Below are 72089 nucleotides of genomic sequence, written 5' to 3'. Positions count from 1 at the left end.
GACGCAGAAGCAAAGCAAGGACATTGTTTGATTGGCTATAGCTTAGGCGGTTGCCTTGTTTGGGAAAACATAGTTGGCTGGTTGTGATTGGCTGTCCTTAGGTTTCCATTTCTTAACCTTGAGGCAATACAGGCGTAGGTTTTGGTTTGCTTACATGGGCCACTAAGGCATTAGAACCACCTCAGTCTAACGGCCTCCTTGTTTAATTGATTTAACATAGGCGTTTCTGTGTTCCTGTGTCCCATGTGCACAGGTGCACAGGGCCAGGTGTCAATGTAACGTGTGTGCTTACATGCCTGTGTATGTGCTTAGATTACTGTCACCAAGAGATGACACTCAGGATATTCAACACCCAGCCTGGCGCAGGCACTGACCAATCAGATGGACACTGTCAGTGACACAGCAGCAGCTGAAGTGATGGGGAGGCCCAGCGGGGCCCATGGGAGGGGCTCAGGTGACTGGGCAGAGTGGGGCACGTGGGGAGCTTGAGCCAGCAGCTCTATACCAGTTGGTTCAGGTGTATTTCAATCTTTTAACAGCTGGTATGGCCTTCCCTGTGCTAATGGGAGGAACATCAGTTCGACTGTCACCAAAAATAAACTTGGGTGAGTAATTAGGAAAATATTTTCTGGCTAAGGTGAGTTAGATTTTCAATAAAGGGAGTGACAGGATCGGGTTTACATGTTAGAAAGGGTACTCAGTTGGCTCTCAACTGAGTTACTTAATCCCCTGTGAAATTGGGATGACCATACCCACCTTTATGTAAGGTTGGTATAAGGATGAAATGAGATATCCACACAGTGTGCCTGGCACAGGGAAGTTGTTAATATTACGGGTGTCATCATTTGTATTATAAGAATGGCACAGTATAAGTTTCCAGGTGTGGTTTTGGAGTCAGATGGATCTGGATTTTAAGCCCAGTTTGCTGTTTGTAAGTTGTAAAAGTGAAGCTACTCAACCTCTCTGAGCCTCAGTTTCCCCATCTGTAAAATAAAGATCACAATATGTTACTATGGGTGTGTTGTCACACTATTAACACTACCTTACATACGAGAAGTAATCTATAGATGAGTCCTATTATTATTATTCCTGACGATGATGACAATGATGGTAACAGCAGGGACTCCTCTGCACTCCTTCAGAGCCTGAAGGCCTTTAGAAATCTCCTGGTTCAACCGTTTCATTGTATAGATGGGACATTCGTGGTCTGGAGAAGTGTGACGTGGGACTGACTGCAGACCTCCCTGGGGCTGTGGCCTGAGGGGCCCAGTGAGGCATGAGAAGGCCAGTGGGCCTCCAGCTGGGATGGCCTTCCTCACTTTGCTGAGTCCTGGGCTCCACAGTTGACCTTGGGACTTTGTGAGACGTTGGTGCCGTACGCACCTTTCATTACTTTCCATAAACTTCTAAGTTGTTCTTCACTGATAACTTGCTCCCATTCTTCATCCGTGTGTTGTGGCAGGCACCCTCCCTGGAACCCAGGCTCCTAGTGACTTTGGGGATGGGGAGGACGGAGGAGGGCATCACTGAGCTCCTGCCCTGCTGGATGCAGCAGCGGCCTGGCTAGCTTACCCAGGTCAGCTGGCTACACTGGCCCCATCACCTGAGAAACCTCTTCTCCACATTATGAGGCCTGTCTGCATAGATGCTGCCTTTAAGTTAGTGGCAGAGGCAGAAACTCAGTCAAGACAAGGCATCCCAGTACCCCAGGTACCAAATGTTACAGAAACTTATTGCTACTTTTGGGGATGGCAAGGGAGATAGAGGCTGATGGCCCATGAGGTGTTCCATCAGCAAGTTTCCAAAGTCAGATTATCAGATAATAAAAATAGTGAGTACTTATATAGCATTTACATTGTGTCAGACCCTGCTCTAAGCAACTGACAAGTATTAAGGTCTATAATTTTCACAAGAACCCTCTGACGTAGCTACTAGAATTATCCCCATTTTACATATGAGGAAATGGAGATACACAACAGCCCAGTGGCCTCACAAGGCCACACCCCTGGCGCACAAGGGAGCTGGAATTAGATCCCTGGCATCTGTTCTCTCTGTATCCTCTACTGGAGGATGGTACCGAAGGACAAAGCCCCTTCTTTCCCCTTGGGGAGATCTGGGCAGAACACTGGGAAATTGTAAGCATGGACATTTCTTCCAGCAAAGAGGGAAGGCCTGGAGCTCCTTGGAGGGGCTGGGCTGCTCGGAAAGGTGGCTTGCTCTGCATTCCACGGCGGCCGTGCACAGTTGCTTGGAGAGTCTCTGCGGAGCATCATTAATCATGGCGTGGTCCCTTGCCCGCCCCACCTCACTCTGCCTCCCCTCTCTCACTTGCCAAATTCTCACCGAGAAAGGGAGGGCTTTCCCTTGGAGGATGGGCTCCTGGCATCTCCGAAGGTGTGTAGTTGGGACCAAGTCTGCCCCAAAGTTGATCTACAAGGTTTTGCTGTGCCCCTGCCAGGGGCCTGGGCCTGGTTGCAGCTACAGAGGGTGTGAGATGTATGAAACTGAGGTCCTGCCAAGGGCGAGCACAGGCCACGCAGCCAGGAGAAGAGAGGGCTGATGGTTCAGAAGGTGGGGTGGGGGTGGCGGGTGGGGTTGGGAGTTGGGGGGTGTGGGGGCTCCAGGTTAGGGGACTGGGTCAGAGAAGGCTTCCCAGAGAAGGAGAAGTCTGGGAGCTTTGCAGCAAAGAGGCAGGCAGACACGATGTGGCATGTCACTGGGAAAGGGGAGGGGCTGGCGGCTGTTGGCACAGCCCTGGGAGCCACATTTGCCAGGCCTGTTCCTCATGTGTCAGGAGGGCTGAGCCCCCTCCTGGGGCTGGGCTGCAGAGCCCCTTTGGGCAGGCTCATCTATTCATCCCTGTGTGCTGGCCTCACCCCGGCGCACCCCATGGGCAGATCCCCAAAGCACATGGTAGGCACTCGAAGGAACAAAAGAACTGAGGCCAGGTAACCAAGTGGTTCCCTGCCCTGACCCGGCAGAGCCCACTTGGAGCAGAAGGGCTGACCTAGCCTTGAGGACTTAGGTGTAGCCTCCGCCTCCTCTTAGATATGTGCCTCCTCGGCACCCTTCCCTCTCACAGCTCCCCACCAGGCGGGACAGGGTGCCGTGGTGGACGCAGGGACGTGTCAGCAGAGGCCTCAGTCCCGACCAGCCTCCATTCTTCAGCTTGGGGTGGGGGAGCACCCCTGGCCCCGCTTCGGTTTAAAATGACCTCAAAGCAAACACAATGGTCCTTCCTGGGAGCCAGGCCGTGGAAGTAGGAAGGTGTCCTGTCTTCCACGAGGGAAGACCACAGAAAATTCAGGGCCGCAGTCTTTCTTTCCTCTCCAGAGTCTATGAGTCTCTAGTGTGGGGACCATCAGGATTTGCATATCCTGAAGAGTTTTTAAGTTTGATTTTCTATCTGTGGGCAGCTGAGAAAGCCAGTGGTCGATGGGCGCCCCCCTCTCGGCCCCAGTGGCCTCGCCCAGCCAGGCGGTGGTGGGAAGAGAGGGTGGCTAGATTCTCAGGGGTCTGCCGGGCCTGAAACTTAACCTCTCCTGGGGCTGTTCGTAACCTCACCTCCAGCTTTATATTTTGTTAAGAACCGCTCACATTATAATTCAGCATTTAATTCAACAGCCATAGAAAATATGCGCTTTTTAGTTTTTTCATCTTTTTGACCTAAGATCATGTTGGTGCCAATTTCCTTTAAAATAATTCATTACCTGTAGGCCACTGGCGTGAAATCCCAGCGGTAGCCCCCACCGGCTCTCTTTCTGTGATTCCGCGGCCTCCCCTCGCTCGCCCTCCCCTCAGGGAGCCTTGGCCTGTGTGTTTATACACTAATGTTTTTTCTCACACATTCATTGTGCGGCTTTCCTTAATTTGGTGTCCCACCGGGAGCCCGCGGGAGGCCACTCAAACATTATGTCAGTGATCTCAAAATTGAACCCCAGGGCTTTCTTCTGCCAGCGGCCCGAGCAGATGTGTGGCACACTTTATTAACTCAAATACCCACGAGTTGAAAATTTCATTAGTTTGAGGGGAGGGCTAAGTCCCATCCAGAGACCTGGTCTGGACAGATTCTTTGTATCAACCTGACCCCTAGCAAAACGGATTATTGTTCTAAGTGAGACAAGTGACCTCATGTTCTGCCTGTTACGCACACATGGTCTGTAACCTTTTAAAATACGAGTGTGGGAAAACAGCGCATTCTGCCACATCCCTGACTGCAAATTCCTGACAGGTGGCAGCCGGGCTCTTAGCAACACCACCAGGAGCCCGGAATTACCCAGGGGCCATGGTGGTTCCCTTAGGCCAGGTACAGGACGGGTCAGGAGACTGCCCTTGGGGGGAAGGAGCCCATGGAGGCAGTGCCTTGGCCTCCAGTGCCACCCCGCGACAGGCCAGGGCACGGTCTTAGCCTGGTGGTGAGCTGGGAAGCGCACAGGAGCAGCCCACCTCCCATGGCCCCTCAGCATGGGGCCTGGCTGTCCAGCAGCACTTGAGACCACTGGAGACTAACAGGAAAGCGCTGGTTTGTTATGTGAAGAGAGTTTACCAAAGCTCCACGCTGGGTGTTGGGTGCAGCCACATCCCTGCTGAGAACACCCTGCACAAACACCCTGCTCACCTGGCCCCTCCCCGTCTTGTCCTAAGTGACCTCACCTTCTGCCCCTTGGGTGCACATGGTCTGGAACCTTTCAAAGCATGAGTGTGGGAGAACAGCACCTCTGCCACATCCTTGACCACAAATTCCTGTCCAGTGTCAGCCGGGCTCTAAGGCGACAAGGAAGGACATGTTCAGTTGAGTTCAAGGCCCTGACGTGGGGCCTGTACAGGAGACACGGGTGTCCCAGCTATGGCCTGGGTTTATGCAACGGTTGGGGATGAGAGGGTGGATGAACGACCGGGTCGGCAGGGGTACAATCTCCATGTGGGGTGCGGCTGGAGGAAGAAGGCAGTTCTTGTCAAGGTACTTGGGGAGTGCACCCGGGGAGAAGGAATTGAGTAACGCTTGAACAGGCCAGAGGAATGGCCTAATGAGGGGTCCTGGAAAGGAAGGGGACAAGGCGTGGGTCTTGATTGGAGTTTTGGGGGTGCTAGTTGGTGGCTATGGTCGTCTACAGCATGTCTGCTCTGTTCTATGTTTGCGGCTCAGACACAGAGCAGTTACTGGGCCACGAGAGAGTCCCACCCGAGAGTGCTCAGGCAAAGCTTTCTGGAGCTTTCGCGGCTGCATAAGAATGCCTGGAGACCTAGCGACGGGCCCCCAGGCCTGGGCTTGGCTCTCTCCAGAGTCTCTGTGACCTGGCCTCCCAGAGAGCTGAGGAGAGGGCTGCCCGGGCCCCTACCTTCTGACAGACACAAAGCAGAGCTGGTTGTAAAAACTTAATTAAATAAAACATTTTAACAAGAAATTCCAAGAACAGAATGCCCTGCTCGTAAGCAAGCCCTCACAGAAATAAAAGCTGACGGGAAGCGTGTGTTCTGTCCGACAAGAGAAAGTTTCTGCAAGAATCAAGATAGTGCAGAGAGCTGGCCTGCGCTGGACAGGCGGGTGAGCCAGGCTGGGTCCTGAGGCAGAGCTGGCAGGGAGGGGTCAGGGCGCTGGGAATGCGGGGCCTCCTGACCATCCTCCATCCATTCAACACACCTTTCCCGAGCAGTTACTGTGTGCCAGGCAGTGTGCGAGGCTGACTGTGCAGTGCTGTCAGCGGTCACCAATGCTCCTGTGAGAGGGATATTTCACGAGATGAAGAAATGGAGGCTCAGGGAGACTACGTGACTTCCTAGCCTTAGGTCATAGGTACCACTGAGGCAAAGCTGGGACTAGAACCCAGTTTCCTGATCCCCAAGTCCAAGCTCATTTTGACCCGACCTGCCCTTTCCACCACAAAGAAATTGCTGGCTGGCCCGAAGCAGGGCAACCTCCAGGGCTGGGGGGTGTGATCATACCTCCCCTTTGGGGAGCATAACTAAATCCTGTCTTCACAGGGAGCTATGAGGGCAGGGAACCTCGTTCCCACTCTGAGGAGAGGGCCTGCAGACCAGAGTGACCCAGGCTGCCACTGCTGAGGCGGCAAGGTGCGCCCAGCCTATGTCAGGGACAGAGGGAACATCAGACCTGACGGAGAACAGTGGGCTCTGCTGTGGGCAGATAGAGGCTGACAGAGCTCAGGAGAGGGGTGGAAGGTCTTGGAAGGCTTCCTGGAGGAGGTGGGATTTGAGAGGATCTTGAATATTTCCATGGAGAGTCGAGGGAGGGTGTTCCAGGCACAGGAAAGGGAAAAGGCAAAGCCTGGAGGTGAGCAGCTGAGCCTGGTGTATAGCTAGGGGGCAGGAGGAGCCCACACTGGAGGTGAGAGTGGAACCCGGGTCAGCTGACTGACTCCCCAAGGAAACCACTTGTGTATGTGTCAGCGATGATGAGGGGACAGGAACCATCTCCTGATCCTGTGTCTGTCTGGGGCCTCTGTGAGGAAAATGCACCACACGTAGAAACCAAGTAACCTGCGTGATTTCTCTGGACTAGCAGTGCTTCTGTAACGGTGGAACCAGATCCTCCTGCTGCCTGGTGCATTTACTGCACACCATTCCAGTGGCCTCGGTGGGACCTGGCTTGGTACCAACCTGATTGAAGAAAACTCCACAAAACCCTGAAATCTGCAAAGAAGATTCATTTTAAGTGGAATGGTTCACAGATAAGAGGAAACTGCTGTACAAGAATATTTCCCATCAGATTCTCTTATATTGTAAATTTCAAATATTCTTAGATTTATCAAAGGGAACACCTAAATTTTCTTGAACCTAGTGAATGTGTAAAGGTGAGGCAGGCCTGTGATTGGCTCAGAAATCACCTTACAACATATGGGACTCTTTTTTTTTCCAGCAGAAAATGGCCTGCAGATTCTGTCCTCTACCACCCCCCACCTGTTTCCTTCCTTTAGGCTCAGAGAATGTGCTATCAGGAACTTGCATCCAAGGATTCATCTCTTACAACACAACTAAAGGCGTTACTAAACTGCCCCTGTGCGAGCTCCTCATCTCAGCCTCTTGGGAGGAGGCAAGCACACGTGGGCCTCTCCACCCACCTATCTTGTCCCAGGAAAATTACAGGAAGAATTTCTGATCAAAGGATTCTTTTAAAAACACGGTAGGATGAATCATTGCCCTCTTTTACTTGTGAAAGTGGAAGAAATTGTTTTAAAGCCAGATGCATTTGGAGCCCGTTGGCCTAAGAGGAAGGCAAAATGTTTCCTTGCAAGAAGACTGCTTGTTTTCACTTAAAGGAAAATAGGTCAATAGGCCTGTTGGTTATAAAACAGGAGGCCCTACCCCTCCCCAGACGTAACTACAGAAGAGTCAAATTGTTCTGCATTCCAAAGCGTCTTTCTCTGTTGGGTGGGGCAGACAGGGGTTGGGGACCTGGGGAAAGTTGAAGCGGGGCTGGAGAGAGAGAGACCTAGACAAATGGAGAAGATGGCTCATGGGACAGCCAGGTATTAGGGAACTTTGGGAGGGCATGTGGGATGGAGCTCAATGGGTTTATTCAAATATTAAAGGGGAGGAAGACCTTGAAGGCTGGATGATGCGGGCACATCCAGGCAGCCAACACTTGGTCGCCCAGTGAGTTTTTGGCTTATATTCTGTGTGGATTGGATTTGCCTATTAAAATAAGGCAGGCTGTGGTCATATTCTATCCACAGGCTGTCAGTCCTGGGAGGACCATAAGGATAGAGTCTCCAAGAGGGATGGTGCCCTTGCCCAGGTTCACAGAGGCAGACAGGTCAGCAGCAGAGATGGGGCCGGATCCAGGCCTCCTGACTGCTGTGAGGTGCTCTTCCGAGTAGAGGCCCTACTCGGAAACAGCTGACTGTCCCACTGGCTGATGGAGAACTTCCGGGAGGCCAGGCTTCCCCTGGGGTTTTCCAGGATGCTGCAGCCCCGTGCGGAGCCTGGAGAAGCCAAGCAGGGAGAGAAGAGTTAGGGGTAGGTGTGTCCTACTTTTGGATTACTCTCTGTCTCTGGTATTACTGGGGAGTTGGGGCCTTCTATTCTAGTCCCATGGCTTTGTCCCATACATGGAGCTGAGGGGAGACCCTGCACCCCCACTCTGCATCTGTACCTGTCATAGAACAACAGTCAGCCGTGCATGGCCTGTGGGACCCGTGAAAGGGGAGGCAGGGTGCCAGGGAAGGTGAGGAAGAGGTGGAAGGTAAAAACACAGAATCTGGCACGGGAGCAAGGACCTAGAGGAAGGCAGGAAGGTGATCCAAAAGTATCAGGCCCTAGTCAGTGAAGGGGCCCTTCCATAATCCATCACCTCTGGTGTTAAGACCCCTGACCAGAAGTCGAGATAATAAAGCAGGCAGAAGAAAGAAGTGATCTAAGACATCAGAGAAAGGAGGTACAGTGGGAAGAGCCATTAAAAATGGACCAAATGAACTAGTCTGATTCTGTAAAAGTAAAATACACACTCAGTCATCTTGGGGCAGAGGAAGAAGAGGTGGCTGGGTGGAGGCTGGGAAGGCAGCAGGCAGACATGGTAGGGGATGGCGGGTCAGGAGAGAGAAGACTCCCCACCAGTTTTGGTGGGGAGCGGGGGCAGTTCCAGGGCAGGGAGCAGGTGAGGGGAAAAGACAGAGACTTTTTGCCTCCCCACCACCCTGAGCAGCCCCTGGCAGCTCAGCCACCTTGGAGGACATGGATAGTCTCTCTCCAAAGGACCAAAGTCAGCCTCATGGATCTTCATCCTCTTCCTCCTCCCATCTAAACCCTTCTCTGAGAGAAAAAGCCTACAAGTACCACTTCAGTGCAATGGTTAGTCAGTCAGTCAAGAAACAGCACACATCAGTGTGAGTGAGTTGTCTCAGAGGAGTTCATAGAAGGGATGATTGTGTCAGAAACTCGGAGAACCCTCCAGGGGGCTGGGCCCATTAACTACCCAGCCACTAGGTGGAACATAGAAGAAAATTGACAAGGCCTTAGCAGAAGCCCATTGCAATGGTCTGGTTGATGTCAGACTTTGGTCTGGAGCAGCGACATGGGGCAGCAAGGAATAGGAGATCATGCAAGCACATGGCAGCAAACATGGCCTCAGTGGGCTTCAGAGGTGATCAGAGAAGACTTCAATGACTGAGAGATATTTTCTGCTTGGCCTTGAAGGATTTTCCTAGTGGGTATAAAAAAGAACCAGTTACCGGGAGAGGGAAGTTTAGATAGTGCAGGAGGACCCAGACTAATTCAGCGCATCTGGAGCGCATTACTGTTGAGTTCCCATTTTGCGGATGAAGAAACTCAGGATCAGAGAGGTGAAGTGACTCTTCCAGGCCCCTGCAGCTAATCTCCCTCCTTCCTTCCCTGCCCCAACTGTCCTCTGGGACCCCAGGGTTCCTGTGATTCCTCCTCATTTGGGCCCCTTCCAGAATGAGGGCCTCTCCCAGCCTCCTGTGACGGTGGACAGTGCCTTGTTCCAGAGAAGGTGCTTAATAAATAGCTGCTGAAGATATGAAGTAATTTTCTCTTGAAAATGAGGAGTTTATTCATCAAAAAAATCCTGGGTTGATGCCATGAAGAGGGAAAGGGAACCACAAAATAAATTAAGTGCTTAATATGTGCCAGGCTCTTAAAGGTTTTTCTTTTCGCTCTTTTGTTTCAATTAATTAATTAACATAATTAAATTAATCGATAACATAATAAACACCCAAAACTCATCACCCAGCATGAGAAGGAGAGCATGGCATAACTCACATCTACCTGTGTGTCCTCACTCATTGTGATGGTTAATTTCATGTGTCAACTTGACTGGGCTAAGGGATGCCCAGAGAGCTAGTTAAACATTATTTCTGGGTGTGTCTACGAGGGTGTTTCCAGAAGAGATTAGTGTTTCCAGAAGAGATTAGCGTTTGAATGGTAGACTGAGTAAAGCTGATGGCCCTCACCAGTACAAGTGGCCATCATTCAATCTGTTGAGGCCTGAATAGAATCAAAAGGCGGAGGAAGGGCGAAAATGCTCTCTCCTTGAGCTGGGACATCCATCTTCTCCTGCCCTCGGATATTGGCACTCCTGGTTCTTGGGCCTTCGAACTCTGACCAGGACTTACACCACTGGCCCCCAGATTCTCAGGCCTTCAGAACTGGACAGCACGAGTTTTCCTGGTTCTCTAGCTTTCAGGTGGTAGATCGTGGGACTTCTCAGCCTCCATTTCCTGTAATCAATGTTCTCTTGTATGTCTCTCTCTACACATCCGGTTGGTTCTGTTTCTCTGGAGAACTCTGACTAATACACCCATCCTTTCCCCTGCCTCTTGCCACCAGATGTAACCTATCCTGCATCTTGAGTTTATCATTCTCTTTCTTTAAAACTATAATGCTAGAAAACAAATTGTTTGGTTTTAGTTGATTTAAACTTTATTAAATAGGTATTATGCTGCATTTAATCTTCATCTTAAAGATGAAACCGAGGATTAGAAAAGTCAAGTCACTTTCCTGAGGTTACATAGCTCACGAACGGTGAAGGTTGAATTTGGCCTCGGAGCTTCCGCCTTCTTTTGAGAAGAGGGACGTACTGGCTGCCCAGGCTTTCTTACCTCAGCTCAGTAGAGCTACAGCCAGCACTCTGCCCTCATCCTACTGTTCTTTCCACAGTCTTCCAATGTATCATGTAATTCCAGAAGTGTTCTAGTGACCCCAGCTCTGATCCAGCTAGCCAAGCCCCAGTACAAGGCCCTTAGATCTTCTGGAGTTATCCTGGGCCCCATTGTTCTATAGGGACCCATGTGCCAGCCTGGGTGGGTCCCACTTGATAGAAGAGAAGAGAAGGAGTGGAGAATCCAGTTGGGCGGTGGAGGAGAGTTCATGGAGCTGGGTTGTTGACCGAGCAGCCCTTCCCTCAGGCCCGTCTCTAGCTGAGAGTCTACACTGTGGATGCCTCTGCTCATTGTGGCCTGGTGCTCATGCTGCACAGCTACAGCACTAGCCATAGCTTAAAAATGAGCATAGGGACACAGTCTACAGCTCACGGACCAGCCCACCTCCAAGGTCTGAATCATCTCTCTCACCCAAAACTGGGCCTTCGTGGTGCCCGTCGAGGGGTAAAATTGACACAAGGGTCAGACCTGAGCTCCTAGTGCCCAGGGTATCACTGACCTGAAACACTGCTCAGACTTGAAGGATGCGTAAGCCAATTTGTCCCAGGGGAGAAGGGCAGGGCTCTCCTCATAGAAACATGTGTACCTACTCCACCAGCTTTTATGAGGCCCTGGAATGTTATTTGTTGGTGACCACCCAACCATCCCACCAGCAAATGGAGTGCTCTGAAGGGAGTGGTAGCTGACCTCTTAATGTGAAACAGCGAGACAAAGAGATGAGCTAAGAGGTAGGGTCTGTTTCCGCACATTTATCTCTGGTTATTAGACACTTTTAGAGGGAACATCTGTTTGTCCACTCTGGCTCCCATATTGCAGGCCCCATTTGAGGACCAGCTTGGCCCCTTTTCTGACTGAATGGGGACTAAGTCATAAATTAGAGCCAGAAGAGGGACCTAGAATAAGAAGTCAGAGGGGGTTTTGTTCATCTCACCAAAAAAGGGCATTTGGGATCCTCAACTGACCAGTCTTCCAGTGAAAAGCAAAGAAAATGGAGGTAGCTGCCTATGCATCTGGTGGTGCCCCTTCCCAGTGGACACACTTATTATAAGGTTCATTCTGGGGACGGTGCCACTAGTCTGGGAGGGACATGGGAGTCAAACCACAACACACCACTTGATCATGCTTTCATAGTTCCAGGCACCTGGGCTGGGCTCCATTATTTCATCTCTTTTTTGGTTTTAAACTTTGGATATTTGTTTTACAGGAGAAATATATGTGTTGATAGCAGGACTTGCCACATCATCTCACAGTATGTTCTTAGGAAATGTACCTGTGGGCTATTATCTTAGGATAATAGGCCAATTACTTGTACACGAGGAAAAACTCTTTGTTTTCTCATTAAGTTTATCAAGGTACTTATAAGAATGTAAAATCAACACAATAATTGGTTAAAATTCTCCATTGTCCCTATTCCTTTGGGGATTGTTTCTCTAGCCCACACGTCCAATTTGATAGCCTGCTAGATATTTCTGCTTGGACACACCACTATAACTGGAAACTCACCATGTGATCCCATAGTGCCTTTCCAGCTGTGATAGCCTATGAGTCCATGCCTTACACTAATAATCTCCCCCAACACATTCCTCCTCCATTGAAATATAGAATATAATAAATAATATAATTGTATATTATTATATATAATAACTAATATAATTATTATAATTATAATAATATAATAAAAAAAGTTATCAATGGATTATCATGCTAAATGAGTAAAAAATCTACCAATGTCTCTGAGTTTATTGAATGCTGGATACATACCTGACTTAAAGTAGCCCTCTTGCCCTTGAGGAGTTTACAGTCTGTAAGGAGATGCGCTTGTGAAGAACTGACTGTTGTTTGTATAAGAGTTGAAGTGGAGATACTTCTTTGAAAGTGCAAACAAAGGAGCCATTAATTCAGAGAGGATGGTGGGCTGTTGGGAATCACTTGACTACTGGCATAAACCTTCATCAGTGATTACAGCAAAGGGTAGGAGTGGTACTCCAGACACAGAGTTATGTGGTGAGCTGAGCAAACTTTGAGCAACGCAGTTTGGCTGGAACCTAGGGTGTACAGCGTAGAGTAGCTGGAATTCAGCGTGAAAGCTAAGTTTCAGGTTTTACTCATTCTTCTCGCTTGCACTTCATATCTCTCCCTCTAATTCTTGATCCTGTGACTTACCAAGGCAGCTCCATTTCTAGTAGCTTTTGCACCCATCCCTTCTGTTCTAAACAATCAGCCTCCTGGTTCTGTTGATTGTGTCTTCATGATACTTCTTGTATCCAATCCCTCCTCACCATTCCCAGCATCTATGACTTGGCTGAGGTGCTCAGCATGTTTTACTTGGACTCTGGCACAGCCTCAGATCCAGATTCATCCCACTACAATTCATCCTGTATGAATTGCCAGATCAGTTTTCCTAAATCACAACTCATATCACCCTTCTGCTCAAAAACTTTCTTTGGACGCCCTTCTCTAGCAAAGAGAGTTGTGGCCATCTTTCACTCCAGCATTCAAGCCCTCTTCAACACTGCCAAACCTGCCTTTCCAATCCTGTCTCCCCGACTTTTCCTGTGTTCTGGCCACTAGATGATTCAGTGTGTTTCAAACACACCCACTTATCTTTCTTTGCTCATGTTTCTCTTCTTTTGGAATACCCTTTATCCCTTGTCACTTGTCAAAGTCTATGTATCTTCAAGATCCATTTCAACCTTCTTCATGATGAATTCTTGATTCTCATCCTCTCCTGTTACAAACCCTCACTTTGTTTACACCCAACATGAGACAACACTTTCCACTTTTGATACATAGATGGATAGACAGACATCCAGGAACTGCATCTTACTGACCTTTGTCTGCTCTATAGAGCCTTTTTGCTTAGCACACAGAAACATTTAATGAATGTTCATGGAACTGGATAGGTCTCCCTGCCTCCATTTTCTCCTTGCCATAAACTCATTTAAATAATTATATACTAATAATGGCCTTTGTTTCTATACAATACTAAAAATTATAAACCTCTTTCACATCTATTACTTTGACTGATTTTCATGAACAGCCCTCCAAGGAAGGCCGGATAGATATCCTCATTTTATAGATAAGAAAACTAAGGCTCACAGAGGGCAAATAAGTTCCCAAAGCTACAAGCAAGTAAGAAATGTAGCCATTAATTGAACCCAGAGAAGTATCCTGATATTCAGGAGAAGACCAAAGAAGAGAGCAAGCAAGGTCCGAGCCCTCCCAAGGATCCCTTCTTCTTCTAAACTGTATTGAACATGATGAAGATATTCTAAGCCAGCCAGGGGCACGTCACATGAGGGATAACAGTCAGGAAGGTGGGCAGGTGGCACTGTGTGATTGATTGTTTTGAATTTATGTTTATTTTTTCCTCCTTTCAGCCCCGGATACAGATACCATCACATGAGCACATGAAACCTTGGACTCCTCCTTCCCCTCCAAATTAACCCATAATTTCAGGCCTCCTTCCAATTTGAACACTCAGTAGATTCTTGCTGCTTGTAGCTCATCAGGGAAACTCTTGTAGAGCTAAGCCTAGAACCACTCACGTGGTGTCCTGCCATCTGAGCCTAATATTCCCCCTTCTCTCACCCTTGGAACTGACCCCTCATTTACCTACTTGTTCATTCGTTCACCTATTTATCTATCCATCCATCCATCCATCCATCCATCCATCCATCCATCCATCCATCCATCTATTGATCCACTATCCAAGAGACTTTCCTTGCATACCAGATCCATACACTACATTTATTCCATCTCCCTAGGAGTCTTCCTGCCTCCTCTGTTCCAGACAGAAGAATCTTGCTAAGGTACAAATGGGCTAATGTGTTTCCTTTATGAGGTAATGCGCATTTTAACAGTGGGCTTCACCAAGACAATGTGAAGGCTTTATGAAAGAATGGTGGAGGTTGAAGGTGTTTTGGATAAAAAGGGTCTTTTCCAAACAGACCTCAAGCAGGATTTGGGAGGAAGGGGTAATCTCCAATTTCCTCTACCCTGAAGGTCACATCCTTCCTTTGTTCGTCAATGCCATTGAAAGGAAAGTTATAGCTAACCTTTCCAATGATATTAGTGACAACCGTGATGCACAGGTTCTTTGCAGCCTTCCCTTCTGGAGCTCAGCTTGGATGCTCTGACTGGATGTTTCCCATGTTTAAAATCACAGTTTGAGGTGAGTGGATGCGGCGGAGGAAATACTTGGGTTTTCATTACACTTGGGATTGTTAGATATGAAATTTGGAAAAATAAGGAAATTCAAGACTATAAATGTATGCCCAGTCCCGGAAATGTTAGGAATCCATGTCCCCATGCCTCCTCTCTGACCCTTACTCCCTTGCCTTGAACGGATCCCGACTGAGCTGCAGGAAGACTTCTGGAGTCCCTACTGCCATGAAGCCCTTGGAGCTAGGACTTTCTGGCCATCCCTTCTCCACTTCTGGCAGGCTGGGTGAAATAAAGGGCCTGTTGGTTTATCTCAGAGCCCAATAGAGAGACTTGTCTGGCAAGGTAGACTGGTTAGTGAGGAAGATTGTGTGGCACATGAAGACAAATGAGACGCTCAGGATCAAATTATGCCTTTGTGAATGGTTTTTCCTTCCCACTTGGAAAATATAATCCCTCAGATTAGTTACCTTTTTTTTTAGGTGGCAAAATATTTCCCTCCTCAATTTCTCCTTTTCCCCCTTTACTTTATCACTCAAAATACAGTGTGTGTTCTTCTAGAGGTTTTGAAATGTCAGATGCTGGAATCGTGTTCAATTTGTAATCTTTCAATAGGAATGGGCCACATTGAGTGGTATGATATACAATAAAGAATTCGTTTATTTGTTCTCCCTCCCCCCAGTTTAGCAAAATAACTCAGACCCCGATTTTCCTTAACTTGCAAAAAAATGTTTCCCAGAGTTCAGAGACCTTCAGAAATCTGAAGCCAGCTTCAATGCAGGTCCAGTTCATAGGTGCTTCTGCAAGTAGGCAGCTGCCTGCTACAGAGCTGGCTTAGGGTATGGTTATATCAACACATACAGTTTGAATATTTTCCCTACTATGTAAAAGTTCAATTGGAGCAGAAGAATAAGTGAGAATCGCTTTAAAAAAATTAGGTGATAATAAATTCTCCTGGAGCAATCTTTATGTAAGGGCTCATGTCATTGACTGTGGCCGATTGCAGCTTTTTCAGTAACTCAGTGACATATTTTAGAAACATGTGGTATGTTTGAATGGACAGGTCAATCAATCTTTTGGTCTCAGCCATGAATTTTTCATAGTAATCAGAGAGTTGGTCTGAAAAATCCTGTAGCTTATATCTGAACTGCTGGTGGTAATCAGAAATGATTTCCTTCATTGTAGCAGCCCAGCTTTTAATTATTTCCTGAGCACTGGCAGAAAGCTCTGCAATCTTCTCTTTCCCTTTTCCATCTGCATCAGCAAGGATGCTCAGATATTCCTGGATGTCTTTCTGCATAAATTGCTCAACTTGACCTGGGAGTTGGGAAGCAAAGCCAGCAGCACTGACAGTGTATTTGGAATGGAAGTCCTTAAGAACATCTATTAGGTTCTTGATCAGCTTGATTATCTTTTCTTCAAGTTCATAATATCTCACTGTCCAGCCAACCATACTTGGATCAAAATATTCTTTGCGAAGAGCATTTACATACTGGTGGAATTCCTGTAACTCTTGAGAAGCTTCCTGAAGTTTGTTTTGAACAAGTTCATTAAACTTACCAAAGTTAAGGTATAGGTTTTCTTTCAGGTATCCAAAAACATATGTAATATACTTGCTGAAGACTGTGTTCATTTCGTGTTGGGTATCATTAATGAGATTAATAAATTTCTTCTCCTTTAAATGTTCAATTTCTCCTTCTATCTCTTGGCAAACATTTTGTAAAGATTTCTGAAGATCACTTAGCATCTCTGTAATCTTGAAAGACTGGAGATACTTCAATGCCTTTGGGACCCATTGTGATAAAGATTTCAATAGTTTCCCATACTCCAAGATTACATCTATTAGTTTATGGCTCTTTGAATCAAAAGGAAATTTAATCTCTAGGTCCTTAATTAATTCAGATTTCTCCATCAGGTTTTGGAAATAGGAAAACAGTATTTCTAACCCATTATGAATTTTTGAATGTACCTGGGACAGTACCTTCCCTACTTCCCTCACGAGCATATCGCAGAGTTCATCTGTAGTGTATGTCTTGGCTCCTCCTGGGAGCTGGAATCTACTGAGCTTTAGGTAATCAATGAATGAGTCAATCAGACGCTTGAATATCACACAGTATTCACGAGTAACTCCTATTAATTTGTCAAATACCTTATTCTGGAGTCTCTGGAAATCGCCTTGGCCTTCCTGAGCCAATAGTTCCTGGTACAGACTCTGGGCCTTGTCCTTCCACTGCTGGTAGGTTCTATTGGTGTCTCTAGCCATCCTCTGGAGGTCCATCTCCACCTCATCAATCTGCCTCATGGCCCCTTCATAGGCCTGCTCAGCATTGTTCTCCAGACTTCTTCTCAGTTTTAAAGAAGCATCTCTCAGATTGAGTCCTGTGTGCTCCTGGTGGTACTTGTTGACATAGTCATAAAGGGCCCCCATGGCCTTGGGCACATTGTCTTTCAGAGAGTTTAGCAGTTCGGACACTGCCTCTTCTTCCCAGTTAACTTTGATCTCATAAAATTTCTGGTACCTCAACTCAGTTTTGAGTAAGTTGAGTTTTTTATCTGGAAAGGACTAAAACCAACAAAAAAAGGATGAAAAGAACATGTTTTCAATTTGCCTGATTATATAATATACCACACTGAAACTTCATTAACAGTTAAAAATAAGATCAGAGGATCTTTCATATTCTGAAGGGGATTTATCTTTCAATGTCAGTCCATGTGTTTGTCTTATGGCTAAACAAGTCCACTGTTGTTAGTTCCTCTTCATGATGTGCCCCAGAAAGGATAAAAAACATGCATGGCATTTACACAGTAACACTTAACATTAAGGCCTTCCTAGGACTGAAGATGGAAAAAGAAGGCAGAGGAGGAGGAGAAAGGAAAGAAAGAGACTAGAAAAGACCATTTCAGAGAAAGGAGAAGCAGCAAAAAAGGAAAATGTTCAGAGCAATCTAGCAGAGACCTAAAATACCAATACCATGAACCATTCATTCTCCAAGCCTGTGACAAACTTTAGTAATAGAACCTGATTATTTCTTCTCCTCTACTAAATCTAATGGCATCTTTAATTTGACCCTGGAAGAGCTGGTAAAGTACATGAGAGGAATTTGGCATATTACACCTAATGATTCTACTGTGGGGAAGAATTTTGAAGCCTCAAATGCTCCAGAAGCCACTGTCCGATAATGTACTCAGCATACGGCAGAGTTTGCTCACGATTTAGGTGATGAAGGCATAACCCTCATCTTTCTAGATTTGCCCAAAAATAGTAAAATAATAGTGGTAATATGACATCATATGTGCATCTAATAATTAAAATCAATACAAGACTCATTATAATACTTTCTGGAGAACAGTTCCTCAGAGAAAAAGTTCATCTTGCTGATTGCTTGTGTTTCACCTAGTTTGGGAAAGCCCTGAGAGAATATTGAATTAAATTTATCTGCCCAAATTCTCTACTTGCTTGTGGGGTGGGTAGCTCATTAGATGGGACTCACCTGAGGGCGGTAGTAGAAGTTCCACCTGAAGGTACCATCATCCTTTTCCAAGTGCATGGCCACAGTGCCTATGGCTCCAGAGGCTGCCGAGGAGGAGAGGCTATTCTTACTTGATTGGTAGCGCAGATGAACATCAGTGAGTGTTGGGCTGGTGATGCTAAGGCGAACCTCTTCTTTCCAGTCCCTGAAAGCAGAAAGCAGGTGAGCCATCATGAAAGGGGTACAGAGATGGCAAAAATCACAATGATTTGAAAAGGGATGATGAAGTTTCAATAAAAGTTCCATACTGAAGTCCTTGACGTTTGCTGTCTTTATATTCTGCACTGAAGTCTCGGTGTGCAAATGTTCCATTAGTTTCACAGACTAACATGCCATCTTCAATTTTGTGTGTTCTCACAACTGCATAGGAGAGATTTTACATTTCATTAGATTAATAACTGTAGGACAGAGACATTTTCATTGTGAAAATCAGGAGAATTATATCTTATCTAAATGTCTTAGCTATATGTTTGAAACATGCAGTCTACATTTTTTAAAATAAATAGTTAGAGGGAGACATTATTCGTCCTAAAATCATTACAGAAAAATCTATTTTCTTTGAACCTATTCCTCTTAAACGTCAGTAGGTTTTTCTACAGGGCAGTTCTACATGTGGGGTATATATGTATCTCCTTTCCTCTTCTTTTAAATTTTGCTATAGAGAGTAATTGTAGTTCTAGTCATTTCTAAATACATAATTATTTATTCACAACTCTCACTGAAAACATATAGCACCTAGCAGAGGAGTCAGGACATTTCCTTACCATCTAGGTCATATTCCAGGAACTGTATGGTTGAGCTGCACGTGGAATTCAGGAATGTTTCAATGCGATCTTCTTTGTTTTTCAAACCAGCACTCCAAGTGGCATTATACAGGGGAGAGGCCACCCCAAAATGTGCAGTCAGTGCTCCAAAGGAAGGAATGGAAATTTCAGCAGGTACAGAGAACTTAATGGAAGGAATCTCAATAATCTGCTCAGGCATAGTGATTGTCGGCAACTCAAAGTCTGCAATCTTGCTGGCCACTTCATTTAGATCCAAAACTGTACTGCCAACTGAAATATTTTTTGGAAGGGTGTACTGGGACACGGTTAACTGAGATTCAGGCACAGTTATCTCAAAAAAGGGAACTGGGGCATCTTTTGGTCCAGAATATTTTGTTAACACATCAACTTTGGGGAATTGCACTTTGGGTAGTGTTGGTATGTTGAGTGCAAATGGTGAAGTACTTAGCTTCTTGTAGATTTTTATTTCACTGAAGTCAAGCGTGTAGGATGGAACCTGGAGATCTGTAAATGGGACTTGGAACGTAGGTGTGACAAAAACTGAATTTAGATTATTTAGTTTCAGGCCAGGAATAATGAATTTATCAACCAATTCTTGCACAGGGACAGAGAAAGAATAGTTATTGGGGTTTTTGGAGTACACAAGAGCAGTTGAGGCACGAATATACTGTTTCCTATCAGTGCTGGTGGTTACATCCAGCTTCAGGAGGTCCCATAAGCTCTTTTCATAAACTGGTAAGACAATATCTTTGAAGAACCCTAGGTACCCTTCTAGGGAACCTGTGATATCAAGGCGTGCCTCTTCTTGGTCATTGGAAAGCTGTACATTGTTCTGGAGAGACCCAGAATGAACCTGGACCTCACTTTTCCACCTCACCTTCTGGTGCTCGGTGTTAGCATTGAGGGACACCTCGTGGCCAAGGTAATTGATATCAAGGAGGGAACTGGGCTGACTTGCATTGACCTGAACAAGGGCTGACATTTTCCATGGAGAGAGTTCCAGGGTGGCTTTGTTTGTATGTGCTCCAGATGTTAAAAAGAGGCCCTCTAGCCGTAAGCGGTTTTTTGTATTGTGTTCCCAGATGGCATATATGCGTTGCACAGTGGCTTCTCCAGCAAAATTTTCTTCTACTTCAAGGCTCCAGATATCATCAACTTTGGAAGCCCCTTGAAGCTTCACTGAAGACCGAGTACTCTTGGAATTCAAATAAGTGCTGGCCTCACTGGCAATAGTTCCTGAATATTCCCGTGAAAGGACCAAACCCTTGATATCTCCTTTGGTGGATGACTCAATGGAAAAGTAAGAGGTGAGGCTTTCTAATCTAAACTTGTGGTCAACTGCCCCTGTAGCAGTAGAGGACAGCTTGGAGGAATTGAAATCATACTGTAATTCAATGGATGAAGACACAGTAGGTTTTGATTTGGTATTTCCATTAAGTTCTTGCTTGAAATTCATTCTCAAAATTGGAATTTGGACTTTTGCAGTTGTCATCACTGATGCTTCCATGTTTTTCTTGGTTATGCTAATGGTACTGTCATGATTGCCTTCCACGAATTTGTTACTCAGAGACAAAGCTGTGGCCAACTTCAATCCTCTTTTCCTTGTCAATCTTGAGGTGCCCTCAAATTTGTACTGCAGTGCATCAATGACAGAAGAAGAAGAAGTAAGGAAATGAGCAACAATATCTGATTGGTTATAAAGTCCAGCATTGGTATTTAGTGTGATCACACTTGATTTAAAGGAAAAATCATAGGTAATATTGCCCATGGCTGGAATTAAAATATTGTTTGGGGTACTCAATACCTTGAAATCTGGAAGAGAAAGCTTGAGAAGATTCCCAGGGACATGAAGGCCTGGCAGCTCTAGCAATGGCAGGACTAACTTATACGAGGGTACATAGAAGCCAGAACCCGGGATGGTGAAGTTGGGGGTGCTGATCTCTTGTGGAATCTCATAGCTGAATGTTGACATCTCCACTGTAAATGGAGACACTTCAATGTTGACGACTGGAATAGTGTATCCAGGAATTTGAAAAGTCCTGGCTTGCTTGTTGAGGGATTTTTCAACTTTGTCCTTATCAAACTTAATTTTTGCTTGATCATAGGATTTGGTAAAAACATCTAGTGCCTTGTCTCGGACTTTCTCAAAATGCCTGTTGAAGGAATTGATGTTCTGATTGATAAACAAACAAAACACATCCAAAGGGTGTGGGATGGAATACTTGTCTTTGTTTTTCTTATACTGAGCCTTTACACTTAAATCAAATGACTGCTTTGTTGTTTTCAAGAATTTTTTCAAGCCTGTTTTTTCCCATAAGGAGAAATCTTTCACCTGGGGAGTTGTGAGTGTTGTGTAAGGTAGAGTCATCTCAGGAATTGTTAAAGGACTGTTTAAGAAATCCAGGTTGGCTTCTCCATTTATTCCTATGTGGGCCTCGATGCTCTTCTCATTGTTTCCAGCAGAGAAATTTTGATGGTACTTATACTGATTGAATCTGGCACTTGCTTGCCAACTTGCTTGCTGGGCATGAGGACTCAGGAACAGTGCATAATTATTCAGGAAGTCTATCTTCCCTGTCAATATCAATGGAAAACTAACTTTCAAATTCCCTTCATTGTTTGTGGTTGCAGTAATCTCAAATGGCTGTGCTGAAAAGAAAAGAGAATTTTTCAAAGTTCCAATAACTTTTCCATTTAAATGAGCATCATGGTGGCCACTTAGCTCTGCCTTCCTTTCTTCCAGCAGCGCTACGCCTTTAGCAGAGAGAACACTGCGGCCCACGTGCTGGGATTCAACTTGTGACTGGATTTCAAATTTAGAAAAGTTGAAGAAGCCAGAGTCATAAACCAAATTTTGGTTTACTCTTAGGTGTTTGCTATTGATCTTATTAGACAATCTAAAGGAAGTGATGGGTCCTTCCACAGTGAAGCTGATTTGTGATTCATGAGTTCCCTCATCTGAGGATTGGGGGCAGGCCCATTTCCATGACCCTATTCCAGAAGAAGTCCATGCTATGTGTCTAGCTTCCAACAGTGTCTTGATTTCGTTGCGCAGGTCAGCCTGACTGGAGAAGTCCAGTTCGGGGATGTTCAATTTGTGGAAGTACTTTGTGTTGCTGTCCAGCGTAAGCTGATTGTTTACCTTGACGAGCACATCATTACTAAGCTCCAGTGTATTTTTTTCCGTGTGTAAACTTGCCACTGTCTTTGATTTTCCCTCAATCTCATTTCCAATAAATTGCACTTCACCCTCATGCTCTGTTTTCAGGTACTTGCTGGAAAACCTCATGGATTCCTTCAGAACAAGTGGATTAATCTTAGGGCCTAAAAGTTGTGCCTTTGCTTGAAAATCAAAATTAAGAACTTCTAATTTGGACTCTCCTTTGGCAGTGATGGAAGCCGCCATCTCTGCCTCGTTCCCTGAAGAGGTTACATTCTGAATGTCAGTGTTTGTGTCTAACGTGAAAAGAGGAGACTGGATTTTCAAAGTGCTAGACAGCTTGCCAAAAGTAGGTACTTCAATTGCGTGTGAGATGTGAGGAAGCTGGAATTCTGGTATACGAAGGTCAGAAACTTGAACATGGTTAAGGTCGAGAGTCGGGATTACGAATTCTGGAACTGTGATTTCTGGTAAATGGAAGTCTGGCAGAGTGATTCCAGCAACAATGGTGTCCACTCCCTTCAGATCCCTCAGGTACTCTTCTGGAAATGGCCATTGCAGCTCACTGTTCAGCATTTGGTCAATGGTTCTGATGATCTTTGCTTTTATTTCTACCAAGTCAATTGTAAAGGAAGGAACGTGGAAGGTGTAGAGGACGGTGAATTCTGGTGTGGAAAACCTGGATGGGATTTTTATATCTTTCAACTTTTTGAAGTTTATCTGAACTGATGGCATCTTCAAATCTGTCAGGGGGACTATGAAGTCAGGAGTCTGAAACGTAGCTTCCTGAAGAGCACGGAGACTGACTTCAAAGGCAGGCATGGTCCCGAAGGGGGTCCGAATTTCAGGAACAGTGAACCCTTGTTGTACAAATGTTTTCAGGTTTTCAGCACAGTCTTGGATAGAATACTGTTTTGCAAAGTCAGTAAGGTTCTTAGCAGCAAGACTCCACCAATCAGAAATGTAAGTGACAAGTGTGCTGTAAACCTGGCCTACCAGGGACAGGTATCGCTGAACTTCCTGCTGAACGTCCATCTGATAAATTTGGTCTCGTATATCTTCTAGGGTCTCTTTGAATTTGGTTTTCATGTAAACTAAAGATGCTGAACTTAAGGCCTCCCGCAAACAATCGAGGAATATGGTTATTTTGGTGTTCTTTATGTTTTCCAGTTGAACTGAGGCCACAGCCTTGATGTCCTCTATAAATAGTTTCAGTGCTTTAGCTTTCTTTGGAAGTTCCAGAGCCTCGATTTCACCATTGATTCTCTGAGTCACCTCACGGATTTTATTATTGGTTTCATTGACAAACTGGTGGTAATCAAATGACCTTAATTTCTTTAACAACATGTCAAGGAATCTGTTTACTCCTTCAGTGGATTTTTTAAAAGACAGTGCATTAAGCTGTTTGACAGCATCATCAATAAACCCAGCCAATTTCTCAAAGTGATCTTTTATCTCAACTTGCTGTAGGATGTTGCTTAGCTTCTGAACAGTCTCCTTCAACTTATATTTGTGGGCCAACTGTACTGATTTATCCATTAAAACCTGGATGTCTTGGTCTATTTCATACATCTTAATTAACTTATGGACCATGGCTCTAAAAGCATTGATTTTCTCAGTTACTTCAAAATCTTCAATAAGAGTTATAATACAGTATTTGACGTACTCGATAATTTGCTTTATTCTTTGAAATGGAATTGTAGTTCTCAATTGATCTAAAAGCACTCTGACATCAATAGCGTCAACCTGTTGTTTTAACTTTTCAGCAACGTGCTGGATGTCTGTATTCTGAATCTGTGTCATGAGCTGTTGCAATTTTTCCTGTATCTGGATTCTGATTTGATACTTAGTATCCACATTTTGAATCCAAGATGCAATACTACTTCCAATTTTGTTAAAATCAATCTTTTCAATAAACAAATATAGATTATGGATTGTTTTTGCTAAATTTACACGGATATGATAATATTCATCAAGAATTTTCAATTTTTCAATGATTTGATCAATAATCGTAGCAATAGCTGTTTTAAAATCATGTAAATCATAATTATTTTTAATATACTGATCAAATTGTATCACATATGTTTGTAGTTGAGATAGTTTTTCATCAAGGTTGATTTTGGCATTGTCCAATGCAATTTGTATATCATTTTCTGTAATTCTATAATTTTTTGTGAAAGCAGTTAGTTTCTCCTTGGCACTCAAAACTTGTCTCTCCCAGTTGGATGCATTTAGATAATCACTAACTTGCTGTGGGAGTCTGTCCAAGGCTGCTCTGTATTTCCTCACGAATTGATCAATATTGATGCGTTTCAATTCTCTCTGTATGGTTTCCAGTGCAGTTATAATTACTATTCGACTCGTCTCAAAATATTCTGGCAGGATTTTAGAGAATGGAAGGTTGATGGTGTGAACATCTTGGTTCTTATCATATTTTATAGAAGCAACAATAGTAAATTCTTGGGGCTGGTCAACAGCATCCCTCATCTCTAGAGCATCAATTAAATTGACGGGCTGGCTGAGTGAAAATGGCACTGTAATAGGTAAGTCTAGCATGGTGAGGTCAGCCAGGGCTCGGCCATTAAGCTCCACACCGACTTCGTCTTTAGTGTTGTAAGCATCGAAGTCCTGGCTGTATTCATTTTTGTTCAACTGGGTCTTGAGTTTCCACGTGCCTGTCTGCTCAGCCGGAGTGAGCAGGGCACTGACTTTGTGGTCAAGAGCAGTACTGATACTAGTCTTGGACACGAGATTGTGAGTCATAGATCCTTTGTAATCGTGAGAGAAAGTGAAGGCCAGAGGTTCTGCTTTCAACAGGAATTTGCTATACAACTGCCCAGCGTGTTCTCCCCAGAGAAACAGTTTCCCATTGCCATTTGTATGCGCATCGATGGTCATTGTAAATGGGGCCATTACAGAGTGGAAAACGTTGCTGAAATGCAGTGAGTCCGAATTGTAGTTTGTCCTGATGTCAATGGCTGAAGCTAGCCCAGCGATGTTTGTGCTGAGCCGGTGGCTAAACTCTGTATCCTGCACCTTAGCTACCGTGTCTGCTTTATAGCTTGCTGATAAGTCAGCATAAGAAATGGTGTAGATGTGTTTCATTTCATTATTTTGGTAGGCTCCTTTTATGTTCCCACCCACATTCAGCTTCAGGGGTTCCAGCCGTAATTTCCCATTGTTGGTCAGATCCAGAGCATTGAATTTCAAGTTATTGTTTAAAGTAGTTACAAGAGAATAGGGCTGTAGCTGTAAATTAAAATTTTGCTTATAAAACTTGTCAGAGTCATAAATATTGTCAAGTTTTGAAGAGAAGTCCAGTGATAACCCTGCGACGTTCAGATGGTTTGTGTAGTCAAGTTTCATTTCAGCGTATGAACCCATCATTTCATTTGAAAGCTTAAGTCCCTCCTGGTTGATTTTGAAGTTGAAAACGTTTTTGCTGTCGACACCCAGAATCATGGCCTGATAAGTACCACCCAATGATACCTCTGTGAGGGCAGCTTTTCCATCTAGACTGAATTTTGCACTGTGTTCCCTAAAGCGGCCGTTCGTTGTTAATTTCATAGATGCCCCAGAGAGGCCAAGTGCCGCATTCAGCTCATTCTCCAGCACCAGGGGACTATACTTCAAGTTGGTCATTGCACTGGTAGACATTCCATCTTGGGCAATCCTTAGTGTCGCCTTGTGAGCACCACTATTAATTTTGTCAGTGCCCAAGATGTCAACATTTAATTCAAGTCCTTGGGAGTTTAGTGACCCAGAAAGCAGGGTGAAGAACCTCAATGACTTGTAATCAGCCTGATACTCAGAACGTAGCAGTGCATTTTGCTTAGAGAAGGTCAGATCCATCTTATTAGAAGTGGCAAAGTTCTCATACTTCCCATTGGTGTCAGATTTCAGAGTCAGCTCATAGTTCTCGTATTTCAGGGAAGCAGTATTTTTAATGATGCCTTGGAGATCTGAGGTGGAGGTGAGGGAGAAGGTTCCATCTTCATATCTTCCTGTTATCTGGTTGGTGCCCTGGACGTAGGAGGAGTTAAACCTCAGGTTGGACTCTCCGTTTAGCCGGCCAGTGGTAGGATCCCTCTGATAAGAGAGGCCATAGGCGCCTTTAGCATAGAACGAAGAGACTCTGAACTGCCCATCAATCTTGACTTCCTTGACATACAAATGCTGTCTTTTTCTGGAGTCCAAATGTACCGAAGCAGATATCTGTGGTCCCCAGGAACTAGATGCATCGAATATTAGAAAACCTTTTGAAGTTGGATTGTTTCTCATTTTTTCTACGTGACTAAATTTGATATTTGAATCCAGAAATTTGTGGTGTAAAGACCCAACACATGATAGCGTGAACGTGTTCCTGCGGTCATACGTTGTTTCTCCAGATCCTAACATAAAAATCAAAACACATTGGTTAAATTAAGTAATAAATTTCCAGAACAATTTCTATGTTGAAAGTCTTTCAATAACAAAGTCTCCTTGATCTAGGTCAGTTGTGTAACAGACTCCTCCATCTATAACGTGAGCATAAACTCTGATAGCAAAAGGCATTCCTCCAGGAAGCCTTCCCTGACCACCACAGACCTTGTTGGGCTCCCTTATCAAGTGCTTCCACTGTACCTTATACTTATACATTCTACCTTATCATAGGACCTCTCACATTGAATTATAACTGCTAGTTTATTTGTCTGCTTTCTCTGTTACTGCCTAGCAGAATACCTGATACATATTATATATTTAATAAATATTTCTATTGGTTTAAAGAAAGAACGAATTAATGAATAAGTTTCCAAGTAGCAAGGAAAGTATCTGTAAGAAAGCTCAAGTTTTATCTATCCTAGAGAAGGCTATCCCATCAGAGCCTGCAGTGAATCAGCCCTGTGCATCCTCTACCCCAGCATGGCTCACCTTGCACACTGTAGGAGAGCAGGTTGACCACAGAGTCAGCCTTCATGTGGTACCGAGCCTGAAGGCTCAAGTGGTCTGTGCTGGTGTTGCCGCCAGTGTAGGAGGCGGACCAGTTGTACAAGTTGCTGTAGATATTCGTGGACAGGTCTAGAACACCCAAGAGAGGCACCTGTAGTTGATACAACTTGGGAATGGTAAAGGAGGGGACTTGGAACTTTTGAGCTGGCAGGTATAATCCCAGAGGCTTGAAGGTGAAGTCTGGTGTCTGAATTGTCTCTAACATCTTTAGATCTTTGGAGGATTTGCCACCAAAAGGCAAAGGAATCTCAATTTTCACACTGTTCTTGTTGAAGGTGTATTTGACCCGGCCATCGCTGAAATGAACAACAAAGACAATATCCCCAGGGTCAGCATCAAGAACTCAAAGTTCTCTGCCATCTGACTCTCCAAGCAATGGTGCATGTGTCCCATTCCCAAACCTGTACAGCACATTTCCTCATGCTATTCCCTATGCCTGGAGTCCCTTTACTTGAACCTCTACCTATCAAACAGTCAAGTCCATTCAAAACTCTTCCAAGAGCCACTTCCTTACTGCTACCATCCCATCTAAGTCATAGTTCATTTCTCTAGTTCTTATAGTGACACAGTCCCTTAACACCTATCTCAAAGAGCATGTCATGATTCTACTTATATAATTAGTGCTTATTTGTTCATTTGTCAGTGTCTACATGGTGTCTTCCAGGAAGGAAGGATTACACCTTATCCAGTTTTTATCTTCTTGCTGCACCTAGTCTAGTATCTGAAACATAGGGGACATGTGATAGGTGTTTGCTAAACTGAATTGAGGCAACTTGATATGCAGAAAGAACACAGGTGTGGGAGTCAGTAATCTTGGGTCATAGTTTTACTTCCACTGATTGGTGACACTATGTTAGTGAATTCGCCTCTCTGAGTCTCAGTGATATTATCTGTGTAGTGAGGATAATAGTACCCTTTCTGCTGACCTCATGGAGCTAGCCTTGGATATCAAACGAGAAAAAATACCTAAAAGGACTTTGCAATCTTTACAATACTAGGCACATACAATGGACTATTACGATAACTTATCAGAATAAAGTAGGATGGTAGAGTTTAAATGTAAGAAAGTATAAACTGTGCATTGCATTACTCCAATAGGGACTGGATGCTGCTTGTCTAGGATCCTGATGTTCAGTAGCAGGATGCTTGATAAGGCCCTGTCCAATTCTAAGGTCCCATGGTCCCATCTTTTCAGCACAGCACAGGCAAGACTACTGGTCAGAAGCATTAGTAGTGAAGGCAGAGGTTCCTGGGTCCTCTGAAGCTGACGCTTTTTCCCTCATCTTCAGTAGGCTTTGTCCATATGAGTGCTTTGGCGGACTTCAGCCCTTTCACATTTATTTGGTCTAATAAACTTTGCTGCTCAGCCATAGACTATGGAAAGGCCCACATGACACAGGCCCCTTGTTTTCCTAACCCTGAAGATAATACAGAGAACAGTCAATCTAGAAAGACTATGGTCTTTTCAGCTCATGCTCTGACTTTTTTATTTTCATGAAATAAAGCAAAGTATTACATGTATTTCTGTAAATATGGAAGTGGACCAAGCAGTTTGGAATCTGAATTTCCCACAAGGATGACACTGTATTGCTAAAGTGAAATATTCTCTCAGAATGCTGCCTTTATTCAATGCCCAACGGCTGTTCTGACCCTGTAGTGCTCAAGAGCAAGCCTGTAGTCAACAATTCGACCAGCCACTCTTGAATTCTTCACTGTCAAACAGGTATAAGTATATCCTGATCCTGAACAAAAGAGGAGTTCACTTACAGTGGGAGAACATTGAATGGATTTCAAATTCAAGTTGTAGTGAATAAAACATCTTAGGGTGAAAGTACCAGAATCCTCCAATCATTTTCTTAGTTTTTTTCTGACTGGGTTGGTGTTCACCTTCTGACCTCATGTTTAATAACACAAAAATGCCACAGCGTTTATGTTCCAGTTAATAATCTTAAAATGCTTAAATTATTTCTCTTAAAAATGTAAATTAAAAAAAAAGTCTAAACCATGTGAAGTAAAATCTTCCATTTACTTTGCATGGTTCAAGAAATTTTTCTCGTTTCTGTTCTACCTTTTCAAGAAGAGATTTTCTGGGATGTTGAAGTCTGGTAATTTCATTTTCTGGAGGTACGATTCTTTTAGTCCATCGAGGTGATCTTGCAAATTCTGGGCATAAGGTAGACTCCTGGATGCCTCCTGAAGCCATGTGTTTGTTGCCTACAAAATAATAGAATTTTTCAGAGTGATGGGCATGGATGAGCCTCAAAGTACAATTAATATTAGGTGATAATCTATATTTGACAGTTCAATCATTAAGCAGGATGATGCACTGAAAATTAAAAACAAATTACAGAAAATTATGAATTTTGGTTGTCAGTTTTTAATCTCCTCCTGTATTTTATAAAAGAAATACATAACATAGTCAAACTCTGAGCCAGTGTCTGAAATCTTCCTGTGATACCTTAGGCACAGCAAACTCTTCCACTCAGTAGTATTCCTTTGGTATTTATCACATACAGCCTTGTGTAACTGGGTAACTATACACACATGAATGTTTCTTTTCTCCCCAGGAATTCCCTGGGGGTAGGAAGCATGCCTTATCCATCTTTGGATACCCTCCTTCACCTAACTCAGGGTTAAGTATGTAATTAGCACTTATAACCATGTATTTATTGACTGACTGATTTGTACTTACAACTATTAATTTGGAACCCATGTGCCGGACAGTCACGTTTGTTTGAGGAACTCTGTAATCCAAGAGACTACTGGCATACATATGCAAGCTTTCAGCGTAATCAGAGAGATCCATGGGGAAATTGGAAGTCGCTTTTTTGGTGTCCAGATTGGTGCCTGTGTTCCATTCAAATTCCATCTTCTCTTCATCTGAAAAGGCACATGTGAAATAGTTGCCAACGGTAGGAGGTCAGCCCGTAACCAATGGCTCTCAACACTGCGCTCGAGTACACAGTGCTCATTGCTCTTAGAAGTGCTCACATGGGGAAGAGGTACATACCATAGCGCCATGCCACCTTCTTGGAAATTGTTGAGCCATAAGCTGTAGCAGATGAGTCCATTTGGAGGAGGAGTTTTGCGGGAGACCACTGGGTGAAGATCTCACTTCTGGCTTCTGCTTGCAAGCGGGGTATGGAAATAACACCTTTGATTTTGCCTTCTTCCCTTCTGTCACAACTATTGAAGAGAAAAGCAGTTGACAGCAATGACTTTGTCCATTCCAAGGAGATATGCAGGATTAAACAGTTAGAAGTTCCATTTGTGGGATAAAAATGAGATGTGTGAATGGCTCAGAGAAATGACCGTAGAATACACTCATTAACTTCTAAAGCCAACATCAGCGCAAATTCAGGACTTCCCAGGGAGGCAAGGGGGAAAGAGAAGGTTTTTGAAAACTGTTTGAATCTTGCTTTACCACTTAATTGCTCTATAGCCTTGGCCAAATTATTTAACCCCTCTGAGCTACCATCTCCTTATCTATAAAACAAGGAAACTTACAACTACTTTGCAGTTTGTTATGAGGATGGAGGTCATTCCTTTCAAGCAACCAGCCCAGTGACTGATGAACAGTAAGTGCCCAGTGAACGGCAGGAAGATCCAACTGGACATGTGCAGAGGGTCAGAATGTTGAGGGCTCTATCTGCCCCTTGGACTGTAGGCCAGGGATGCCCCTGGTTTGGTCAGCGTTAAAGCTGAAGAGGAAGAAGGGAGAGAGCCGCAAGGGACTGCAGCTCAAGTCACATCACCCTGAGCCTCCCTTACCTTACGTGGCCAGTGAGCGTGACCTCAGTGATTTTCTTGTTCTGAATGTCCAGGGTGAGCTTGTAAGACTTTCTTTCCTCAGCAGATTCATCAGTAACTTTGAGGATTGTCCCAAGGTCAACGTCAAAATCAGGAATTTGGATTTCGCTGGACAAAGTCATTCTCTGCCGGTTGTACCTGAACATCAAAGTGGCCTCAGTCTGCTTTACACCTGCGAGAGTATACAAGAGAATCAAGACGTGTATTCAGAAGCTAAGTTTAGGAAAGAAGGAGAGGAAAAGGCAGAGAATCCCCAGGTACTCAATGTGCTTCAATGAGGGCACAGTTCAGGATTTTACCTTAAACTTTTAACTTAGTGGTGCTTATACATTTGCTCAATCTGCAAATATTTATTGATTGCCTATCACATGCTCGGCACTGCTCTTGGCACTGGGGAGGCCCTGCCTCCATGGACCTTACATTCTAGTGGGGGGTGTACAGACAATAAACAGGTAAATTATTTATGTCAGATGGTAATAAATGTTATTACAAAAGTAAAACTGGATAAGATGATAAAGGACAGACAGGAATAGAGGAGGTGCTATTTCATGTGTGGCAGTCAGAGAAGTTCTCTCTGATAAGTGGGTATGTGGGGAGAGACCTGAATGAAGAGAGGGGCTGAGCCATGCTGAGTTCTAGGGGGAGAGCATTCCAGGCACAGGGAATTGGGAATACAAAGGCCCTGATGTGGGAAGCACGGTGTGTTCAGGGAACAGGAAGGGGTCAAGGTCCTTTTGTGTCAGGCAGACATGACATCTCTAGACGACTGTCTACCTACGATGTCCTTCTTGGTTCCTTGCCGCCCCTGCCCTCGCTTCCTCTCTCCCTGACTCCTCCCTTCTTTGTCATAAGATTCCCAGGTTTCCTGCAATTCACAGGCTTACCCATTTTAGATCTTTTATGAAATTGTTACATGACAATTTTTTCAGCATGCATCCCCCCCTTTTTCCTGTGGGTTTTGTTTTTCTAGTTTAATTTTGTGACATACTAACCCTACATAAAAAAGTCTTCCAAAGGGAACATCTAAGTCTGCCCCAGCCCCCAAACCTGCTCCTCCAGGAGCGTCTTCCATCTCAGTAAATGGCAACTCCAGTCTGCAGTTGCTCAGGCCAAAAATCTTAGAGTCACCCTGGTTCCCTTTTTTCTCTTACATTTAACACCCACTGTATCAGCAAATTGTGTCAGCCTAATCTTCAAAATACGGCCAGAATCCAACCACTTCTCAGATCTCCTCTGCCAATAGTCTAAACCAAAGCACTACCATCTCTGGCCTGGATTACTGCAATAGCCTATATACCAGTTTCTCTGCTCTTGCCCCCTCAAAGTCTTTCCTCAACATAAACATAAATGAAATCATAAAAACTCTCCAGTGCCTTCTTATTTCACTCATAGTAAAAGCCAGCGTCCTTACCACAGCCTACAAGACCATCCTTCCACCACCTCCCCTTATCTCTCTGACCTCATCTTCTACCATTTTCCTCCCTGATCTCTCTGCTTTAGCCATACTGGCTTCCTTCCTTTCCATCAAACATGGCAGCCATGTGCTTACCTCAGGGCCTTTGCACCTGCTGGCCCCTCAGCCTTTAACACTCTTGCCATACGGCCTATCATCTTACCTCCTTAAGGTTTCTTTTTGATGTTCCATTTACCAGTGAGACTTTCCCTTATGATTCCAAATGGTACTGCCTTCCCCCATCCTTCCTCTTCCCCACTACTCCCAACATTCCCTAGACCCTTTCGTGCTCCATTTTTCTCCCAGCACCAACCTGAATATTTACTTGTTTAGTTGTTCACTGTAAACTCCATGAGGGCAGAGACTTTATCTCCACTGTTTATGGTTCTAGCCTCAGCTCTTAATACAGGCCTGACACTTAACAGGCATACAGTAAATATATGTTAAACACATCAAATTAAATATGTTCTCCTTGTGAGTTCTGGACCTGAGACTGAGGGCAGAGATGGAGCCCTTTTCTGGATACTTGCCTTCTGCTTGAGTTACAAACTTCAGCGTGTCCACGAAGGCTTCGCCCTCTCTCTGGAGTTCATAGGTTGCGCTGGCAGAATACTGCTCTACTTCTCCTGTCGGCCTCAGTTCCAGTTCGAAACTAAAGATGTTCAATGCATATGGTGTGTAATGTTAGAGCTTTCAATGATGATGATAACGTCCCCAAAACAACTCAGCCTCAGTTGCAACAAAAATATGGTCCTTATTTTAACATTGTCTCTTGTCCTTAACTAACGATGATTTTTATGATCACTTTTAGTCCCTCCAGGAGCCCAAGGCAAGGGGAGTCCCAGGATTCCCAGGACTTTGGACAAGCAGAGGAGTTGGCTGGTTGTGTCAGCACTGCTATGAACAGGTGGTGGAAGTGAGGGAGTTGAAGACAAGGAGCCCTTAAACACGGCAGAGGCTTTGAGCTCCAGGAAAGGTCATCCCAGTGTGTCTGGAGGCTCAGAAATAAGAACACTGAACTAGGAGCAAATCGGAATCTGTGCTGTGATTCCTCATCCGACGCATAAGGGAGAACGAGGGGGCACCATCTACAAAGAAAAGCTTTGAAAGGAGTGATTCTCAACGCCAATGGGTACAGTGCCCTTGAAGGAGTACGACAGAATCACTTGGTTGTTTCTATTTTGAACTAAGACCTCCCATAGGGGTGATGACTCCTCACCTTCCAACCCTGTCCCTCCCCTCCCCACCTGTGGAGAAACTCAGTCCCAGACTCAAAGTTTAAGCAGGAATGTGGGCACCCCTTAGGCATGTTGGGCAGAGGACCACTGTTTTAAATAATCAAAGGATGGTGCAAACCCCTAAGACTGGTGACATGGGCCTACAATACACAGCATTTTTTCCTTTGCCCCACGAGGTGGCCATAATGTAGAAGGGGAGCAGATGCTGGGGAGGGGAGGGTGGACGCTGAGCATCGCTGACCTGGTGTCCCCAGTCAGCGGATAGTAGGAGGCAGAGTCTGTGGAACTGGCGTTGGAGTAAGCGCCCGTAGTGCAGTAGTTCAGGCCAGTAAAGAAAGGCTTGCAAGTTGACCAGGACTGTCTGTTCCAAATCAGAGGTGGAATCACTTCCATTTTGGTGGTAGAGACCAAATGCAATGTGTTACTGGTGAAGAAAGAAAAAACCTGAGTCATCTTCAAGCCATGAATCAAAATGAACATCACTGATTCTCAGAGTGCAAATGCCTCCTTATCCTGCTCTCTATCTTCCCTCTGTCCATACCCACGTCAAATTATTTGATTTACTCAGAAATTAATAAGAAGAACATCAATAAGACTAACAATCACAGTGACTCATGTTTCAGACATTGCACTAAGTTCTTTACATTTGTTATCTGTAATCCTCACAACAGTAGGCACTAGGAATCCCATTTTACAGAGGAAGCAGAGGCTCAGAGATGTTAAGTAACTGATCACTGGGACCCGGACCCAGGTATGCTCCTTCCTTCCTATGTTGCAAGGTAAGAGATGCCCTATCTCTTCTTTTATCTAAAATCTCTTACTCTCTACTGGCTTCTTTCCACCAGCACTAAACATGCTCAAGTCTCTTCTCCCATTGTGTACACAAACACACACACAGCTTTCTTTCCCTTCTAGCCCTCTCTTGTCTCCCTCACAATCAAGAAATTCGTCTGCCTTTGCAATTTCCACTTCTTTCAACATGCTTCTCACTGAACTGCAATCTGAGCGCCACCCTCCATCGTGCTTCTGGAATTACTTTCATCAGCATCTCCAATCACCTTCTTGCTCCTAAATCCAATGGACATTTTTAGGCTTTGTCTTCCTTGAGTGCTCAGAAGCATTCAGTATACTTGCTCACTTATGGCCAGATTAAGATTTTAGAGTCTCTAACCTCTGAAAAATTATGGTATCATCCTCCCAAGTATGTATTAACAAATTAGTAAGTGCAAGAAAGTTCAACAATGTCCTGATTCATTCTAAGGATTCTTTCTTTGACATATCATGTTCTTTTACTCATTTTGGGGGTGCCCTGAAACCAAGATTTGCTGGTGGGCTGGAACCCTAAGCCTCACCTATGGGGTAATCCACCCCTGTGGCTGCTCCTGGGCTTCTGTGACCCTTTATGGCCTTGGTTCTCCTTCTGCCCCTCTGGCCACGCCTTCTCACTCTTTGCCACTTATTCCTCTCCCCCCTAAGAGCTTATATTCTCTATGTTTCTGTCCTAGTCCCTCATGTTTTAACTCTACACCAATCGCTGTTTGACTTCAATAACTTGTAAATGCCTATGGTTCCCAAGTCTGAACTTGTAGCTCAAACCTCTTTACTGAAGTCAGACCCATAGGTCCAAGTGCCAGCTAGATATTTCTAATTGGTTGTCTCACAGGACTTCAAAGGCAGTATATCCAAAACTGAATTTGTCATCTTCCTCCAAACCAGCCACTCTCCCTCTCCAGCCCCTACTTCAATGAAGGCCATCCCCACTCCCCTTTCCTCTCTCTTTTTCCTCAACCCCCATATCCAGTCAATCCCCAAGTACTCATGTTTCTACCTCCTAAGAATTTCTAGAGTTGGCTCACTTGTCTCTACACCCTGGCCCTCGTCTGGGGCAGAGACTGTCATCTCTCACCACCTATGATTGTAACAGAATCCTAACTGGTCTCCCTGTCTCCATTCATGGCTCCTTTCCACCCATTTTCCACTCTGGAGTCAGAGTATATCTTCTAAAACACCAACCTTATTGTATGTATGCTCACTTTTTTTTTTTTTTTTTAATTTTCTTTCTTTCTTTCTTTTTCCCCAAAGCCCCAGTAGATAGTTGTACGTCATAGTTGCACATCCTTCTAGTTGATGTATGTGGGACGTGGCCTCAGCATGGCCGGAGAAGTGGTGCCTCGGTGCGCGCCCGGGATCCTAACCCGGGCCGCCAGTAGCGGAGCGCGCGCACTTAACCGCTAAGCCACGGGGCCGGCCCTGTATGCTCACTTTTAAACCCCTTTGCCTTCAGAGTCCAAACGCCTTAAGATGGCTCACAGGCTCATCATAGCCTGACCCTTGCCAGCCTCTCATGTCATCTCTCACCATGTTCCCTGTGCCCTTTACCACACTGAACTTCTTGCAGTTCATGAACCACGCTCTTTTTCCTTCAGGCCATTATACAGGCTTCTCTCTTTGGCTGGAAACACTCATTCCTTTCTCTTGTGCTTAGATAACTCTGCTACCGCTATATCAGCTCAAGGATCACTTGCTTCAGAAAGCTTTCCCTACCTACCACAGGTTACGTGATACAGAATTTCATAGCACTGTAATACTTCCTCTAACTTAGCCCTCGCTTTCTAGTTACTGCTCCATTGTTGGTCCTTCCTGTAAACTGTAAATTCTAGAAGATCAGGGAACTTCTGTGTCTCATTCAACCAGCTTGGTGTATATTAGCCAATTAAACATTATTTTTGAATCAACAAATTAATGTGTCCAGAATATGGAAACTAAGGTAAATCAATGTTTGAGGATGCCATTGAGGATGGAGCTCTCAATACGAGGCTGCATCCCATAATCATTAGATTAGGACTTTCATGCTTTATCCACTCAGCCAGCTACCAAAAATCAGCATGAACTTTGGTATTTTTCCTGGGAAATGTTCATTTTCCAAGGATTATTTCTTTAGAGCTAGTGTTTCTTAATTCTCAAAACAAACAACAAAAATTCACAACTTAGTAACTAATTAATCAGTAGGTCTTAAGTCTCAATTTAGTAAAATATGGAAAGTAGAGGAAGTGGTAATTATTTACTGAGTCAAGGCTAGATGAAAAATAGGTAATCTAGAACATCCAGAACCTTCTCTCCAATCCACTGGGGCCCAAATTACCTCAATCAGCTGTCTAGCCTGGCCACATCCTGCAGACACAGTCTCAATTCTCTCTTTCAAACTGACTAGTCAGATCTGGCTGAAAGAATTACCTGCCACTGAACAGCCTGACTGGTCTCGTTGGAGAAGGAATGACAAACTTCAGCTGCCCAGCTTTCAGGGCAACTCGCGCCTCCAGGCCTGTCTCATGGAAGAAGTTGGTGTTCATTTGGACTCCGCTCCTAGCAAAGTCTGGAATGATGATGCCCATATTTGTCACGAACTCCACAGACACAGAGGGCTTTGCCACCAGTTCCGCCTGTATCTATAAGTCAGGAAACAACCTATTCAGCTTTGTTAAATATCTCAGTCCCCTGCATTCAGATCTACCACCCTTCCCATCCCTGGGCAAACATCTCTGGATAGGTCACACCTCAGGAACATTATCGTGATTTATTTGGAGGAAGAAAAGCCAAGTTCTCAGTTCCCCCCAGCCAGATTATACTGATACCCAATGCTAGAAAGTACTCAAGTTAAATTTGAGCATAACAGGATAAAAAGATGACAGGAATCCACATTTATTGAGAGAATAGGTGAGTTCTCATGTTACTCCCATGCCCAACTGGAGCTGGCGAGGTGGTGCATCCTGGTGGAACTCCGAAGATTTTCATAAAAATTAGTGAGGTGATTACAATGATGATGCACTTTGTCTTGAACTTGAACTTGCACAAGAAACCCACCCTGGAGGAAAAGAACCAATTGAGGAATCACAAGGTGAACAGAGCCTCACCTTGGCTACTTCCAGTCTCACTCCAGCCTTGATTCCAGGAGTGATGACTCCAGAGGAGGACACTCGCAGTTGTAACCCAAGTCCGGTGGGGAGTTCAAAGGCATTGTCCATGAAGATATAGTGAAGAAACAAGTCATTCTTTGAACCCTTCCTTATGATGTCTCCGATCTGTAGATCCGACAGGGAAAGCAACTAAAAGTGAGCCTCATCGAAGTCGGCTTTGTGAAATGTAACCTCCCACAGATCGGACAATAATTATTCTTCTTTATCCAGAAAGGAAGGGACTAGCATATTTTGATTATCTGGTAAGTAAAGAGGAATGATTATTGGTTTCAACAAATTGGGATAAAAGAAATTGCCTTGGATAGATACCATGTCATTTTCAACTGGTGATTCAGAAGGTGCTTAAAAATATTGCTGGGGGGCCAGCCCCACGGCTTAGTGGTTAAGTGTGCGCACTCCGCTGCGGGCGGCCGGTTCGGATCCCGGGCGCGCACCAACACACCACTTGTCAGGCCATGCTGAGGCCACGTCCCACATACGGCAACTAGAAGGATTTGCAACTATGACATACAACTATCTACTGAGACTTTGGGGGGAAAAAAGGAGGAGGATTGGCAATAGATGTTAGCTCAGAGCCGGTCTTCCTCAGCACAAAGAGGAGGATTAGCATGGATGTTAGCTCAGGGCTGATCTTCCTCAAAAAAAAAAAAAAATTGCTGGGACTCAGAGCTGTATGAACTTTAAGTATCATTGCATGGCATGCTTAATTTTGGTTTTTTGGAGTCTAAATGTAAATGAGGGTTTACTTGAAGTACAATATATTATGGCAAAACCAATTTTTTGAAACCAATGACCTATAGGGATGATGAACATATTAGTATGCATTGATTTTTGTTTTAAAAAACATTTCTAGAAAATAACTTGAGATCTGTTTTCTTAAAGCCTACATTATTATTTATCAAATCCTAGAGAGTATATTTGGATATTTCCTCCCTTTTGTTATTAGTGCTGTTGAGTGTATTCTGACTCCTAGCGACCCCGTGTACAGCAGGGCAGAACCCTGCCTAGTCTTTTTTTGCACTATTCTCACATCTTCCGGTGCTATAACAGACAATGCTCCACTGCTATTCCTAGGGTTTTCATGGCCAATTTTTTTAGAAGTAGCTGGCCAGGTCCTTTTTCCTAGTTTGCCTAGTCTGAAAGGTCCACTGAAACCTGTCCACCACGGGTGATCCTACTGGTATTTGAAATACCAGTGGCATAGCTTTTAGCATCACAGCAACATTTTCCTCTCTTATTAATAAATTAATGATAATAAAAACTATAGTTACCGTTAGTGGATTAAAGTTTGTCAAATACATTCTTTCGTAATCATTTCAATATTAAAAAGAACCTGCAGTATAGGTAGAGGGAGATACATTTAACTTTCTTTTCCAGATGAACAAACGAATGCTCTTAAAAGATACATCTAACATTATGAATAGCGTAATTTCTAAATGTTACTAATTTCTTGTGAATTTCACTGAAATTCAAGGAAAACTTGCCTCTCTGAAGGAAGTACAAGCGCTTTCTCCAGTTTTTGTGGCTGGGATCTAAAGGGAGTCTGGGAGATCTAAAAAGAGCACCAGCTAATCTCATCACCCTCTGATGGGGCCTGGCCCACTTACCATCTGAGGGATCCCCCACAGAGTGCGAACACCATTCAGCAGCAGCCTTCCCAGGAGCTGGAGGTCATGGAGCCTGACAAAGCCAAGCTCCTCTCCCAAGATCTGGAGGTAGGCTCTGGCTTCTGGGGATTCTTTGGATTGCAAATCTTTGATCAGCTTCTCAACATTGAGCATAATTCCACTGACCATGTCCTGGGATTTTAACAACAAAATGTCTAGTGAGATGTCAGCACTGTCAAATACCTTCAGATTCCTGATATGGGGCCTGTCTGCTGTGGTGGTGATGGGCTAAAGACAGTCACTCACGGTGGGGATACAGGGCAGGCACTGAAATCAGGCTCCCACCTTCTACTGAAAGATAGGTAGCTCCTCCAAACTGAGATGAAAAAACTGAGGTCTTGTCAGGGATAGTAGGGCTTCCACACTGTTCTTAACTTGAATAACGCAGGCATAGTAAAGGGGATCTCTGTTCTCCAGGATGCTAGGATCCCAAGGGCTCCCCACGATTAGAAGATCCTCTGTCCCCACTCCCCACCCCCAGTGACCCCTTTCTCCTTTGATTAGGGAGGAATACCAGGGGTTTCTTGAGAAAACGAGGCTGCTATATAAGTTGGCCAAAAATTGAAAAACACCTGCTTCTAGACAATTTCTTCTTAGAGATAAGAATTCCGTAGACTGATGCTTAGGCATTGAGAAAGAAGAGTGATTGACATGCCCAAAACAGATCAAAGACCCTCAGCCTCAAGTGGAGATAAGTAAATTAGAAGGTGGAGGTGGGGCCATCTATGAGCATGTAGGAATAAATTACTGCCTTGCTTCTCAAACTGAAATGTGCATACAAGTCACCTCGGGATCTCACTAAAATGCAGGTTCCAATTCAGTAGATCCTGGTGGGGCCTGAGAACCTGCATTTCTAACAAGCTCTACTGTGATGCCAATGACTGGACCACACTTTGGGCAGCAAAAAATTAAAGAATAAGAAGCTCCAGATTATAATCTATTTTCTGCTCCTTAAGTGGGGGCTTATGCTAGCTTCAAAGTGGATTTTACTCCCATTAGCTAGTGCACTGATAAAGAAAGCAGTTAACAATAACGAAAATATGAATTTAAAAAGTATAATAGTATCTACTTATTGAACAATCAGTACCAGAGTCAGGCACTCTGCTTAGAATTTTACACACTTTATTTCATTTAGGCTTTAAATAACCTTGCAAGGTATGGATTATTATTAGCACTCTGGGGATGCAGAAACAGATATAATACCAAGCAACTTTCCCACATGTGCACAGCTTGAAGACAGCGAGGTTAGAATTTAAACTCACGCCCCAGAATTCACTATCTTAATCATTATGCTAGAGTGCCTCTAATGAGTCTGGTTCCTGGGCACACTGAATGTCTAGGAGGCCCATAACTGCAGAGGGTTACCAGCTCTTACTCTCAAAGGACTGGTTAATAATAGCCACAGTTGTCACTTCAGCTAGATAGTTCCTTGATGACATTCAGGTTTAGATAAGAATGTTTTTGCACTGAGACCCAAAGCTTTCCTTGAGAGGATACTTAACAGAAACATACCTGGTCACGTTTGTCATCTTTGGTGTAACCAAGGTGGTCCACCAAGACCTTGGAGACATGATCAGGAATTTGATCATCAACCCAGTACAAAGCCTTGCTGACACTGTCTGGGAAAAATCCTTGCTTCCCAAAAAGAGCTTCCAGTGTTGGCTCAAACCCTTTTCCTTCCAAACCAATCTGAGAAAGAAAATTCCATTAGGTTTCTTTGTACATCAGCCTCCTATTCCCCTGTTTACGTCCATAAACAAGTATTTGATGAATACTACAGCACAGGAGCTGAGCCTAGCACTCCACAGGAGTTGTCTTATTTAAATCTCACTAGAATCCTGAAAGGCAGAACATTTTATTCGCCTTTTTCAAGAAGAGGCAGCCAAGGTTCAGAGAGAATAAACCAATTAAACCGAAGATTCAGAGTTGGGAGTGGATTTGGGGCTTGAACCAGATCTGTCTGATTGCACAGCCCATGTACTTCCTTGGATTTTGGGTCTAAGGGCTTCTCTGAGACATCTGCATTTCCATTCATACTAAGGAGACATGCTTCAGAAGACCCCTAGTGGGGAGGCAGGAAGGTGAGGGAGGAAGGAAAGAAAGAGAAGGAACATGATTCCTGTCCCTCCCCCGGCTGGCTCACAGCTCCCTTGACTGTTTAAGGTGTAGAACAGAATGGGTTAGAAAACATAAAACTCTTCTTCAGTCTCACACATACCTCGAAGACGTCAGCTGGAGCAAATCCAAAGATAGAGAGGGTTGTTTTCAGCATACTTTCTTTAGGAAGGTAATTGTTTGGATCAAATATAAGATTCCCTTCGATTTTGGCTGAGACTGGGTCAAGTGATGGCAGAGAAATAGATTTGGAAAGGTGATAGTTCCGGGAAAATTTTCTGAAGTCCATGACTGTTGGAAGTTGAGATGTTTTCAGAGCTTCTTCCACTAACTTTTTCAAACTAGATGAAAAGAAGTATATTTTGAGCTGACACATCATGTTACTTATGCGTTATCTCTCTCACCCCAAGTAAAGATGGATTTCCAATCACTACCAAACTATTTGGGTTTCATTCGCCCCAAGAGTTTGGCTCAGGTCTGCTGCACTTCCACACAAGTGTTAGTTCCAGAAGAAAGAACACTGTATATAGCGCAGACAGTGGCTAAATCAGAATCGAGGTTTGGAATTTCAGCCCTTTGTGGCAGATGGGGGAAAATTACTCTTACTTACTCCTGGATATGCAATTCCTCTGAGTTTAAGATGTTGGCGATGTGGGAAGCCACAAAGTTCTTCACTTGCTCATTCTGTTCCCGTGGGAGAAGCTGGGTGATTTTGTTAATATCTGACTGGGAAGGGCCCCTCATCAGCATGAGATAGGCAGCCAGTCGCTTATCCCCTGGAGAGGCGTCATCGAGGAAAGTCTGTAGAAGGACTTCCCGGACCTGTAGCCAAAAGAGAAGACCATTTTCACTGTCCTGTGGTCAGAACACAGAATAGGTCTAGCCAACACTGGCACGTCTGCTAGTGATTTATTATGTGCAAGTCTAATTTCTCTCTAATAACTCTTCAAATGCTGGTACTGAATCTTCTTGCCAGTGTTCCCCAGAGCAAGTAACTCAAGGAAGGGTTCTTGGAAGACTTCTATCAAATGCATGTATTGAATTCAATTGCATTAAAATATACAAGTTATAGCCAAGTTATGACTTGTTGGAGATCTGCCACTAGCTGAAAATAAAGTTGTTTTAACACAAATTATTTCAATGTGAGGGTAAAGGTAGGAAAGGAAAGCAAGAGTTTGGGTCTAATAAATAAGGTAGTTTCCAAAGCACTGAAGTCACTGTCACCTAAGGTGGGGGCAGGCTGACTATCCTAGTTTGGGAATATTGGGTAAAATGATGTATGTTTTCCCAAGAAGACATTTGATAGTTGACCTGATAGGAGGATAGCATGTAGTGAAAATCTCTTATTCTGCTGGAGTGGCAGCAAGGTCAAGTATTTCTCTCATGTCCATATACTGCTAGGCAGTCAAGTCAATAGGCTTGTTGAAATTGGAAACTAGAAAGCGGTAGAATAAAGTCAATAGAATGATGAGATTCTGAATCACATTCCAAATTCTTGTCAAACTGAATAAACGTTTCACTTTCAGACCTTCTCTGTGGACTTTACCTCATCTTTAAGTTCCATTTTCCGAAGAGCCTGGATGGCAGCCTTCTGAATCAGCAGTGATGGCCCAGGACTCTTGATACATTTCAGGACTGCAGACGTGAGTCTTGGGGTTAGCTGCTCCATGGTTTTGCCAATATTTCCAATGACCTGCATTGAAAAGCAACAAGAGGGAATCAGGGTGCAGGAGAGGTAAGGGATGTCCAGGAAAAGTGCTGCTGAAATGATGCATATTACACAAAAGACTGAAAGTACCCTCAGAATCAAGTAGATATGATCTTCGTTGCCAGTGCAGTCATCACGAATCTGTTCCAACAGGTAATCAGCAATGTCCAGCAGGTCCTGGGTCGCTGTAGGGTTTGTCTTATGATAGCTACAGAATGAGAATTAGGACTCAGCAAGCATAGGTAGGTTTATCTTAAAATCCAAACTTGTGTGTGCTGATTTCTTATTTGAAGTCATTACTCTCAAAATGACCAGTAGAAAAACAAAAGAATAAGCATCAGAGTTTGAAAGTGGAGGGAGGAGAACAATCTTAACACTGAGGCTGTCTTCCTCAGCTCCTACAACGGGGAGAACCAGTGTAAAACTCACTTGTTAATCACGTGACTCAGAGCATAGAAGGTGGCCCGGCTCTGCTGCTCCTTTGCCGTGTCCAAGATCTCCCGCAGCCTCTGGGCCGAGGGCTCTGGGATCAGGGCCAACAGGTAAGTCACGACATCTATCAGAAGGGGGTTGGCTTTCTCACTTTTCAGCCACTGAAGGATGTGAGTGTAACACTGGGGCTGTCCACACTGAATCAAGGCTTGTAAAGTGATGGGGCTGTGAAGAAAAGGGCAGAGAAACTTATACAGATAGCCTTTGAGACAGTTAAAATACCCTTCCCCTGTGGTGTTCCCTCTGTCAGGAGTGCCCTTATTTCCCTTATTCACTATACAAATCCAACCATCTTTCAAAATCCAATGCAAATCCCAAGAACCAGGAAGCCTTCCCTATGAGCATTATCCACTGGTGAAGCACCATGGAGGAGAGTCTGAAGAAGGACCCCCCAGACTCATCACCAAAGGAGGACTGTTATCATTGTCCTTTGGTCAGAACACAGAATAGGCCAGGCAAACACTGGCATAGTCTCATTCAAGGCCTCAGTCCCTCGTCTGAACTCCACAGCACTTAGAGCACTTATACTGCCTTGAAATGTAGAGAAATCACAATATTTGTTTGCCCGTTTTCTCTCTCCACTAGGCCTACAGGCTTCCAGAGGGCACAAACTTCTTTTTCACTCAAACTTTCCAGAGTACCCACAATAGAACTAGGAATTAGAATATACCCATCAAAATGTGGGAAATATTTCCCTCCTCTTTTAACACACAAATACATATCTGCCTTGGATGCAATGTGTGTATGGGTGTATGTGCCCATGGACCTTTAGGGACCTTAGCTGATGTTTCTCTGTCCAGCAAACATTAACCAGCTGACTAATTGACTAACTGGATTGATATGTCCAATGGTCCCTGAGAGTCTCCATTTGGCCAAGGTTTCAAAGTTCAGCCAGCTGCCGTAGCTTATATGAAAGATCGAGCTGCAACCATTTGAGAAATACCTGGACACCTCGATCAGCTTTGGCAAGAGGGATGTGACTGCCTCATTGTTGAGGCCTCTCAGTTCAGTAACCAGTTTGTGGAAGAGGTTAGCTCTTTGGGCATTCTGCTCAGAGACATGCAGTGTTTGCAGCTCCTGGAGGGTCTTCACGATGGCCTCTGCCTGCTTTGGAGGTGATGTGGATTTGGTGCTCTCAAAGGCAAGGCCCGCCACCTCAGCACCTGGGAGAAGGAAAGCATCAAGGAAATTCTTGCTTACCTTTACATCTCAACCACATTTTGGTCTATTGGAAACTGGAAATTGGGGAGTGATCAGCAAAAGGGAAAAGAGGAAAGGTTTCTGGTACTTGATATCTATTATGCATCTGGTTCTGTACTAGGTGTTTGACTTTCATTTTTTCACTGACTCATCATACTATCCCTGTGGGTTAGTATAATTCCTCAGTTTAAAGATAAGTGAACTAAGACCCAGACATGAGCAACTCACCTTGCTCAAGACCATTCTGGATGTAAGAGGTAGAGCTGGAATTGAATCCAGCCTTGTTGGAATCTGGTATCAGATTACCACTTTGCCTGAGATAACTGTGAAAAGGTGCTGCTGCTGTTATGGCTACAGCTGAGGCTAAACTCATTCATCACTGAGTTGAGGCTCACCCACTATCACTTCCAATTGGATCTATTAGCAGCTTATGGGAAGACACTTTTGTAAGCCCTCCATCACCCTGCTCTGACCTCTGCCAGGGAAAGGGATTAAGTCAGCATGGAAATGTGGTGCAACAGAAAGAGTCCTGGCTTAGATTAGACCTGGGGGCTTATTTTGCACTGCCTCTAATACTCTGTGACCTTGAATACATCACTAAGCCTATCTATGTGCCATTTCTCCTCTGTAGAATGGGTGTAAAATCACACGTCGCTAGCAGCTGACATCTCGGGTTGCTGAGAAAAATGAGATTGTGCATAAGACAGATTTAAGTACAAGACAAATGCAGGGCTGGAGATCTCTAAAGTCCCTTCCAGCTATAAAGACCTATTCCTAACCCTGAAGGCCCTCTCCCACTTGCCCCACCTCGACCAGGCCCCAGACCTTATTACAGGGTGTATGAGGTTGTCAGATCTACCACAGGTAGACTTAGGAGGCCAGTTTCCTACTTATGAAAACCTAGGTAGCTTTGGGAACTTCTCCCTTTCCTGGATCCCATTGCCACTCGACATTCTGAAATGAACATGCTTTCTCACTAGAGTAGCCCACAGCCAGCACACCTGAGCCCACTTAACTCATCAGGCAGCAGACATATCACAGGGCCCAGCAAGGAGCTAAGTGGTACATCCTGGGCAGATGTCCCAGCCCTGGCAACCACGTGGGCAAAAAGTCTTACCTCCTTCAAAGAAGCGGCTGTTGATCTTAGATACTTCTTCAGATTTCAAAGTCTGTGTAACCTGTACCATCATCCCATACTTATTCCTGGTAAAAAGGAAGCACACCATGTCATGGATGGCCAGCTCCCCACAGAATACAATTCTTTTCATGTTGAATATTTCCCCCATCTCCACTTCTACCCAAATCCTGCCCACTTTTCAAAGCATGGTTAAATCCTGCCAACCTTGACCACCCCTAATGAACAGTATCCATCTCCTCCCGGTCATGCTAGTTGTCCTTCCATCAGAAGGACATAGGTACCTTACACCCTCCACCAGTATGGAATGCCCAGAGAGTAGGGACTAACATTGTGCCTCAAAATTCCTTTGTATCTCCCACAGCACAGTGCCAAGAATATAGCAGTTACTCAATAAACATTAGTTGATTGATCAGTTTTCAAAATGGATTTGGATACACAAGTCTTCAGTCCAAATCCCAAATCCTCCATAAAGCCTTTCTAACCAGGGCAGCCTGCAGTGATCCCCAGCTTTTCCTGATCTATAGCCCTTAAAGTCTGGGTCTCAGATATCTTCTGTTGCTCTCAAATTGTTTTGCATGCCTAAGATTTCCTGCCAAATTGCCTGTTAGCTTGAAAAAGGGGACAGGGATGGTCTCTGCTTTGTACCTCTACATAATCCCCTCTCAGGCACTGCCTAGTTTGGAAGAGGGCACCTGAGAAGTATTCAGCTTACATCGACCGCATAAATGATGAATCAGGGGCACAGCAGGTGACCTACTTGTAGGAGAAAGGCAGGAACAGGTGTTGCTCCTTGCAGATGGCTTCTGATACATGCTTCCTCTTGGGGTCCAGGGTATACTGGCAGGACTGGCTGCTGCCAATCAGAGTTGACAAGGGGCGGACCTGTGAATGAGATTGGGGGAAAATATTTTGGTCAGTCCCTGGGGCTTGAACCTGTGTCTTCTGCCATAGGCATTTACTTTCAAGGAAGAAGAGGGGGTGGTGGAATGGGAGTTCTGTACCACTAGATAAGCTCAGTTAAAGAAGAGAACTTGGTACTTGACATTTAGACAAGGGATGCAACAACTTGGCATACTCAAATCTGAGTCAAGCTACAGACTTTATTCACCCCAGTGGACCTCTCAGCCTGCACAAAGTATGTATAAACTAGTATCTTCCACATACCTATCCCACCACACATTAATACTTCACACACTACTGCTCATTATGTTTTCTTTGCCTAGAAGCCTGTCATTACATCTCTCTTCCATTTACACACCCTTTGTATCTTTCAGATTCATGTTCCACATCCTCCATGAAACTTTGAGGCTAGACTAATTTGACATTCACCCATCATTTCTTCTAATTGGGTCTACTAGCAGCTTTGCCCAATGAGCTACGTGAATAGTGCTTTCTCCTTCCTGGTCAGACCTAGGACTACTTGTTTGCACTGCTCACTTTGTCACTTTATCAGGTACGCCATCTATTGTCCTTTAGCGGTGTGTGTATGAACTGTGTTCCTGCATTAGATTGTAACACCCTCAGGGGAAGGTCCATGCTTCATCTGCCACTGTCCCTCCCTTGGTGCTGCCAGAGGGGGGCTGAGCACACAGCCGATGCTCATAAAAGACACACAAGCCAGTCCCTTGGCCTCTTCTGACTGTGGCCCTTATGGTCATCAGACTCCCTGTTTTTGTCCTCAAGGACAATGACCAGGAACATTGCCAGGCATAGCAGTGATTACTCAAGCCCTTGTTGTTTACTGAGACAAGTGGACTTGTGTCCTGGAAGATGTTACAAGGCATTAGGCAGGCTCAGGTAATATGGTGCTATGGTGAGGGGGTGGCCCAGGCAGGAGAAGAGGGGCAGGCGGTGGTCAGGGTCGTACAGGGGATGGAAGCACAGGATGTTGGAACACTCTCAGTCACGTCACTCCATGGGAATGAGGCAGAGGAGAGCAGAACACAGGTTCTAGGACCTCTTTGGAGGCCAGAGGCTTAGAGCTGGGGACACTGGCCCTTGCACAGGAAGGAGCAGTAGGTGGCTGCCCTATGTCGAGCTCTGGAGACTTCTCAGGGATGGTCAGTCATTACTCTCAAGTGATGGCAGGTTTGGCACCAGTGACAGAATGACAGCAAGAAGGACAGAACTCTGGACTGGAAGTCAGGAACCTGATTCTAGTCCTGCCTCAATTAATAACAGGCCACATGGTCTTGGGCAGTCCCTTCCCTGTTGAGTCCTGAGTTTCCTGCTATAGTCTATATAAAGAAGAGGCTGGGCTAGTTCTTCGCTGAGATCCCCAGGAGCTCTGACATTCCAGAATTTTAATAATAAAGAGGATGCTGCTTCGTGTGAATAGCAATGCTGATGTGAAACTTACCATGCCTCTGATCAAAGCCAGTGGGCTAACTCCTGTGCTGATGGGCTTGAAGTTATCACACTTCTCCAGGTTTCTTTCAATGGATATTTCTGTTGCCACATTTCCCTTCTGTGTTTTAACGGCAAAGTCACTGGAACAGTTTCCATACACAGTATCCTACAGGAGCAAGAGATACAACAGGTGTATTCAACATGGGAAAACCTCCTTAGGTGATTTGGGTGGGGCTGGGAAGGGAGCCTGGGAGAAAAGGTAGAAGCAACATGGATTTGGGAAGGACTTTCTTCCTCCTAGGCAGAGTGTGGGCATGGCTGGTGCCTGGCTGGCCAGAGGCAGAATGGGAAGACCGGTTAAGTATGGTTCTGGTTCTGAGGCACACCGGCATGGCTTCTGAGGATCTAGCCACCTCTGACTTTACATTGTGTTCTCCGAGCATTTTCGCTTGCTCATTTATGGCATGTATTCCAACATGCCTTGTTATGTGTGTCTGGGATCTCCCCCCAGATCCTGAGAACTCCGAGGGAAGGCCTCTGCAGGATGCAGCTCTGAATTCTCAAGTGCGATGTAGTGTAGCATAGAACTTAGAACACAGTAAGACCTCACAAATGTTCGTGGGACTCAAGTAAATTGAATTCCCTCTCAGATCGAAACCTGAAATTCTTAAAAGAGGCTGGCAACAGATTCAATTATTTTCCGTGTTTAAAATACACACAGACTTTACTGTGTTACACCTTGTGGGAAGAGAACAAAATCAAAGGAATAGGGTGGTCAGAACTCCTGCTTTAAAATTAGACCCAACCTGCTCAGGATGACTCATCAGTGAGCCCAGGGAATGGGGGAGCCTTGGGCACTGGTGCTTCACACCAACATAGAGCCTCCTGTGTAACAAGCCATGTAGCTAAGCCAATATCCACTTTATGTTTATGGGGGGACCTGTCTGGAATCTGTGAAGATGAGTTCAAAGGGCCGCTATTAGAGCTTTCTAACTTCTCACCAGGAACAACACTTGTGTAGCCTCTTCTGTCTCCGGGGGAACCAGGAGGGCAGAAATGATGCCCCTCTTGATGTTCAGGATGTGCTTCGGTTCATCCTTCTCTGGGTAAAGTAACACTTGCTTCCCTTCAGGAATGGCCAGCCTGAGCTCGTGCCTGTCCCAGAGAGAGCGTGGTCACAGAAATGTCCTTTCTCCATTGTGAGCCTGCTGGACATAAGCTGGGTGGCTTTGCAGTCTCCTTTTTACTTATTGTTTTCCTTTTTACATCCTTTCTTTATAAATATATCTATGCATACACATACATTTTTCAAAAAAGTATACAAATACATGTGTATATCCTGCCTTCTTTTATTGTTTTCCATTTTTGCTTGACTCACCCATCCCCTCTCTGTTCTCTACCTGCATCAGTCTCTGCTGCCAGGCTCCCCATGGATCAACCTACTGGGTGTTCCAAGTGTGTCTCCATGCTCAGACAATCCTATATAGATGTGTGGGGGTGGAAACATCTACATATAAAAATTTTGTCATTGCTTGTTTTATACAAATGGCATTGTATTATACATGCTTTTTTTAAAATCTTGCTTTTCTCAATTATACTCCATGAAATCATTCTGAGATATTTGGTATAGCTCTAACAGATTCTTTCAATAAGCTGCATAACATTCCATTCTATGGTTATATATAATTTATTCAGCTGTTCCCCTATTTGATGGCATTCACTTTCTCTCTTTCTGGATTTTTTTCTTTTGCCACACGAACAACACTGAAACAAACATCCTTATGGATATATCTTCACACATTACTTCTTTTCTTTTCATGGGCTAGAGTCCCAGAGATTGAAATTGCTGTGTCAAAGACTCTAAGTGTTTTTAATTATAATAGATATCGCCTAATGTCTCTCATTTCCACCAGCAATGCATGAGAGTACACTTTCCCTCATAGGCCTCCCAGCAACAAGTGCTATAGTTGTTCTCAATTTTTGTAGTCTTCTGGGTGTAAGGTGATAAATGTCTTATTGTTACATTATTTGCATTTCCTGACTACTAGTGAATTTGAGCTTCTTTTCAGACATTAGTTGGACATTCACTCTTTTATGTGGTCTCAGGCCATGTCTGAAAGCCTGGGTCAACTTTGATCTTAGGGACTTTCCTTTGGGGACTTCCTTTTGGGGCTTTCAAAGGGTCTGGCCGCACCCGCTCCAGTTGAGTCAGAAGGAGGAAAAGGAGACCAGGCAGGTCTCCCACAGCTCTATGTCTTCTCAGAAAGTTCCATACACTGTGATGCAGGCTTGAAAAGCCTTGAGGTGGTCAAGAGCAGGAGTCCCTTTCATTTGGAGGAGAGTAAGGACCAAAAAGTAACTACTACTCCCTCCTATCACTACACCTCACTCTCTCATAAAATAAAGCATGTTGGTGGGAGCAAGAAGCGTCAAGGTCTACTACTCTGCTGAGAAAAGACCGGCTTCCGAGTCTAATGTTGAACAAATGGAAAGATGGGAAGGGAGGGATTTTCCGACGTTACCAAATCAACAAATCTGGACTGCCTGCATTAGGACACTACAAACTGTGACTGGGAGATGAGGCAGGGGTGATGTTCAGCATGTTTAACAACAGGTACAACATGGACACTGATCAGTCAGAAGAGAGGTGGCTGCAAACAGCAGGAATGTCCTGGTGAGCACGTGCTGGCAGAATGCTGGCCCTGGTGGGGAACCGCTCAGGCCTTGGCTCTCCCTGGATTCCCTGAGGCTGGGCCTTGCTCTGCCCAGAACAGACCCTGCCCTGCCAGGTGTAGGCCATAGCAACAAGTTCTGCCGGGACCCTCCCTGAGGACCACCAGGCACACCTGTCTTGTTTAATTCCTTAAACAAGAATTCACTTGTTTAAATAAACCATCTCGGCTTTATTGTCTCAAGAAGTTGAAAGCATGAGATCTTTTAGAGACAAATTTAAATAATAATTAGGGGAACTTCACTAGGGGAGGGTAAATAATGCTTGTCTCTTTTTGATTGTTGTGAAAACTCAGCAATTCCCTGATCCATGGTGAATACAGAATACAAATACTCATACTCACACACATGCCTAATATGAACACACACATTCATCCCTCACTGGACATACACACACACGCACACACATACATGCACGACACAGCCAGTGAGGCCCAGAGCTCAGACATTTAAATACACAGGCCCAGGCCTTACTTGGACATGGCGGCACCAAACTCCTCAGAGTTCTTGGTCTTCTTCAGCAAGGGCTTGCCCTTAGGGTTGATGCCATACACCTCTTTCAGGGTGCACTGGCTCGTCTTCAGGATTAAGCTGCAGAGTTGGGGGACCTCCAGCTCGACCTGAGAAGAGGGTAAATGGCACATGAGGACTCTCCATCAAGGATGTGAGATCCCCCCCGTGGCCCAGGGCTTACTTGCTAATCAGGACACCCAGGGAAATGCTGTTGGGGACGTGACATCTGCTCCCTTACACCACATGTGTCCTTATCATGCCTCACAGGTTCTCCATGAATCAAGACTTAGTTCTATTTGGGGCCTTTTCCATGTTCTGGGGAACCAGGTTTCTTCAGTTTGCCCATATGCATGTAAAGGAGGACATCTTTTTATTGGTTCTAAATGTACTCACTTTAGTTATAAAGACATACTATTGGTTAGAAGAAATGCAGCCTAGGAGTGAGAGTTAAGAACAAAAACAGGAAGCAGGAGGAGGGCTATCACTGGTTTCAACAGCAAATGCTTCCTCAATGTCACCAAAAAAAACCCAAAAAGCCAAAACCATTTGTATGGTTAGGGCCTCTTCAGAGCTTCACATATAACTGGAGCTTAATCAGATTGCTAGTTTTCATCCAGCACTGTTCAAAGAACTTTCTACAATGATGGAAATGTTCTATATTTGCACTATGCAATATGGGAGCCATCAGCCATGGATGGCTGTTGGGCACTTGACATGTGGCTGGTGTGACTAAGAAACTGACTTTTTACTTTTGTTCAATTTAAATAGCCACATATGGCCAATGGCTACCTTATCTGATGGCAGAGATGATGGGGCCTTAGAAAGAAGAGGGCAACTCAGCCTGACTTTTCTTCCCCACACGAATCCCACTAGTGACCCTTCGATCTGTTCCATGTGAACATGGACATGAGTACAACCAGTCTCAACAATAAGTAAAGTTTTATTTGAGAACAAACTGCAATTTAAAATTTTTCTTTTCCCCTTTGTTTTTAGTAACAGATACTATTTGACTTAGGTAAAAACTGCACTCCAGAATGCTTTCCTGAGATGCCCATCTCCCTTGGCTCACCCACTGGGCATCTCTCATCATGTTAAACCTGCTGGCCTGCATTGCTGATATTCTAGATCATATATTCCAATTACATCTTGGAAGCTAATGGGAAAATAAATCTGGTTGACAAACTTTTCTGTGGCAGATAACTTCTGAGCAAACTGGCTGACTTGCAAGCTGAGGGCCAGTCCCCGCACTTCGAGGTTACAACAGTCCTGGCATGAGCCGTGTGTGCTCGGCCGTGGGCTCTAGGCTCCTCCAGTGGGCCCCCTCCCCACTCATACCTTGCAGTTGATCTTGGCGGTGCTTCTCGAATCGGCGGTCCCGGGGACCCCACTGGAGCTCTCGGCCTCGTAGTTGTACGTGTACTTCCGGAGGTGCTTGAATCGAATTGCATCTTCTAAAATGAGGAGGAATAAGTCAGCCACATAGTAGAATAACTCTCCCAAGGAAAGTCCATTCTGGGCAGGGAGGGTAATCAAAAATGGTAATTAAACTCAAATTAGTTTTAATTGACTTTGCGTTATATTTAATTTTCCTTTATAGACTTAACTGCTTCATTATGGTTTTGCTGAGGCCAATCTTTACATTAGCTAGCATTCTTTGAATATATCATTTGAGGTACAAGGAGGGGAGCGTCAAATAATGGGGCTCGGAAAGTCTACAGGAGAGACTCCTTGGAAAATTAAGAATTGATCGCATAGAGCAAATTATATCTAATTGCCTTTTCAGCTTGCAAATACTATAATTCTGTGGCTCTTTTTTGGTTCTATAAAACACCTAAGGCAAAGTTAATTAAGCTTAGGGGTGTCTGGATGACTTAAGAAATCCCCAAGAAGGAATTTCTGGAGGTTTCCACCCTGCTTGAGAGAAATTTTCTGAACAATTTGAGAAAAGGAACTTTTGGGTCATGAGCACAGGTGCAGTGATGCCACACACCCACAAGATGGCAGTGCTGCACCATCAGAGGCCAGCCTCCCGCTCAGGAGAATACCGGCTACCGCTTCAAGGCCAGCTCCCTTGACCCCTAGAGGTCAGGTAAACGAAGGGGTGGGGGTCTGGATTTCTGCACAAAGGTTAAAAGTCAACATTTCCTCACCGTCCTGTTCTTCAAATCAATGATTAGTCACTGATAAACAGGACGGTGATGTTTCTTTCAAGGGTCCATGGGCTAACAGAGTACTAGTCCCTTCCCCACCCTGCCCCCAGACCAAGGTTTTGGGACAGAACATAAGGACGGGTAGGAGAGTTGAGACCCCTTGGGAGTGGGCGGAGGCCCAAGCAACTGGCTTCTTGGGGCTCAGAGCAGCGCACGCCCATCACAGCATTACAGCATTTTTGTGACCTGAAGTGCAGACGAATGGGTCGCGGGGTGGGGGTGCCCAGTGGGGAAATGCCTTACTTGAACAGCTGGGACTGACATTTTCCGGCACTTCGGCTTCTGTAAGAAAAAGAGAAAGACACCTGTGGGGTTTCCCAGTCTTTGTTGATGGGTCCTTGGGTCCTAGGGTCTGACAGGGAGGACCACTGCATGCATGGGACTTGTAGGAGGGAAGCAAGTTCTGGAGAACCCACTCCCCAGCCCCTCCTCCCTCCTCTCCCCATCCTGAGTCTGGAGGAGCCACCCAGCAGGTGCTGCCCCCTGTCCCCCGATCCTGTGGCTGCCCTCCCTCTGTCCCAGGCAAGCTGCCCCGGCCACCGCTCCCGCCACTGGCTTGCACTGTCTCTGGTCTGGCTCCTGGTTGCTCCCCGCGCCCCGCACCCAGCGGCGGCGGGGCGGGCCGGGCCGGGCCCCTCACTCACGGGCCCGGGAGCCGACGGCGAGCAGCAGCAGCGCCGGCAGCAGCAGCGCGGGCCTCGGCGGGCCCATGGCTCGTCCCTGCGCCTCGCTGGCTCCGCGCGGACGGGCGCACCGGCGGCCGCCCTGCACCGCGAGCTGGGAATGCGCGCCCGGCGCCCGCGCCCTATTTATACGAGGCCGCCGGTCGGGGCCACAGCACCTCGGCTTAAAGAGCGCCCAGCGAATTGCAAAAGGTCCAAAGGGCAGCGTCCTGGGCCTGTTTGCTTTTCTACACCAGGCTTGTCTCCGAGCCGCGAGGAGGGGCCGGCGAGGGGGCTCAGCTCGGACCCGGCCAGGGCCACGCCTGCCTTTCCTCTGGCCTGGCCTGGCCTGGCCTGTCCTCGGGGTCTCAGAGAATGGGGACGTGGGATCCGTGGGCTTAGAGCCTGGGAAGCCTACCCTTCCCACCCATCGGTGCCTTCGGGAGAGATGACCAGGCGCGGGGACAAAACCCACTCCCCCCCCCCGCCCCCCCCCCCCCCCCCCCCGCTCTGACCTCGTAGCCACTTGGAGAGCCGGTACTTAACAGCGTCTTGGCTGCGAAATTTTACTACCCGTTCTTTTCCATTTGAGTGGACTTGGAGTTTGTATGGGCGCTCCGAATCCTGATCAGTCCCTGTGGCTGTGAGTTACCTGTGGTGGGTTCAGCCCATCAGGAGGGAGCGTAGAGAAAGGGGAAGGAGGCAGGCCTGGTGAGTGGTTGACTCCTATTTCCCTGAGGGACCACATCCCAGTCACAGCAGGAGTCCAGGTGCCCAAATCTTTGAGAAACCCCAGTGAAGTGGGGCTTCTGGAGAAGAGCAGCCCTGCAGGCCCACTCCCTCAGGCTGGGTCTTGGGAAATGGAGAAAAGGCTTTACCCTGCATGAACCAACTCCTGGGTTTCCTGCTGGGGTGGGGAGGCCAGTGAGGAGAAGTAGAGTAGTGGATGGACACAGCATGTTCCTCCTAAACATCCCGGAACGTTCTCCACAAATCCTTCCGTTCTCTTCTAGGTACTGTCCACTTCCCACAGGAAGCTTTGCCAAGGCGCCCCTCCTCTGCCCAGCTGTAGAAAGTTAGGCACAGTATAGGTATTTCAGCAACACTGGTTTTACTGACCCAGAAGCAGTCACAAAGAGATTGTCGGGATGGTGTTGTGAGGGGATGGACGAATGTCTGAGACTGGCCATGTCCACAAGTCACCTCCAATCTGCTTGGGGAGACAAGATGTGTAGATAGGAAGCTGCCGGTGAGCAGAGCAGGCAGGCTATGAGCAGCACTACACTGCGTGGGGTATAACTGCTGGCGGGGTGCAAAGGAAGGAGCAGGAATGGAGGGGCCCATGAGCAAGGAGGAGGGACCGTGGACTAATGGACACACCAAGCCCCTGTTGCAGGTCTGTATTTGATGTTACAATTTGTTATTTATAAGATATATATCCAGATGTAACAAACTACTTGTGAAGTCATCTAAATTTTCTGGTAGCAAGACTGATGGTTCCAGAAGGGTCATATTCTGAAATGGTAAGTGTGTAAAGACCCCTGTTCCCTCAGAGGAGATTTGCACACTGATGTTTGCCTTGTTCCCAGTGTGTGGGCCTCCATACTTCTCATCGTTCATGTATTGTTGTCTTTAGCCAGGAACTCCCTGTGGGTAGCTGAACTCCCTTCAGTGATTAGCTGCTTTGCATCCTTATTAATATTGTTAAAGGTGGATATTACAGAGACCACCACCCAAGGCTGGCCATACCTATGCCACTGAATTGTGAAAGGTCTGGAAAAAGTAATTGCCCTGAAACCCCATTTCTCTGAGTATTTTATTTGAACTATTTTATGTGGACTGACCTTGCTTAGGAGGATCCTGCTGTTAGTATTTCAGGAAATGATCTTGCATATTCACTTTAAGGAGAATGGGTAAGAACATTTAGGTATAAAGAAACCCAAAGGAGATGACTAACTTTAATATACAAGCACAGATCCAGGCTTTCTCTGTTGGATGACAGATTAAATCAGTGTCCTATAGTCAGTGTGAATAGAGAACATAATTGTTAGGATTTGAAAATCGAAAATGAATCTTATAACTTGGATGCAGGGAAGACTTACGGGATGTTTAGATGCCCCTGAGCTGGCTATTTCCATCTCCAAAGGAGAAAGCCTAAGACTTGGAGGAACTGGAGTCAGCTTCTCTTTCCTTCCTTGATTTCCTCTGGAAAATCACTCCTGTGCTGGGCTTCAGGGAGCAGAACTCATCCTCTGACAGGGTCAAGTATACAAGCACCACAGAGCAAATGTTGAATTGTTTAGTTGACTTGAGTACACTCACAGAAATATTGTGAGGATTAAGGTGCAGATTTTTCTTAAATTATAAAATCTGCTTAGATCTTTTGTCAAAAGCTATTTGAAAATATAGTACTATTTGTGAGCACAGATGTCACCCTTCATCCCTTTCCTTTAGGTAGAACATTTCACAGTTCCCTCTGCTAAACAGATTCTAAGTTTCAAAGGATATTGACTAGTTTTCAGAGAGACATAAAATACCACCAGGAGTCAGGAAATCTTCTAGTATAAGCTACTTATTGACCAGAGAAAACACTGGTCCAGAGAGGTCAGCTGATATAAAGGAAACCAGTGTGAGTATTAGACTCAAGAAGACCCAGGACTGAATCCTAGCTGGGTTTCTTGTGAGGTTTGTAACCTTGGGCAAGTGACTTCACCTTCTTAGGCCTCTGTTCCATCATCCCTAAAACAGGATTAAAAATATTTACCTCATAGGACATTTTTATAAGAATTAAATGAAACAATTCTGTAAATAATTGCATTGATAGAATGATGCCTGGAGAAAAAAAATAAGACAGTAAATGGTAACTTGTTTATTATGTGTGTGTTACAGTGGAAGTGTATTTGTAGGGTACCTATTTGAGGTAGCTAACCACAATGTATTTATACACAGAGGTTAATAGAACAAAGATAGGAAATCAGGCTGAGGAAAAGGAGCAGAAGCAAAACCAGGCATCAGGAGGTCTATGCATTGCTGTGACAGAGCATCCATTTGTCTCTGATGATTCCCAACATTTCTGGGTATTTGAAATCCTTCCTACAGCAAGCACGCTAGTGACTCTAGCAGAGACACATTCTGGTGTCACAAAGATTAATCTCAGCTCATGGCTGTGACTTATCAGCTCATGAATGCAAAGTCCCATTGGGTGACCCACAGTCTGAGTAATCGCAGAGCTCTGGGTATCCATTAGAAAGCCACCTGACTAGTGGAATTTCAAGGAATTAGATAATGCTGAATATCCCAGTGACAGTCTCCAGAAGTGACACTATGCATTCTGTTTATCCGCAGGTGACCAGCAGGGTCCCGGCCAAGTGCAGGGAACTGTGGATGTTTTGAAAGGCTGCTCACAAGCCCAGTATTCTGAGTTCAGTGTGGTTCACATACTGAAATAGGTGTCCAGTACATAATTTGCTGAATACAAATGAATGAATCTATGCCATTCAGTTATACCCCATTGCTTCCAGGATATTTATGTACAGTGACCATGATGATAAATAAATCCTTTCAGTGACATAAAACAAGGAAATACAATCTGATACAAATTATTCCCAGCTATGCTGTTCAAAAACCTCATCTGGCAAATAGGGACCAGTATTGACGATGATTAATTAGCCTATCTCTTTTCTGCCCATGACGGCATTATAATTGTAAATGATGCCCAGAAGCTGGAAAGTAAACTTCAAGAATTGTAAATGGAATCATGCCCGGCGTGGTCTGGGCATGCCAATGACAAAGCGCGCACGAGCGCACACACACACAAGCAAAAATGAGAAATGTCTAGAAAAAATAGTGCATTTAGGTGAATGATACAGGTGGAAGATGATGGGGTGGGCCGGTGTCAACCAAATGAAGACATTACTGATGGGTGATTAACCTCCTGTGAGGGAGCAAAAAAAAAATTTCCTACTCTGTCATTCTGCTCTCCAAGAGATAAGGCCAGAATGTTGAGCGGCAGCTCTTACCAGGGGAGAGAAGTCAGAAGTCAGCACTGTCCACTGTGCAGTGAGGTTATATCGTATGAAATATCACTTCCTTGACTGTGCAGACCTCCTCCATCCACCCTTCCCGGGCCTGCTTCAGCCGCACCAACTTCAAGGAGCCTTTCTCTGAGTCCAGCCCAGTTACATCTCATGGCTTCTGACCCTGACCTTCTATCAGTCAGTTTCCTTATAGGGCAACTGACCATGAAGGGCCTTCATACAAACCTTCTATTGTCACCCTGCCTGAACTTATATTCTTCTCTGGTAATAGGATTTAATTTTTCATGTGTTTACGTATTACCTTGCCAACCAGAGAGATAAGCTTGGGGGGCAGGAACTGTGTGTAGTTTTCACCTTTGTATCCCTCCCCCCTCTCCCTCACCAACACGTCACACTAGGCCAGGCAGATTGTAGCTAAGGAGTAAATAAGTGATTATAATGTGAGATGGTCTTTGTGAGACAGGTGTTTTTCACACATGCACTTTATTTTTACATTTGCATGCCACTGCATATGTTTATATCTTAATTTACAATGTATGGTGAATTTAAATGATGAGAGACAGGCAGGGTCTATGAACTAGGATCATGGGACAGTTTCTGAGACTCTCAGCGTAAGTCCCTCATCTGTGATCGGTGGACAGGACTAGATGACCTTTTAGGCCCATTCCAGCTCTGACTACTTTGATTCTATGAAGACTTTGGAACTTAAAAAACCAGTGCGTAAATTATCCTGGTTTCAAACCTCATTGTGATTAAGAGCTGTGGCTGAAGATTCAGAATCATTAAGCAGAATGGATTATCTGGGAGGCCACCTACCTCTACAAAGACCTGTGCTCATACTGCCTAAGAAATATAACCCTTCACCCACTTTCGATAGATTTCCAAATAAGGAGAGGATATGTCCTCCTGGAGGTACTGGGGAACTTCAGGAAGTTCTTCCTCATGTCTAGCTTTAACCTTCACCCTTTCCTTGACCTCTAAGCTTCCTTAGATATACCTTAGCTTTTCCTTTGAAAAGCTTTTTGCTGGCTTTTGTCGGCTGCTCGTTACTGATTTTTAAGTTTTCTTTATGGTCCCACAGGACTAAGGCCCAGAATGCACTACTTTAGAAGGCTAAGACCAGCACTGATGATAAACAGATGTCTGGCTGGATAAACAAGCCTCCCTATTCCCACACAACCATTGATTCTCTTCAAGAATTTAGGGAGCCCCTGAGCACTCTGTCCCCTGAGAGCTTACAGAAGAGGAGGAGGGCATGAATATACATCACAGTTAATTACAAGTATATGTAAAGTGCCCAGTGTAGGGTCTATACAACTAGATTGCAGTGGTCCAATGTGGGTCTCAGGGGTTCTGGAGGAGGTGAGACTTGAGCTGGATCTTGGATGATGAGCAGGATTCAGGTAATTGGAGTGGGTGGTGCCATTGAAAGAGCAATGGCAGGAAGCTGAGAATGTGTTTGCTGTGTCTGGCAGTCTGTAACCCAGGCAACCAGCTGAGTCCATGGAGAAGGCTGGGAAAAATGGGACAGGGGTTCTGGAGGGAGCACAGTCTTCTGTGCCCAGGCCAGGAACAGAGCTTTCTGGCTAATTCAATCTTGGACTTAACTGGGGGTTGCAATACCAACTACATATTAGATATGTAGCATTAAATACACAGCCATGTGTTGCTTAATGACAGGGATAAATTCTGAGAAATACATCGTTAAGCAATTTCATCGTTGTGCAAACATCATAGAGTGTACTTACACAAACCTAGATTGTATAGCCTACTACACACCTAGGCTATATGGTACTAATCTAGCCTAGGACCATCGTATATGTGGTCTGTCATTGACCAAAATGTCATTATGCTGCACATGACTGTATAGTACATATGGCATTAAAACTCTAGATTGTATAGAAGGCCATGAATATAGGGCTGAATTCTCCTTGTCCAGAGCTGTGAAGGGAAATGGAAGAACAGGGATTCATAGAGTGTTGGACATAGAGAGGATCTTACAGACCAACTCTAAATAATATTCTCATTTTATGGGGAAACTGAGGCCTAGGAAGTCTGAAGTTTTTTTTTGTTTTTTTTCCCCCAAGACAAGAGCAGAGATAGGGCAAGAACTTGGGTCTCCTAGTTTATAATCTAAAACATTAGTTCTATTCTAATTACACTGAATCTATGTTAATGACATAAAATTGCTTGGAAATTGCCTTATGAAGATGAATCTTTGATATCAGTGTATTTTCTTATAATCTATTGCTCATTAAAAGTGAAACACTTAATTGATTCTTTGTGGGTTGTATTCAGAATAAATATTGCTACATAACTAACTATATAGGATCACAGAGATTCAGGGTCTCAAAGGGCCATTACGGTTATTTAATTCAACTCGTTTCCCAATATGTGTCCCATCAATCTGAGAATACCTGGGCACCCATTAGCAGGCTGCCTAACTGGCAGAATTTTATGGAATTAATAATTCTCTAGTCAGCATAGCAATTAAGAGTCCCTAAAAGGGAAACTTCCCCAGGCTGTCTATCTACAGATGGTCAGATGGGTCCTGTATATGGACAGCAATGTTTTGTGGTCATATCTCAGGTCTCTTCTATTCCTGTGCCCCATTCAGGTCACAGACCATCCATTATAGGAGAAACTGGGATATGTGCCAATTTTGGGGTGAAACTTTCTTTGACATTGTCTTTACCTACATTCTGAAGTCAAAAACAAATAATTACCAGATTCCTGATGTTGTTTTCATCTGTACATCCTTTCCTTTCTATTATTGTTCAGGGAGGAGTCAGGCCATCCCCAGAACCCAATCTGCTTTGGTTACTTGGTCTCCAAAGCAGAAAGTGGATAGAAACATGTGCTGTTTAGTATCAGGGGTTCCTTGTCTTTCTTTTCTTAATGGTGACACTTAGCTTTTAATAGTTATTTTAAAAACATCTGTGCCAATCTGCCTCTATTTTTGTATATGGGACACTGCCACAGCGTGGCTTGAGGAGCGGTGTGTAGGTCTGTGCCTGGGATCCGAACCCCCGAACCCTGGGCCACTGAAGCAGAGCACGCAAACTTAACTATTACGCCACCAGGCTCTGGCCCCAGGACTTCTTTTTTAATGGCTTTATTGAGACAAAATTCATACCATAAAATACACTCATTTAAAGTGTATAATACAATGGTTTTTAGTATATTCACAGAATTGTACAACCCTTACCACAATCAATTGTGATTACCTCAACAATAAATCCGGTACTAATTTAGCCATCACCCCCTAAACTTCCCATCCCCCAGGCCTAGGTAGCCGCTAGTCTACTTTCTATTCCTATGGATTTGCCTATTCTGGACATTTCATATAAATGGGATCAGACAATGTGCGGTGTTTTGTGACAGGCTTTTCACTTAGCATCCATGTTGTAGCATTTCATTCCTTTTTCTTGCCAAATAATATTCCATTGCATGGATATACCACAGTTTAGTTATCTAGTCATCAATTGATGAACATTTGTGTTGTTTTCACTTTGTGGCTATTATGAATAATGCTGCTATGAACGTTTGTGTACAAGTTTTTGCCTGGACATATGTTTTCATTTCTCTTAGGTATATACCTAAGTGAAATTGCTGGGTCATATGGTATTCCATGTTTAATCATTTGACGAACTGCCAGACTGTTTCCCAAAGTGGCTGCACCATTTTACATTCCCACCACTGGTGTATGAAGGTTCCAATCTCTCCTCATCCTTGCCAGCATTTGTTACTGACTTTTTGATTATAGCCATCCTAGTTGGTGTGAAGTGTTGTCTCATTGTGATTTTGATTGGCATTTCCTTGATGGCTAACGATGTTGAGCATCTTTTTGCTTTCTTATCTGCAATTTGTATATCTCCTTTGGAGAAATGTCTATTCAAATCTTTGGGTTTTGAACTTTTTGATCAAGTTGTTTTGACTTTTTATTATTAAGTTGTAAGAGTTCTTTATATATTCTAGAACAAGTCTCTTATCAGATATAGAATTTGAAAATATTTTCTCTTATTCTGTGTGTTGTCTTTTTACTTTCATGATGGTATCCTTTGAATTATGAAATTTTCTAATTTTGATGAAGTCCAGTTTATCTATTTTTTCTTTCGTTGCTTGTTCTTTTGGTGTCATAACATTGGCTAAATCAGGGTCAAGAAAATTTACTCCTATATTTTCTTCTAGGAAGCTTATAGTTTTAAATCTTATCTTTACGTCTGTGGTCCATTTACAGTTAATTTTTGCGTAAAGAATGTTCCTTTTGAGCCTTGCTTTTAGAAATTTCTAGGTTCTGGGGCCAGCCCCATGGCAGAGTGGTTAAGTGCGCATGCTCCGCTGCTGGTGGCCCGGGTTCGGATCCCAGGCGCGCACCGACACACGGCTTGTCAGCCCATGCTGTGGTGGCGTCCCACATAAAATGGAGGAAGATCGTCACGGATGTGAGCTCAGGGCCAGTCTTCCTCAGCAAAAAAGAGGAGGATTGGCGTGGATGTTAGCTCAGGGCTGATCTTCCTCACACACACACACACACACACACACACACACACACACACAAAGAAATTTCTGGGTTCTCAGAGCCTGTACATGGCCCTGAGTAACCTCTTCTGCCTCTCTCGTAATAGGGCATGACATGTTCCCGATGAGGATGATATTACTCCTCTTGCTCAATGAGTAGGATCAGTCCCTTATCAGGGTGCTGCCCCTCCCTGGTGCTTTCCAAGCAGTCACCAATCACCTGGAGCTGAGAGCCACAGTCACTGAGGGGATAGTCCCTGAGCCCTTGTCTTTTCAGAAGGAAAAAAAGTCTCTAAAGCTGAAATCTCAAGCTCCTTCTGGAGTCCATAATACTCTGATAATCATTTTTCCTTTTTCCTTCAGAAAGCATCCAGTGGTTAGAGAAATAAAGCTTTTCTGCACCCTAAATAGCTCAACATGTTTTATAAGGAAACATACAAGACTAGTAATAAATAAATAAAATAAATGAAGTGACATCAAACACCTTAGAATGGTTGCTTTGGGGGTGAAGAGGAGAAGAACAAGAGTTGGGGGTGGGGATGGGGAGTTTGGATGGGGAATAAACAGACAAATAAACCAACAAAAGGAGACGGGAGCTTTCACAGACCAGTGACCACAGTGTGTCAGGTGCTGAGGAGGGTGAGGAGTCATCCCTCTGCTCCTGAGTGGCAACAGAACAATAGTCACAGCATTATAAATATTTAAAAAAAATTTATTAAGCACCAAAAATGTACCAATCATTGTGATAGTTAACTTTCATAAATTATCTCATCTAATATTCAAAAGAAAAAACCTGCAAAATAGATATTTTAATCCCTGTTCCTACAAATAAGGAAGCCAGGGCTAAATTCTACATAACTCACCAAATTCTACTGTCTTGATTATGCAAGTACAGATACCCAGAAGAGGCGATTATAAATGTGTAAGAGGATCAAACGAACAACATGAGGTTGCATCTCAGTGCTTTTGGGCACACACATACAAGTTGCTCCCCATCTGGGGAAATAAGCTCATGGCTTATTAACAAGAGCTGCAATTGCACATTACTTTAAGGTTTGTTAAGGGCTTTGGTATCTGTTATTTCTTTTAGTCCTTCTAATAACCCTATGAGTTTTGTGTTGTGTATCACAGGTGAGGCACCTGAGGCTCCCTAGAGTTAAATGACTTTCCAGGATCACCTGGCATATAACTAGCTGAGCTAGAACTCAAACTCAGGTGTTCTGACTTCATATCCCAAGTAGTTTGTACTCCACCTTCCTGAATCTCAATGAAAGGATCATGAAATCCAGGACTCTGAATGGCATATTGTTAGAGAATAAGGCCTGGGGGTTCTGAGCCTCAGCTGGCTCCCAGAGAGGACACTCAGAGAGGCAACGTGAAAATTCCATAGAATCCACTGCCAGAGGAGGAGATGGGTTTAGCAGCATTTCCTAGGGTATGCCTTTGATAACATCCAGATTTCTGATGAAATGTGCTTAGGGGAGAAGCGTAGATGTGCTGAAACACCTGTGGTCGCTGCTCTTGGATACGTTCTTAATGCAAATGCTGTTTATTGCGATTTTCCCCTTCTAAATGCCTTCACTCATTTTCCCCAAGTAGGTAAACAAGAAGCTGGCTCAGACACCTCAATTCTTTTTCCATACTCATCCTGCACCTAATGGTCTTTGCATGGTTAATCCTACTGGGTTAATATTCTGGAAAGTGAGACACTGCATCACATCCAGAAAATACTCCCAGAATGAGTCAGAATGAAATGATGTGTCTATCCTCTCATTCCAGTCCGGGTCTTGGGACTGGAGTCCCTTAGTGGAACACTGGCTGACAGCATTCTCTTCTACTGGCTGACCCATAAGCACAGCTCAAGTCCATCTATGTAACTTAATTTGGACAAGTCCAATATAAAATGGTAAATTGAGGCAATTAATTCAAATCAATCTGTTCCTCTTGACTCTTACATCTTTTTTACCTGGACATTTTAGTTGAAAATGGTGATGAACGTCTGAATTATCCAGATAATTACTTTATTCTCACTTCATTAATAACAAAGCTGTGTCTCCTTGTTAGAGGGCAGATGAGCTATTTGCTCCCTTAATGCTCAGAGAAGCTAGAACCTTCCCGAAAGGAGAGGTAGAGAGGTGGGAGAGCCAGATAACTCAAGCAGCTTCCAAGCCCACTGATGACCGAACCCCTATCTTTAGGGCAGATCAGCAGCTGCCCCTCTTTCACCCCTCTAATGCTCCCCTTCCTAGAGTTCTTGCACGGAGAGAGAGGAAGCACTCCTGTGTGGGACTTCCTTTTCCTCCTGTTCTCCCATCTCCCTTCTCTCCATCCCGCTCTTGCTCTCACTCTCTCAGTGCACTCACTCTCTTGCTGGAGTCACCAAACCTCAGCCCCAATCTCCACTTCCTCTAGTAAGGTTGTCTGTCCTATTCTTCCTCCTTCTTCACATTTTCTTTACCATCTCCACCATTTTGGTACCTCACTATTTCTGAAATAATTTATTTTCTGAGTTATTTTATGGGTCATGATGCAGGCACATGTGGAATATGCCACAATGTCTCCCAGCATAGCCTGTGTATTAGTCTGCTAGGGGTGCCATAACAAAGTACTACAGACTGGGTGACTTAAAACAACACAAATTTATTTTCTTACAACTCTAGAGGCTAGAAGTCTGAGATCGAGGTGTTGACAGGGTGGGCTTCTTTTGAGGCCTCTCCTGGGCTTGTAGATGGCCATCTTCTCAGCTGTGTCCTCACATGGTCTTCCCTTTGTGCATGTCTATGTCCTAATCTCCTCTTCCTATAAGGACACCAGTCGTATCAGGTTAGGGCCTACCCTAATGACTCATTTTAATTTAATTACCTCTTCAAAGGCCCTATCTCCAATACAGTCACATTCTGAGGTACTGGAGTACCCGAGGACTTCAACACATATCTTAGTCTGCTCAGGCTGCCATAAGAAAATACTACAGACTGGGGACTTATAAAACAACAATTTGTTTCTCATGGTCTGGAACCTGGAAGTCCAAGATCAGGGTGCCAGCATGATTGGGTTCTGGTGAGGGCTGTCTTCCTGGCTTGCAGACATCCACTGCTTTCTCCAGCTGTCCTCACATGGCAGGGGAGTGAGGGTGGGGGTGGGGATGAGAGAGAGAGGGAAAGTGCTCCCTTGTGTCTCTTCTCATAAGAGCACTAATGCCATTATGGGGGCCTCACCCTCATGGCCTTGTCTAAACCTAATTACCTCCCAGAGGCCCTATCTTTAAATACCATCACATTGGGGATTAGGGCTTCTACATATGAACTGAGCCTATAATAGGCTGAATGGGGACTACAAACAGAAGTACATGATCTCCTTACAGTGGGCAGTGATGTAGACCCATACTTCCTGTGTTTCCTGAGAAAGGCTTTGAAAATCTTCAAGAAGATCCTGTTAACTGACCAGCTGACTTGGGACTATGGTCCAAATGGTCTTAAAACTGCCTTGCTGGTTTAAGTATGGCTTCCTCAGTGTCCAAGTACTTCCTGAGATGGGTTTTGGCCATAGTGACAGCGGCAGTGGAAGGATATTGTTGGCAAATGCCTCTAGGGATACCGCTGGGCATCACTGATGCACTCTGGGGGCCTCACGGCCATGAAATCCTGTGACATTTATTCCAAGGGTAAGACAAATCCAGAAAATAACTGGCCTGGGCATTAAGACAGCCTGTTAACAACAGCAAAATACCCCAGGAAGAAGAATGATAAAGCTCGTTGACTTTTGCTTTTTAGGGGCTATTTTTCTCCTAGCAGAGTAAACTCATCTCTAGGGGATTAAAGGCAGACTCCCAGAGAGCTACGGACTCCCTTGTACCTGCAGACCAGCAATCCCCTGAGCTCAAGAGACAAGGCAGCCAGAGACCTTGGCCTAATCAGGAAGGGCAGATTAATGCTTTGATACTGTGAATGCTTGGGTGGGAAACAAAGAAATAAAGATGTCTCTTGCAAGAAAAGAATTGGTACAAAAATCTACAAATTAGGAAAGACTCATTTACGTGAAATATCAGGCTTCTTCAAGAAAGTGCTGGGAGAAATATTTTTATTTAGGAGTTTTTAAAAGTGACACTATTGACATCAATCAGTCTATGAAGCAAGGCACAGTAATAGTATATATGGGAAAAATGATGTCAAAATAAGGCAAACAAACCATTATGCTACTTGGCTGAGTAGTCTGACTGAACTCAACAATAGTTTGATTCCATTATGGTCAGAGAATTTATGCTGTATGATTTCAATTATTTTAAATTTGTTGAGGTTTGTTTATGGCCCAGAATATGGTCTCTATTGGTGAATGTTTTATGATCCCTTGAAAAAAAATGTGTATTCTACTGAATTGGGTGTAGTTTTCTATAAATGTCAATTAGATCCTTTTGGTTGATGGTGGTGTTGACTTCTTTTATATCCTTGCTGATTTTGCCTGTTACTTCTATGAATCACTGAGAGTGGGGTGTTGAAGCACCTAACTGTAAATGAAACTGGGACTCAAAAAACAGAAAAAATAAGGCTTCCTCCTATCAGTCAGTCAATCAATTAATCAATCAGCAAAAAAGCATTTATTGGTTACTTTCAGCATCCTTAGCCCTATATTGGGTGATGAAAGAAAAGGGAGATATGGGCCTAGTTAAGAAAACCAGGTGTTTACATCAGGTGTGAAGTCAGTGTGTGATATGGTGATATGCTGAAATATTTGTAACTCCTTTTTCTAAAGATTTTTATATGTGTTCGATGAATTCATCTGGTTAGCCAGACATGGTTCTAGGTAACCATATGGACCAACAAGAAGGAAGGCAGGGCTTCCACATGTCGGATGGTCTATTGAGCAACTTACCCTTGTAGAACAAGCTGATCCCAGCAGACCCAGAAACCTAGCATTTTCTCAGAGCTGGGTACTGATGCTTCCTCTGTTCATGTATCTCTTCTTTATGGGAAGGGGACAGAGAGTGGGCAAGTGCACACACTCTGAAGCCAGAGGCCTGGGTTTATACGGCAGCTCTGTCACTTACTGGCTGTGTAATTGGGGGCATGTTATTTAATCTATTGTGCCTCTGCTTCCTTATCTGTAAAAGGGGGATCATAATAGACGGTTCCTACCTGATAAGATTTTGTGATTGTTAAATGAGTTAATAGAGATAAAGTACTTGGCACAGTTCTGGCGCATGGTAAAGAGTCCATAAGTGTTAATTATTATCATTGGTTTGTCAAGATATCCTTTCACATTCAGTTCCCTTTCTCCTTCCAAATGTCTGATCTTTTGATGTGCACACATAATGTCTACTTAAGACATTTTCCCAAGATGAATAAAAAGTTTTTTCTGTGAGTTTGCACTCTTATAGAGGAAGAAAGACCTATAGGAATAGCCAGACCATAGGACCAAATATTATTGTCTTAGGAGAGGCACAGCTGGGGTCACCAGAGGTGGTTAAGGGAGATAAACTGCTATGATCAAAGGCCCAAACCGCTGAGGGATTCTGCAAATAGTTCCTTTGGATGCTGCTTGAATGCCCAATTGACTTTTTTGTGATACTTACATTTTACTAAATATATCCACGATATTTTCTTTACTAGGTGGAATTTATCTTTTTATTTGAAGTAGAAACACTAACTCCTCATTTTATGAAAATCTGTTTCAGCTTTTTACCTGGTGATATCTTTAGTTTTCAAAGGAGTTTCTGCAGAAATCTTGAAACTTGCAAATTATTTTTCAGATAGGCTGTGCTTTCTTTTATACTTTTGAAGGACAAATAATTCTTTTCCTATGCAGTTTATAAAAATATCATTATAAGTATTATTATTAAGTTTGCAATACAATTAAAATATCCGTGGTTGGGCTGAAGGTTGAGTTGTCTTAGAACCTCCTGAACGCTGTGGGAGGGGATGTGGCTGCCTAGCTCTCTGGTCTCCCATCAGAAGTGGAAAGTGAACTCTCACAATTAAGTCTGTCAGAGAGTATTCTTATGTTAAAGAATTCACGGGTCTGGCTGGGTGGGGCAGTGGTTGGGTTTGCATGCTCTGCTTCTGTGGCCCAGGGTTCGCAGGTTTGGATCCTGGTGTGGGCAGGCGCACCACTCTTTGGGTCATGCTGTGGCAGCATCCCATATACAAAGCGGAGGACGATGGGCATGGATGTTAGCCCAGGGCTAATCTTCCTCAGTGAAAAGAGGAGGATTGGCAATGGATGTTAGCTCAGAGCCAGTCTTCCTCACACACACACACAAAAGAATTCAGAATTAGAATACATGGTTTTGTGATTTTTTATGTAAAATAATCAATGTAAAATTATGGAGGGTGAGAGGAGAGGGAACTGATCATAGAATCTTAAATTATTTAGTCATACCCCTATACTTTGGGGTGAGATGAGAAGATCCTTAGAGACTAAGAGACTTGCCTTAAGGTCTGAAAGTACTTTTTTTCCCCCCCTCTGGCTGTATCTGGGAGACTACAGCCTTAAGAAACTTTGGAACAACTGATTAGATTAGTGGAGAGTCAGATGCATTTTGTCATCTGTTCTTAATCTTTCATGAAACTAAAATTTTGGAAAGTATTTCTCTATGTAACAAATCACAAAATCATAAATTCTAATTCTGAATTCTTTAACATAAGAATCTCTCAAAAGGCTTAACTGTGAGAGTTCTAAGGAAGACAGAAATTACTCCAACTTGGAATAGCTTGGCTGATATTGTACCCTCACATTAGGGTATAGTTATAACATAAGACATTGATAGTCTCAAGGTAGTCCTTGCACCCCATCGGCCTCATGAGGGTCCCTAACTTTGAAATTCTAATGATAAGTTGTCCAAGTGACAGTTGTCAACTTCTAGTTTAACATTAAAACATTTATATATCTTGGGGCTACTTCCTAGGCACACAGTGGTGATGGTTAAAAAGGCTATTCTTTTCACACCAACAGAAACATGGCAAAGTATATAAACAGACAGTTCACGGAAAAGGATATCATTCTTAAACATGTAAAAAGATGCTTGTTCTTTCTTATAATAATAAAAATACAATCATAGTTACACTGAGATTCATGTTTTCACCTGTCAGGCTAGCAACAATAAAACAATTTTGAAAACACACTGTGCTGTTATTGGTGGGGGACCTGTAAATCCGTCCAACTTCTGTAGAGGACAACATGGCAAAATCAAGGGAAATACAAGATGTACATACCTTGAGGCCCAGAAATTCTACCTCTAAATACTTATCTTAGATACAATATGTATCTGTAGATGTAGGTAATATATCTACACATATAAAATGACATGTGTGCAAAGATATTAACACAGCATTGTTTGTAATACCAAAGTTTGGAAACATATTAAATATCCATACATAGGAGACTAATTCAATAAACTGTTGGACAGTCATACAATGAACAAGTATGCAGTTTTATATATGCACTAATATTGAACAGTCTCCAAGATAGACTATGTGAAAAGCAAATGGAAATAATAGTTATAATGTGTTATCATCTGTGTAAAACTATGTCTACATATAGAATGTATGCTACAACGTACAAATGTGTGCTTGTATATCCATACACCCTTTTATTAGTCAGAGTTCTTCAGAGAAACTGAACCAATAGGAGATTGGTTTTAGTCTCAGGTTTAAGCCTTACCCACTAAAAAACAAATAAAATGTCATTTTTAGAAAGTGGTGAAGAGTAACATGGGGACGGTGTGGTCTGGAAGATGAAGAGGAGAGTACAAACATTGCTCAGAATTTACTCTCACATTTAGGGAAACAAGGAGTAGAGGCCAATTGCTCCAAGTGACCCCACTGTAATCAAGCACCCAGAAGTGTACGTCTCATAGGCTCAGTTCTGATGCAAGAAGGCATGAATGGTAGAAAAAGTTTGTAAACTACGAGTCATTCACACAGAGTACCCGGCACAGAGTAAATGTTCAACAAATTTTTATTGAATAAATAAACAGAGGTGGACCCCTCTGCCCAGTTACAGCTGATGAAGCCCCTTTGAGCTCCAATGAGACTGCAAGGTGAAATAAATAAACTTTCCCAGAGACTGCAGGGGATCCTGGAAATTCCCTTGGCATTTGTATGGGCTTGCTTCTTCCAAGGCCTTCCTTTTCTCAACTCTCTGTCTAAGCTTTGGCATTGCAGCACTACGTATAAACATCCAGTCACCACCCTCAAATAAAAAAGTTCCTGATGGAGTTTGTAGCTTGCAGCAAACTACATTTCAGAGGCCAAGTAGACAAGTTAGGCAGTACACCTTGGAAAGACCCAAGTTATGATTCCAGAAATGTCCAAGACAAATAAACACAACTATGTGAAGCTTACTATTCAAGACCAAATATTGTCTATGATGGCCACTCAGATGCAAGAGGCAAAATGTGCTGTTATCTTTCTCTAATGTAAACGTACACATTAGTTAACAGCGAAGGTACAGATGTGTGTTTATTTCTTTCACCTGCCAGCAATAGCTTACTACTAATCTTAAAGAAACTAGAGATATACTCAGCTAGATGAAACAGTTTGCCATCTCACCCCTTCTGACACCTCTACTGTAATAGAAAACATTTAAATATACATCATTTTAAACATCAGGTGAGAAATTAATTCACCCAAATAACACCCCCCTAGTTGTTGCTTGATAAACTTCCTGGGGGTTGGGCAGTAATAAACCCCTGGAGTGAGGAGTGGGGGAGGGGAGGACCAAAGTTCCTGTTTACTCATTTCTCTGGACCCACTGGTGCTTGTTTTCCTAGCCTCAGTTTCTGGTTTGAAGGTGAAGCTTCTTTGAAAGGCCAGCTGCAAAATGTAAGATCACCTTGTATTTGTGTGCTTCATGACTATCATTCATATTGTCAGTAGTTCTTTCCTGGACCCTGCTGAGTACTCAGCACTGTGCTAGCCACATGGGAAAGATGTATATGACACTATCCTTGCCCTCCAGAAAAATCAGAAAACAGAAGAGTAAGTAGAAGAAAATAATGGCTCCTACTTCTTCT

General features: G+C 44.3%; 1 protein-coding gene across 1 annotated transcript; it reads right to left on the bottom strand.

Moving 5' to 3' along the window:
• Positions 1–14307: 14307 nt before the first annotated feature.
• APOB (apolipoprotein B) lies at positions 14308–54573 on the bottom strand. The gene is made up of 29 exons (XM_058551724.1): positions 54507–54573; positions 54106–54144; positions 52988–53103; positions 51614–51759; positions 49411–49564; positions 48420–48575; positions 46818–46942; positions 46040–46125; positions 44666–44885; positions 43660–43887; positions 43321–43438; positions 43069–43215; positions 42133–42344; positions 41626–41863; positions 40920–41096; positions 39348–39539; positions 37678–37845; positions 37001–37212; positions 34008–34190; positions 33059–33180; positions 31037–31247; positions 30276–30451; positions 29958–30145; positions 29334–29479; positions 27188–27561; positions 19096–26667; positions 18580–18691; positions 18293–18476; positions 14308–17364 (listed from the first exon to the last, which is right to left on the bottom strand). Exons 1-29 carry the CDS (start codon positions 54571–54573, stop codon positions 15736–15738), a joined length of 13698 nt encoding a protein of 4565 aa, XP_058407707.1. The 3' UTR covers positions 14308–15735.
• Positions 54574–72089: the final 17516 nt, after the last annotated feature.

This window comes from Diceros bicornis, chromosome 12 (assembly GCF_020826845.1).
Source record: "Diceros bicornis minor isolate mBicDic1 chromosome 12, mDicBic1.mat.cur, whole genome shotgun sequence".
In the NCBI taxonomy this organism is placed as follows: Eukaryota; Metazoa; Chordata; class Mammalia; order Perissodactyla; family Rhinocerotidae; genus Diceros; species Diceros bicornis.
This window is presented reverse-complemented; position numbering and strand designations above follow the sequence as displayed.

Coding starts and splice junctions, on each gene's coding strand:
- APOB (XM_058551724.1), bottom strand. CDS start 54,573: ATGGGCCCGCCGAGGCCCGCGCTGCTGCTGCCGGCGCTGCTGCTGCTC. Junction 44,886..46,039: donor CAGCCGCTTCTTTGAAGGAG/GTAAGACTTTTT, acceptor TCCTTCTCCCAG/GTGCTGAGGTGGCGGGCCTT. Junction 17,365..18,292: donor ACTTCTACTACCGCCCTCAG/GTGAGTCCCATC, acceptor TGTTGGTTTTAG/TCCTTTCCAGATAAAAAACT.